The sequence below is a fragment of the Mesoplodon bidens genome, assembly GCF_964165515.1.
Source record: "Mesoplodon bidens genome assembly, chromosome: 15".
NCBI lineage: Eukaryota > Metazoa > Chordata > Mammalia > Artiodactyla > Ziphiidae > Mesoplodon > Mesoplodon bidens.
In genome coordinates, this window is record NC_138171.1 from 28,949,572 (window position 1) to 29,020,655 (window position 71,084).

The 71,084-nt window shown below is 49.2% G+C and overlaps 1 protein-coding gene across 1 annotated transcript; it reads left to right on the plus strand.

The window, feature by feature from the left end:
* Window positions 1–4,677: 4,677 nt before the first annotated feature.
* Window positions 4,678–46,754, plus strand: STK35 (serine/threonine kinase 35). The gene is made up of 4 exons (XM_081256980.1): window positions 4,678–5,141; window positions 5,733–6,333; window positions 19,258–20,007; window positions 45,396–46,754. Exons 1-3 carry the CDS (start codon window positions 4,836–4,838, stop codon window positions 19,968–19,970), a joined length of 1,620 nt encoding a protein of 539 aa, XP_081113106.1. The 5' UTR covers window positions 4,678–4,835; the 3' UTR covers window positions 19,971–20,007; window positions 45,396–46,754.
* The last annotated feature ends 24,330 nt before the right edge of the window (window positions 46,755–71,084 follow it).

Below are 71,084 nucleotides of genomic sequence, written 5' to 3' on the forward strand. Positions count from 1 at the left end.
TCTCTCTCTCACACACACACACATACCATCCCGCTCCAATTTTCCCAAAATAATTATATCATAATCTCTGGTTAAATCAATGTACTGTTTTTACATTATAATGACAATGTAATATTATTTCCAGCTGAGTGTTGTAGTTTATGATGATTACAATGTTCTTCTTATAAATTGTCTTTGTTTTCTTGGCTTTAATAATCACCTTGGCTTATTTGCTTAGTTTCTGTGAGTAGCTCCAATCCATCCTCAAATTCTTTGCCAGAACTCCAATCCTCTACAAATGCCTCAGCTTTGTGCTTAGTCTAGGGGCAGTATAGTGTAATGCAGTGGTTCTCAAAGTGTGCTTCCTGGACCAACAACATTAGCATCAGGATCACCTGGGACCTAGTGAGACATGAAAATAATCAAGGACTAACAAGGACTTACTGGTTAGCCGCTCTGGGGGTGGGGTCCAGCAATCTAGGTGATGCTGAGGTGTACTTGAGCTGGAGAACCCCGGTTTGTGTAAAAGTTAAGAGTTTGGGCACCAAAATCCAAGGCTGCTGGGGATCAGATTTCCGCTATTCCACTTGCTTGTAATGTGGCAGCTTCCAAGGTTCAATCTTCCCATTCATAAAATGGGGTCAACCGTATGTCCCTGTAACTGTTGTGAGCTTCGGGCTGTTAGGAAGCATGACAGGCTCCAGTTTTTCTTGGAGACAGCCCTCCTGGAGCCTCTGAAATCCAGTTCCATCATGCGAGGAGAGTTCAAGCCAATGGCATAGCCTCCCCCCAGCCCTCCCCAGCGTCCCCCACTCAGAATACACCCTCCACTGAGGCACCCACCTCAAGCTTCTGTCCTTCAGAACATCCACAGCCCCTCTGAGGTCCACCTCCCATACCCCATATCAGCTTCTCTCCCCTTAACCCCTTCCCATCCTCAGCTCCCCTGCTACAACTGCCATTTCAGACGATTCTCTGCCATGGCCCGGTGCCACCTCCAGCCCCCAACCCTCAACTCCCAAGCCCCCTCCTCATTCCCACTACCCTCTGACCCAGCCCACTGGAGCAGTCTCAGCCTTCTCCCAGCTTCCATCCCTTCCACACTCCTCCACTCACCCAACCTTTCCTTCCCAGCCCAGAGCCTACTGCTTTCCCAGAGAACCCCTCCCCCAGACCCCAGGGCCAGCTGCCCCTTGGGTGTTCTCACCCCCTGAAGTAGCGGGGATGGGAAGGGAGCATCACCATTTTGCTTCCCACTACTCTTCCCTATTCCCTGCGCTCCAGTCACACTGGCCTCTTTGGGTGCTACGTCTCAGGGCCTTTGCACCTGCTCTTCCCACCCCCCCGACATGGAATGTTCTTCTAGTTGGTATGCATTACTGCCCCTTAGCAGTAATTCCCACCCAAAGATGACCACTGATACGATTTCTGCCACCATAGATCAGTGTAGCTTGACTTTACATTAATGGAATCATATAGTATGTACTCTTTTTCCTCATTATTTTTTACAACTTTATTGAGGTAAAGCTATAAAACTGATGTACAAAAACTGCACTTATTTAAAGTGTACAGTGTACAGTTTGAAGTGTTTTGAACATATTCCCCCCTTGAAAGTATCACAAGGTAATTTCAAGATAACGAACATATCCATCCCCTCAAAAAGTTTCTCAAGTCCCTTTGTATTCCATCCCCTCTCCCCCACCCCAACTACTAATCTGCTTTCTGTCACCATAAATTCGTTTGCATTTTCAAGAATTGTATATAGAATCATCCAGTATATACCCTTTTGTTCCTGACTTCTTTCACTTAGCATAATTATTTTGATTCATCCATGTTGTATTAATACTTCATTCCTTTTTTTTTTTCCCCCACTGAACAGCATTTCTTGGTACAAAAATACCACAATTTGGTTATCCCTTCATTTAGTGATGAACATTGGAGTGTTTTCCAGTTTGGGACTTATAGAAAAAGCCACTACAAACATTCTTATGCAAGTGTATTAGTGAACACAAGTTTTCATTTTTCTTGGGTAAATACCTAGGCATGCAATTACTGGGCTGTAGGGTAGATATATATTTAACTTTATAAGAAACTGACAAACCTTTTTTTTCCAAAGTGGTTATACCATTTCACATTCTCACCCATTGGCTTAAATTTGACATCAATCATGTTCCTCACAGCTTCTGCATTTACTCCCTCTGCCTGAAATGCCTTTCCACTAGTTTTAGCATGGCTGGCTTGAGGTCTCAGCTCGTGTCACTGTTATAGATTTAATTGTTATAGAGTGGTATAGACTTAATTCCCCCCTCCTCACCCTTGCCAAAATCATATGTGGAATTCACAACCCCCAGTACCTTAGAATGTATCAATAATACATTTGGGGAAAAAGTCTTTAAAGGGGTGATTAAGTTAAATGAGCCAGTTAGGGTAGGCCCTAATCCAATACGACTGTGTCCTTATAAGAAGAGGAAAAGATATCCCCACAGAGAAAATGTCTTACGAGGACACAGCCAGAAGGCAGCCATCTGCAAACTAAGGACAGAGGTCTCAGGAGAAACCAAACCTGCCAACACTCTGATCTTGGACTTCTAGCCTCCACAACTGTGAGAAAATAAATTCCTGTTAAGCCACCCTGTCAGTGGTATTTTGTTATGGCAGCCCTAGCAAACTAATAGAGAGGCCTTTCAATCAGCATTTTGTAAACATGGGAGTAATTGACTCAGGCAAGAACCATAAATGAATGCTAAAAACAGTGGGTGAGAGTCTGATGAAGAACAGGATAGTCTCAAAATATCTTCCCACAAGACACTTAATAATTACAAACGGAAAAATAGTAACTTTTCAGTGTAGTACCTTGGCAGACACCACCTTAACCAAATGATCAAAGTGAACATCATCAGTATTGGAATAAAAAAATGCCATGTGCCTCCTGATGTGGTACACTGAGGACACAACGCCTTTCAGTGCCATTCCTACCAAAAATGCATAACTGAATTCTAATCATGAGAAAATACCAGACAAATCTAAACTTAGGGACATCTACAAAATAACTCACCAATACTCTTCAAAAATGTTAAGGTCATAAAAGACAAAGAAAAGCTGAATAATTAACTGCCTTTCTAGAGTAAAGGAGACTCTGGAGGCATGACAACTAAATGCAAAGTGATGCTGATTGGATGGTAGGGAATAGCTATATTGTCGGGACAATTTGCAAAATTTAAATATGGAAGACATATTAAAGAATTGTATTATTGTCAAAATTCTTGATTTTTATAATTGTACTGAGATTTTGCAAGAGAATATCCATGTTCTTAGGAAGAACACACAGAAATATTTAGGGATTAAAGGGGAATGATGTCTGAAATTTACTCTAAAGTGGTTTTGGGGGAAAAGAAAGTACAAATACATATTATATATAATACATACACAAACAAATACACAAGAGTGAATATGATAATGCAAATGTAGTAAAATATAACAAATTATTATAATATTAAATATTAAAAATGAGATTCTTTACTATTCTTGTAATTTATATGTAAATTTGAAATTTTATCCAAAAAGTTTTTAGTGACCACACTAACAAAAGTGGCCTGTCCCCAACCCCCAGGCACTCTTTAGCTCATTCTTTTCCTCTGTTACACTTACATTGTCAAAAATGATCCTATGGGCCTCCCTGGTGGCGCAGTGGTTGAGAGTCCGCCTGCCGATGCAGGGGATACGGGTTCGTGCCCCGGTCTGGGAGGATCCCATATGCCGCGGAGCGGCTGGGCCCGTGAGCCATGGCCGCTGGGCCTGCGCGTCCGGAGCCTGTGCTCCGCAGCGGGAGAGGCCACAACAGTGAGAGGCCCGCATACCGCAAAAAGAAAAAAAAAAAAAAAAAAAAAAAAAAAAAAAAAAAAATGATCCTATGTATTTATTTAATAATATCTAACATTTAATGTGTGCAAGGCCCTGTCCTATTCTAAGTGCTTTAACTGTCTAACCTCAGTGAATCCTTCAACTACTGTTCTTCCCATATTACAGATGAGGACAAGAGACACTTAAGAAAGTGTTATTTGCACAGTCACCCATATGATTTGACGAGGCACAGAATCTCAACTAAGGTAGAGACTGTCTTGTTCACCGCTCTTTCCCCAACAATTTAGAACAAAAACGGTGCCTAGCACATTACAGGCACTCAATATCTGTAGATTCAGTTTACAAATATGGAGCACCTACTCGGCACTGAGGTACAAAGCAGTGAACAAAATATTTAAAAATTCATGTCTAAATGGAGCTTACATTCAGCACTCTCAGCCCTGCACCCAATTAGCCACTTTAGATTTATATCAAAATCTAAATATTTATATATTATTATTTATTTATATATTAATATCTTATATAACATATATATTTTTTATTTTGGGCTACCAACCCTGGGAGGCAAGGCCAAGTCTACCCGTTTTTCAGAAGGGGAAACTGAGGCTCCAAGTGGGGCAATGTTTTGCCCAGGATCAAGGGGCTTAATAGGAGACGGGGCGTGGATTCCATCCCAGTGCGGGCGGTTCCCAGGCAAGACCTATGAATCAATTAAACAGACCAATCCAATCAACCAATCAGTATTTATTAGGGCCTACGGAGTGCAGCTCCTCTTCACGCAGCGCAGGGGAGGAAGAGAGGAAGTTGCGGTGCGCAGGCGGCTGCGGAGACCGGAGGCCGCAGCCCGCTCGCGGGAATTTGGCGCCTGTTTTTTGTTGGTTGGGTGTTCTCGCCTGTGATTGGGCCCCGGCCCCGCGTGGGTGAGCCCGGCAGTTGCTGGTCTGCCGACCTTGGCAGGACCCCGGAGGCGCCGTACTCGGCTGGCCTCCCGGGGGATGGGCCACCAGGAGCCCCCGCTGGCCCAAGTGCGGGCGGGACGTGCGGCTTATATAAAAAGGTTACGTAAAGGGTTCAGCTGGCGCGAACACGTGGAGAGCCTCGGAAGCCCTGACGCCCAGTTGTCCCCCGAGAGCACCGCTGCCGTCCCCCGTGCAGCAGCAGGCTCAGTCGCACGCCCGACCCGGACCACGGTCTCTCGTGCGGCTAGGTACCCGAAGCAGCCCTGGCCCGGAGCGGACCATCCCCAGCTGGGGGCCTTAGGGGGGAAACGCGCTGCCCGGAAGTGGAAGGGCGCCAGCCAGGTAAGGGCGCGGTCCGCGGAGTGAAAGCTAGCACCCAAGCTAGAACTACGCCCGCCGCCTCGGGCGTCTGGGGAGGGCAGTTGGGCCCCCGGTTGGGCGCGCTCAGGGACTCCGAACTTTCAAGCCAACCCTTACACCCGCAGCCCGGCGGGACTTGGGTCGGTCCGCTGGGCTCCGCTCCGGCTTAATTCAATGGACTGTTTACACCCGGGAGAACACAGGGCGGGACGCGGGGAGGGGCATCCCAGAGGGAGCCAAGCGGGAAAAAAAAAATTCCACAGTCCGAATTTCTTCCTAAGGGCTATTTTCATAAGTCACGAAAGCTGCGAGTCCTTGTTTCTCGTGTTGCTACACAATAAATTAACTGAAAAGGCGGGGAGTTTCTGCTTTTCTTTCCGGCTCCCCCTCTGAACCAGTGCCCCGTGGTTTCGTCTTTCCCGCTTTCCCCTCCCCTCCCCCGTTCAGTCAGCAGCCGTGCCTTCCGTCTTAAAGGGGCCGTGGCGGCCGGAGGAGGAGGTGGGACGCCCTGAGGCCTACGCTGCTTGCCTCCCGGCCTCGGCCTGGTCGTTTAACCGATTCTTTCGCCCGCAGGTCACAATCCAGGGTCCCGCTCCTCCGCGTCCCGGGGCCGGACGGAGGGATGAGACAGGGGGGTCCCGGGCAGCGCCGTTGCTGCTCCCCCCGCCGCCCGCAGCCATGGAAACGGGGGAGGAGGACGGCGCCCGCAGAGGTACACAAAGCCCCGAGCGGAAAAGGCGAAGCCCAGTGCCGCGGGCGCTCAGCGCGAAGCTGAGGCCGGCGGCGGTGGCCCAGGCCATGGATCCGGTGGCGGCCGAGGCCCCGGGCGAGGCCTACCTGGCGCGGCGGCGGCCGGAGGGCGGCGGCGGGTCGGTGCGGCCGCGCTACAGCCTTTTGGCGGAGATCGGGCGCGGCAGCTACGGCGTGGTGTACGAGGCAGTGGCCGGGCGCAGCGGGGCCCGGGTGGCGGTCAAGAAGATCCGCTGCGACGCCCCCGAGAACGTGGAGCTGGCGCTGGCCGAATTCTGGGCCCTGACCAGCCTCAAGCGGCGCCACCAAAACGTCGTGCAGTTTGAGGAGTGCGTCCTGCAGCGCAACGGGCTAGCCCAGCGCATGAGCCACGGCAACAAGAGCTCGCAGCTTTACCTGCGGCTGGTGGAAACATCGCTCAAAGGTAGGAATGCCGAGGACCGCCCTGGCCACGCATGGCCTGGACCCACGAATCTGCTGGGCTCGGCCCTAGCTGACCCCTAGACCCTGGTCCCGGTTCTGTCGCCCTGGACCCGACACACCCTCCTTTCCGGGGCAGACATTCGGGCCGCCCTCTCCTCTCCGGATCCATGATCAGTCCCCAACACTAACGTTAGCTGGTATTTTAATAACAAGGGCTCATTAAGTGCTAACCATTGTCGTAGGAAGTGCTCCATAAGTGTGAGCCATTATTATGAAATGTCTAGCACTTTTAAGGTCGGACTTGGGAGTGGAGGGCGTTGAGTTCAGAGTAGGTAGAAGGACTGCGGAGGCCCCTCACATTCTAGGGCCTCTTCTCTTTCCCTCCCAAAGCAAACAAAAAGAAAAAAACTTTGCTGGACCCACCCACACCCGCTCCCCGTCTGGTTCCAAAAATCCTGACACCCTCCGGCTCCACCCTGCTAACTCTTGTTTCCTGGTCTTCCTTTTCCTCTGAGACCCCCCCCCCCCCCAACCCCAGCCCTTCATCCCAGGGCAGTCAAGTAAACCGGCGGTTTTCAGCCTAGGTCCTCTAGGGGCCTGCAGAATAATAACTCCACAGGTGGGTCTAGAGCTGTCACACAACACATCTAACAGCTTTTTCCTCCCTTTTACAGCCACCCTCTGAGGCTGGCTTCCAAGTGGTTTTATTTATAGGGACGATGGGGCTCAGTGAAGCAAGGGGATTTTGCAGTCCTGGGAGGGCTGGTCCTGGTTTTGGGGTTTTAAGTGCAGTTAGGGAGTGTGTGCATCCTGAGTGCTCACGTGCCTTGTTCAAACTACAAGTAGCCAAGGGTCTGTTCATAGAAGAGAGCCAGTGGGCTAGGAAGGCCTGCGGAGACTTCCTCAGGGGAGAGGTTGCTAATCTGAGACCCAACTCTGCCCTAGATCTCTTACAGAGTGACTTGAGGTATAACTTGAAAAGTAAATCCTCTTCTCTTTCTATAAGTGGAGAAACTAAGGTTTAGAGGCGAACGAACCTAAGTTGATGAAGGTTAATCAGCTTGTAAGGGAGGTGTGGTCGTGCTCCTGGTTTGTTTACAATTTTTCATAGCTTAAGCAATGTGAACTCAGATCTGTCTTGATTCAAGGTCTCAATCCTTTTGAAAGGTGTAATGGTTTCCTCCTTCCCCCAAGGATGAACTAGATCTGACCTTAGTAAAAGCAGGTAGGATTTGGGGTGGGGTTGGATAGGGCATTTTGTTTGGAGCTTTTGCCTGACTTTAAGATCCTCCAGGCCCATCCCAAGAGAACTCCTTGTCCTGTTTCAGGTCAGTTGTTGACAGCAGATTGAGGACATGCTCAGTATTACCCGGGGTCCTTTTTCAAAATAGGCTTCTACTTTTTATGCCCATCCCTGCCCCATCCATCCTGAAAAGCCCATCCTCTCTCCATGGTAAATGTATTTGTTTTGAAAAGACTTTCCAGGAGATTCTTTCAGCTTACCTGTATTCTACAGGCTCTTCACTTCACTCTCAGACTGTCTTCTCTGGTTAATGAATGGTCTGGACTTCCAACTTTCATGACTGCCTTGGGATGTAGGAGTTTGCTTTTCCAAAGGATCCCCTTCTATCCTCAGCTCACTGATGCCAGTTTTGAAACTTCAGCCTGGGTTGGAAGTCTTTGCTTTGTGTCCCTACATATACTGTTCAAACTTTCCTCACTTGTAGAATTTGTCAAAACTCCACAGTAAACAGTGGCAGCATAACACAGGCTTTGGGGTTAGACTCACTTTTAGTCATAGTTTGTCTCAGCTGACTGCATGGGACAAGTTGTTTCAAACCTGTAGGGAGCATTTCTTTACTCATAGGGCGAGGGTTCCTCTGTCATAGGGTTGCTTTGCAGCCTGGGAATGTCAACAAGTGCTCCAGATGAGGAGAAATTTGCTGCTTCAGTAAGTTCAGGCTACGTTTTGAATCTTCTTCCACTGTCATCCCCTTCAAAATTGACAATGTTCCTGTTCAAGTTTCCCAAACTTGACGATGGAACACACTCTGTTTCCTGTACTGTAGGCAGCGCCAGGTTGACAGAAACACTGGTATTTTCTTCCTCCCTTTGTGAACTAAAACTGAGGCCTAAAAGAAACGAAATATTTTGCTTTAGGCCACATACTTAATATGTCCCTTTTAGTTATTTGGAGTCTTAAATATATGAGCCCCTACTATGGGTCAGTTAATATTCTGGGCTTAGGGAGAGAGCAGTAAAGACAATGCATGTTGCTTATAAACTGATGTTCAGATTTAATGCATGTTGCTTATAAACTGATGTTCAGATTTCCGTGTCAAGTGTAAATTTAACAAGCAGTTAATAGTTGTTAAGCTTTTTGCTATCAGTATTAAAGTGGAGAACAAATACCCAAATTACTCCAGGTTAAGTTTTCCTGACTTAAGCTTCCAAAATTTAGCGGTCCTGATATGCCCCCAGGGCAGATTCCTTCTCATTTGCAAATGATCTGGTTCAGCTCTGTCTGTAAACAGATGCGGTCACCTCTTGCCCCGTCTCCTGCAATTTAGAATAATTTTGAATAGACTGAAAAGTGTTAATCTGCCTTAAAGTCTCAGTGAACCAAATCCACAAACTTTTACTGAGGTCCCTATGGTGGTATTTGCAGAGGAAAAAAAACTTTGTCCCAAAGGAACTTAATTTGAAGTTTGAGGACCTGTAGAAGACTCAAATGCTAATCAACGTCATGGAGGAAAAGGCAAGTTGGCTCATTAATGCCCTTGTTCTGTGTTGTACAAATTAACAAGATGAGAATCAGGAGTCAGCCAGAAGTTAGCAGAGAAGGTGGGCTTTGAAAGAAGGGGGCCTAGGAACACATGAATAGGTAGAGAAGAGACTGCTATATTTATTTCACAGTTTGGCCAAATAGAGAACAAATAGAGAATGGCTGTCCGTCTCCTTTCCCCTCACCCCTCTCCAAGTATCAACTCCACCAGAAGGCATTTCTGTAGTTTTAAAAAATTACGTATGAAAAAACCAATATCAAAAAAGGGGTAAGGGGACTTCTTAATGCAGTTGTTCATGTTCTCCACTTAGATAGACTTCTGTGTCTTATGTCCTTCCTTTCTCTCTGAACATAGACCAAAAAGTCCTACCCAGAGCATTAAATAGAGAACAGAAGTTTCAGACAGTCGGTAGTGAGCCATCTTAGATGTCTGGTCTGGCCTTCTATTTCACAGGGAAGGAAATTGAAGCCCAGAAAAGAGACAGGACTTGCCCCAGATGAGTTAGTGGTAGTATTCAAACCAGTCTCCCAGGCTTTTTTAAACCAGATTAACAGTCCTGTAAATTATTTGGTCGATGGGTTGGTGGCTTTGTTTAACTTTTAAGAACTTTTCATTAAAAAAGGGTTAACAGTTTGCTTTTATCCCCTCGTTTCCATTGCCAAAGGACCCTATCCTGATTGCACCTAAAACTGAATTCAAGATTACTGCCACTTAGACATCAGGCATGCCTGAGCTCATTGTCAAACTCAGAAATTCTGATGCTCTCTACAAAGTGCACACTGATCCTTATACAAATAGCAGCAAATAAAGAAAAAAAATCCACAACAAACTGTCGAGGCTCATAAAACGGAATAATTAGAAGTTTGGAAAAGCCAGGAACCTAGCTTATCCCAACTTGGTAAAGCATGAAGTGTTCTGCCTGACCAATTATTTGATGTTTGCTGTACTCAAGATACCTGGAGGGGCTTTCACCTGGGTGGGAATCTTGGCCCTTGGGAGGCAGTCTTGTCTGCGCGCCGATGTGTGACTCTGAGCCATACACTGCACTAGAAGAAGCTATGTAGAGTTTCCTCCACGAGGCATGCAGAAGGCTTGGCCGTGACAGTCGTTCAAGGTCATGAGTGGTGGGTGTCCCAGAAAAGAGTAGAGGTTCCCTCTGAGAGCATAGAGGCCTGGGGAAGCAAGGAAGGAGGTAGACCTCAGGAAGCTGAGGGGGAGCCAGTGTCTTAGTGGATGGGTTGTCGGACTGCAAACTCCTCTCAGCCCATTGAGAGCCCAGGGGAATCTTGGGCTCAGAGCTGGGTGCCCCCCTCCCAGGCCGCTGGAAAGCACCTCTGAATTCTCTACTGCAGCTTTGGGGTCTCAGAGTTTAGAGATCCCTGGGTAGAAGCAGGGAGCTGAATGGCAGTCTTCGGCTACCCTGACATAGATATAAAGGCAGCATTTAGGGGCCCTGGAAATGAATGGGATACAGTAGAACATTGGTCTTGACTGGGAGTCGGAAGGTCTTAGTCCCAGTTTCACCCTGTTAGTAAAAGCTAAAACTTACTGATTGCTGTGTGCCAAGAGCTGTTCTAAAGGCTTTATACCTCTTAACTGTTTCAGTCTTCATGACCACCTTTTGAAGTCAGTACTATAATTATCCCTATTATACGGGTGAGACAACTTGAGGCACTGAAGTTAGTGACATTGCCCGATGTTCTGCAGCTGAGCAGAACCAAGCCAGGCTCCAAGCCCCGGCATTCTGGATTGAGTCAGCTTTCCTTCACAGCTGTGCTGCACTCTTGGGACAGGTGGCTTAAGTTCTGGGCTCTCCTGTTTTTCTTGTTGTTAAATGGGTGTAATCATATTTTACTCAGAAGCTAATGGCTACTATCTATTTTCAGTTATGTGTTAACCAGTACTTGTGGCACTGCTGATTTCTACTGGTGCCTCCCCTGTGTCTCAGCTGCCAGGGACCCTCTGCCTCCTTTCTGTTCTGCTCGTGATTGTCTTGGGACAACCACACAGACTTTACTTTTCTCTTGCTACTGACAGACTGCTTTCCTTCTTGTGTGCCTTGGGAGTTTTAGATACCAGCCCCAGGAGATAGAAGCAACCCTTACTTGAGAGCTTTGATTAATTGGCATTGTATTGGGTAGGGCTTTTTACAGTGTAAGTAAACTCTCAAAGAGAGCTTAGCTTCCCAATAGAACATCCGTTTATTTTCAGCTCGAACTTGGCTTTTGGTGGTATTTAGCCACGGGCCCTCCTCAGTGACTCACAAATTCTGGATGCTTACCTAGTTGTCTTAATCTAAACATTCTGCATGCCCTATACTAGAATGTTCTCTGATATTTCTCTGTTTTTTTTTTTTTGTTGTTGTTGTTGTTGTTTGCGGTGTGCAGGCCTCTCGCTATTGTGGCCTCTCCCGTTGCGGAGCACAGGTTCCAGACACGCAGGCTTAGCGGCCATGGCTCACGGGCCCAGCCGCTCTGCGGCATGTGGGATCTTCCTGGACCAGGGCATGAACCCGTGTCCCCTGCATCGACAGGCGGACTCTCCACCACTGCGCCACCAGGGAAGCCCAATATTTCTCTGTTTTAAGCCTCTCCAGCTAACAGTTCTCATTTTGATTCATTTCACCCAGTTATTGATCACCTACTCAATGTGTGTGAGGTGCATTGCGGGAGCCCAGAGACATGGTCTCGTTCCACTGTGGTGCCCAGTCTAAGGGAGGAGGTGGGCACAGCACAACCGATGATACTTCACTGTAGCCTGTGAGAGGTGCTTTCGGGGGGACAGCTGGCAGGAATGTGGACTAAGTTTAGAGGAGGGAAGGATGAGTTGTAAAAGGGTAAATCAGAAGTGAGCCTGGCACGCAGTAAGGCTAGGCATGTGGCAAGGACCACTGCACATGGAGAGAGAAACAACCAGGACTGCCCTACTCCCCGGTCTGCCTGGCCAGTGGAATCTGCATTTTTAACAAGAGCCTTGCAATGTTCCAAGTCCTAATAGCTAACCTTAGCTTTTTATGGTTCATCCTCTCATTCTCCACTTTAGGTTGGAGTTTTTTGTAACCTGGTTTTACACACAAGAAAATCAAGATCCATTAAGTCAAGTAACTTGTCCATTCCCACAGTGGTGAAAGGTCAGGCTCTAGGTTTATATCCAGATGTTCTTTACAATTTTTAACATGATTAGTACCCAGTAGTTGTCTGCTCTGGTGTCCAGGCATCTTGCAAGAGGCTTCGTATGTCACAATTAAGCCTCCCAACAGCCCATTGAGGTAAGTGTCTCTTCTCAATTTATGGAAAATGAAATATTCATGGGGTCTTTTTTAGCAGTTTGCCCAGGGTCACATTAGCCATGAAAGTGTGGGAGTGGGTGGTTTTGACCCCAGGCCTGGCTGGCTCCTTCTCCTTTCCCACTGGGCCTGAGAGTTCCTAACTGGCCTCTTGGCCTCTACAGGACACTGTATCTTGCCTGGGCAGACACCCTGAGCGGGTGTGTTCTGTAGTGCACAAAGACATTTGATTAATGAAGTACTTTGAATTGAACACACCCTGTGGTGTTGACACTGGACCCAGCCTCTTTATAGTGACACAGCTCAAGGTCATTGAGGCTGGGAGGAGGGCTTGGTCTGTGTGCTCATTTTGGGAGAATGTGGTAAATGGTCCTCATCTTCAGCATCTCAGGACTGATCTTCTGAACCACTTCTTTAGTTAAAAGTTGTATATTAAAATTTTTATTTAATCAGAAGCAGGGATAGCTATGGTCATAACAAATTCAAACCTCATTTCTGGGTTCCTTTATAATATTTTCTTAAACATAACTTAAAAATTTTATATCTTATGTCTCACTTCACATTAAACATGCTTATGATGTGTTATGTGATCTTCTCTTTTGGCTTTTTAAGTAAATTTGGTTGAAGTAAAACATGGCCCTTTAAGCATTCAACTAAGTGGCAATGCCATTATTAACCATTAATTACTCGTGGACAGTTGTTCTAACTCCTTACTTGTATTATGCTGTGTGGAATACCGGTTCTGTGTGTTTTTAGCGCTTGGTGTGCCCTTTTGTTGCTGGTAGTGGTAGGTTTTTGTTTTTGTTTTGCCTTTTTGGTGCTCTTTTAGAATAAATTCCTGGAGTGGGATTTTTATGTCACGTTGAGCATTTTGAAGACTTGTGATAAATATTGCTGAATTGTTTATCTCAGCATGCTTATCAAAATCATAATTAATCCTCTATGAAAAGTGAATCAGCGTGTTATGTGGTTGGCCTATCAATACTGGAGACTTAAGGAACATTGAACTCCTTGGGGGCGTCCATAAGAGTACTTAACAAGCAACTGTCACAGTGGGAAATGGAGCATCCAGGTGTTCACTTCTGCTGCAGGCAGCAGTACAGCATCAGGGTTAGGAATCCAGGCTGTGGAGACTCTGGGGTCTGCCGCTGTGAGACTGTAGTGAGACCGAAGGCAAGTTATTTAATCTTTTGAGCCTCGGTTTCCTCACTTGTGAAAGGGTCATGTACGTAGATGCAAGGTGGGAGTAAGAAGAGAGGATTGGCTTCTTCCTTCCATCACATGTGAAGTGATGAGTTGCTCAGTTCTGTTGATTCTAAACCTCCAAGACCTTTCTCGCATCCCCTTCCCGCCTCCTCCCTGGCCAGCCCTCACTTCTTCAGCTTTCAGGACCTCCTGATGCGTCTCTTGGCCTCTAGTCTGTCTTCCATTTCTAACTCCTCTTGCCTCCAGAGGGAACCTGTTTAGTCGATTCTCAGACGTGTTCTTCCACATGTTAACATCTCTGAAATCAGAACTCAGTCAGTGGCAAACCAGAGTGTTGTCTACAGCTTGGATGTCTTACCTAAATGGTACGTCTAACTTAACATTGGAGACTTCTTAGTTTCAATAAGCAGCTTATCTTTCTAAAATACTTCAAGAACTTTTAGTCACTTCCCATTTCTTAGAGTTCACATTCTTGTAGTCTGCCAGATACCATTTCTTATGAGCTGACTCCAGCTTCACCTCCAGCCTCATTTCTCCCCATCTCCTACCACATCTCTTCTGTGATTACCCCAGGTTACGTGGGTCCCTCGCTGCACGCTTACACCCCCCTGTGCCGTGTGCTCACTCTCTTCACCCCGGGAAACACAGTGCATGAGCCGCTTACTCTCAGCCTGCCCTTCTCTCGTCCTAACCACCTTTCCCTACCCCTCAGGCAGAACTGCCTCCTCTTCCTTACTCTCATAGCTGCAGTCGTTCTGCTTCTAATGGCTGGAAGCCTTCATAAGGGCAGAGGCTTTTGCTCATCACATGTCTGGGGTCTGCCAAGCAGTGTGTGCTCTAGCATAACTGTGTACGTATACTGGAGCATAGCAGATGCCAGCCATTATATGGGGGAGGGATAAACAACAAGGTTCTGCTGTACAGCACAGGGAGCTATGTTCACTCTCCTGTGGCAAACCATAATGGAAAAGAATAGGTACATGTATAACTGAGTCACTTTGCTGTACAGCAGAGATCGGCACAACATTGTAAATCAACTATATTTCAATATTTTTTTAAAAAGTCGAATTTCTGGAGGATGCTTGGAAATAGACTTATAAAATTCTGGATATTTTCTATCCCTTTCCGGGAAGTGCCTGCCTTTCCACAGCTCATACTGACTTACCCTCATGCTGAGCCTCCTGACCTCAAGTTTCTGAATACAGCCCATTTTGTTGGGAGACTTCAGCCACTGCTTATGCCCATGAGTAATGAGATGCGAGGCACCTGCTTGATTTTTTTTTAACTTTATTTTTTTAAATTTATTTATTTGGCAGGGCCGGGACTCAGTTGGCAGCACTCGGGATCTTGATTGCCGAGTGTGGGATCTTTTAGTTACAGCATGTGGGACCTAGTTCCCTGACCAGGGATCGAACCCAGGGATCGCTCCTGCATTGGGAGCACCAAGTCTTAGCCACTGGACCACCAGGGAAGTCCCCTGCTTGATTTTTTTTTTTAATTGTTTCCCTGTGAACTGTGGCATAGGATATGTTTTGAAATACAGAGTTTATTTTGTGGTCTTCTGGCCACTGGACTTGGGAAAGGTAATAAAACGCCCCTGAAGGTGGTAGGCCTGCCTCTAATCAAAGTGCGTTTCTTTGCCCCCTGTAACCTGGGAGGTAGCACGTTCTGGTGGAGGAATGTGGCTGTGCAGGATCGCACCTTACTGACCACTCACAGCTGTGATAAATAGTTCCTGGAACCCAGTGGCCTCTCAAAGGTTAATTTGCCACAAATCCTTATCACCTTCAAATAACACTCTCTTTTCTACAGCTCTGGGCAGCCAAATTTTCAGCCCTTTTTAGTCTTGCAGAACTGTCAGATTTATACCAAACAAGGGAATTATAAAACTTAAGTAAATTTTGTTTGTTTCTATCAGTTCAAAAAACTGAATTTCATGTGAGGATTCTACTAGTGTCTGCATGTGTTTGTTCCAGTTTTACATCCCCAAACTGGGGAAGTAACCACAGGGTGGCTTCAGTGACCCACTGGGGTCACTGTGAAACAGACCTGAGCTGAAACTCCACTGGTCACCTGACCTCTATCGGCCCCCCTACCCTGACTGGACCTTGGTGACGTTTTGAGTCTCCAGGAATTTGTGTCAGCTTAGAACCAGTGTTCAATAATCCCTGGAAGTTTGACCATTTTCCCTTCCCCAGTGCACAGTCACCCTGGTAAATAATGAGACTTGGGCTTTGGCTGTTCAGAAGAGAAAAGTTACCTGGGAAATCAGGCACATGTCGAGTAGGTTAGCTTTCAAGCTGGGTCCTAAGGTACACATTCAGATGCACCTGCACAGATTTGGGGAGAGGGGTCACCTTTTACGTAGAGAGGTCACCTCAAAAGTGGCCTGCTCTGGCTAGAATATGGATTTTAGCTATTACAGCCTGAGAAATGTGATATAATCATCCATTTTCATTTTCTGATCTCAGTTTCATCTTTTGCCTAACGTGTGAGCTGTATTCTCTGGCCACCAGCACTGAGAGTATTGAAATCCGTGACTTGCTAGGACTTGGCTGGGGTCCGGTGGGAATGATGATGTAGGAGATGGTAAAGGATGTGATTCCCCCAAAGTACCTTATACTCTGCCGACTGTGACTTAACTCGGGAATATGTGGTGTAAGTGTCATTCTCATTTGATGGATGAGAAGACTGAGTCTGAGAGGTTCGGGGACTTGCCCCAGGTTCTAGCTATCTTCCCGTCATACTCAGTCTCGAAACCACCCAGTAAACTGGGGGCAGAATTGGAGTCTCAACCTAGACTCCTGTCTTCTGGTCTTCTATTACTCTTCTGTTACTGTGTGCTCCTCTCCTACTTGCTTCTCAACAGAAATGCACCCAGTGTGTTGAGTGCCGCATTCCCTTCCTCCATCTTGCTGTGATGAGAGGTAGCTGAGAGGCCCAGGTAGACAATCTGCCTGAAGGAAAGGACTGGAATTCTTACATGCCTCTTATGTTTTTTGTGGACAGTTGGGATTCCTTCGTGAAAACACATACTGCAGCTTCTCATGAAATAAGCCCAAGGTCCTTCCCTGTGCAAAGTGCTTTTTGTCTCTGGGACAAGCAGCTACGGCCCCCACTTCCCATTCCGTCATGCTCACTGATGCTTTGTCTGCTTCCTGTCCAGTTCTGTCATCTCTACGAACAGCCCCCTTCTTTGGCATCTCCTGACCGTAGCTCATTCCCCAGAGCAAGTCCCTCGATCCCGGGTCTCATCTACCCATCTACTCACTGACTGAGGGCACTTTTTTACCGTTTATTTTTTTTCTTTCCCTGGATTCTCATAACCTGGACTTATACGTAGTCTGTTTTACAGAGTTGTTGTCTTTTTATTTCAATTGCCATAGTTACCAACTTTGCGTATAAAATAATCATCATTCCCCACCCTTTATTTCCCCACCAGAAGTTTCACTGTCTTCCGATGTGGCCTTTGCAGAAGGAATTTGATGCCTTTTTAATAGTTTCCTTTCTGGCTCTACCACCCCCAAACATTTCTTGCTCTCCTTTTTATGGGTCTTGACTCCGGAGTCTAGGTTGATTGATCAGGGCTCAGATCACCACTTCATTTTGCAGTCTTTTTATTTATTTATTTATTTATAATTTATTTTTGGCTGCGTGCGGGCTTTCTCTAGTTGCAGTGAGCGGGGGTTACTCTTTGTTGCAGTGCACGGGCTTCTTATGGCGGTAGCTTCTCTTGTTGCAGAGCATGGGCTCTAGGCACGCGGGTTTCAGTAGTTGTGGCTCACGGTCTTAGTTGCTCTGCAGCGTGTGGGATCTTCCCGGACCAGGGCTTGAACCCGTGTCCCCTGAATTGGCAGGCGGATTCTTAACCACTGTGCCACCAGGGAAGTCCCTGCAGTCTTTTTAGGTAGAACCTCAGCCTACTGGAGCAGATGACCTAGAAAGAGGATTATGATTTTAAAACCAGAAAAACCCCATCCGCCCTAAACTGGTTCTACCTGTATGACTTTTGATTGTGAGCAGTATGAACAAAGTATATAACTACAGGGGAAATGTGGTCTTTCAGATCGTGGTCAAAAGCCTAAAGATGTTGCCTTGTCCATCTAGTCATCTTCCTGGATCAACCTAGAGCTCCCAAACCACTGGCTTTTTGTAGGCTATGTTCCTTGGTAATCTTGGGACTTAGCGACATCTCATCTGGATCACCCATTCTCTTTGTAATAAAGTAAATGACTAGTGAAAGAAACCCTCTGGCAGAGGCTGTGTGAGGGGTTGCAGCCTTCATTTTTGGTAGAATGGAGACACTGTACGGGGGATCAGAGGACTTTTCCTCAGGGTCTGGCTCAGTCACAAATGATCCATGTGACTACCCGGGGCTGACCCAGCCTCCTCATCAGCAAGATGAGACACCTGCCTACTTAGGCTCAAGCTTTTTGGGCTCTTGCAGTCACCAAATAACTTCACGCTAAGGGTTCAATGTACCGTTAATTGCTTTATAAAGTGTATTGGGATTTGTTTGGAGATGCCAGTCAGCAGCTTTCCTGGAGTTTCTGTGGTTCAAAAGGAAAGACTTTCTGAGGAAGGCAGAGCTGGAGTTTCAAGTTTCCACATAACTTGATTACCTCTTACATCCACTTCAGACTTTCCTATTTACACCTCTCTGGTCCATTTGTTCCTGTGCCTCGTTATCCATCCCATCTCAGCCTAGAGTTTCCTCTGGCTTCTCCCTGCTGATTTACTGCCTGTCTCTTAGGGGTCGCTCAAGTCCTGCCCCTTCGGACTTCTTTAGATCTGGTGACTCCTACCCACTCTTCACTGTTCGTAAAACTTGACCTTGATGCAGATGCACAGCTAATGATGCTTGCTGTTTTAAACATCCGTTATCTCCTTCAAACTAAACTTCATAGAGATGGGCCTGTCACGTACCTAACTTGTGCTAGGCATGTGGTGGGCTTCCAGAAAACACTGAGTTGGAATGTGTCTGAAATAAACTTGTAGTGCCATTCTAGTTGCATTGACAAGAATCCCTGCACAAGGCAGGAAGGAAGGGAGGGAAGGTCTTTGGCTTAGCACAGAGTAACAGACATTTGACAGTCTTCTCACTTATTTTCCCTCATCTCAGCAGCAGCATCCCTGGAAGATGTGGGTGGTATGGTGCTGCCTATTTGGAGACAGTATAATGAAACACAGTGGCACTGCAGTCATGGATTTGAGTCTATTAAGTCTAAGTCTCTGTGAGCCTCGGGTTCTTCATTTTATTAGGTGGGGCTATTTCTTCCTACCTCCTAGGGTGGTAGTAAATATTAAATTGAACGTCAGGTGCCAGTGTTAGTACTCTGTGTTACACATGGCCATTTACTGGTGAAGAAGCAGAAGTGGAAACTGGGAAAGGTGAACTAAGTTGCCTCCTGGCTAATCATCAGTAAACCAGGGTTCCCTTATCTTGTTATGACTTGACTCACCCTGTATGAGTAGAGATGGGCCTTGTTGTGCAGAGTTGGCTCCGTGCCAGTTGTGCTGGTCCTCTTGAATTGGAGCGATTGTCATCACTGTCACTCCTACTCTAATATGCTACATCCCCTTAGTCTACAAGTGGTGTGACTGTGTCCATCTCACTTGGGCTCTTTCTGGTCTTCCCTTGATTTAGGAGAAAGGATCCTGGGTTATGCTGAGGAGCCCTGCTATCTCTGGTTTGTCATGGAGTTCTGTGAAGGTGGAGACCTGAATCAGTATGTCCTGTCCCGGAGGCCGGACCCAGCCACCAACAAGAGCTTCATGCTACAGCTCACGAGCGCCATTGCCTTCCTGCACAAAAACCACATCGTGCACAGGGACCTAAAGCCAGACAACATCCTCATCACAGAGCGGTCTGGCACCCCCATCCTCAAGGTGGCAGACTTTGGACTAAGCAAGGTCTGTGCTGGGCTGGCTCCCCGAGGTAAAGAGGGCAATCAAGACAACAAAAATGTGAATGTGAATAAATACTGGCTGTCCTCAGCCTGCGGCTCAGACTTCTACATGGCCCCTGAAGTCTGGGAGGGACACTACACAGCCAAGGCTGACATCTTTGCCCTGGGCATTATCATCTGGGCAATGATAGAAAGAATCACTTTCATTGACTCTGAGACCAAGAAGGAGCTCCTGGGGACCTATATCAAACAGGGGACTGAGATCGTCCCTGTTGGTGAGGCGCTGCTAGAAAACCCAAAGATGGAGTTGCACATCCCCCAGAAACGCAGGACTTCCATGTCTGAGGGGATCAAGCAGCTCTTGAAAGATATGTTAGCTGCTAACCCACAGGACCGGCCTGATGCCTTTGAACTTGAAACCAGAATGGACCAGGTCACATGTGCTGCTTAAAATTCAGGGCAAAACATCTTGGGTGTTTTTAAACTAGGTGAGTGTACTTCTTTTTGTTTTGCATGCACACTTCCTGGACTACTAGATTCTTGCATCTGAGCCCAGGGGGGCGGGGGGTGTGGAGTTGGGGGCAAAATGCAGGGTTGAAGAAAACTGAGTGCTGGTTACCAGAGATTCCTCCCAAGTCTCAATGAGGAGATGTGGGATTATTTGAGTACAAATGAGAAAGTCTAGGGAAGTTTTGAGTAGACACTGCGTTTGAGCTGAGTCTCTTTAAGTTTCTTAGAAACACTTTCTCATCAATTAATAAATGCTTACTGTAGAAAATGTTCAAAAGAAGTACAGACATTTTTTTCAGAATATAAACACTGTCCCCAGTTTGTATCCTTCCTACTCGGCACATCCAATTCTGCATAGTTTAGATCATGCTCTTTTAGGTTTAGTTTCCTGCTCTTCCATTCAGCTCTAACCCAAGCATTTTCCATGTCATACTTTGAAAGCATGACCTTCATTAATTGACATTCTATTATAGGTACAGTAATGTAACCATTCTCCCACTTCAGATAGCAGATGTCCATTTCTCCATTTTAGATACTATAAACAGTGTGTGAGTGAATATTCTTTTAGAGAAATCTTTGCTTATTTAACAGATTGATTGTGGGCTTTCATTTGTCAAGCACCATGCTAGGCTCTGGGATAACAATGGTAAGCAAAATCAGAAACATGCCCCATCCTCATGACTTCTGCAGCTTAGTCAAGGAGAGAAACATTAAATCAGTATTTATCATAGTTGCTTTACAACGAACGTAAGGAAATTGACCTTTCAAGGAATAGTGCCCAGGAGCAAGAGTAGGGAATTGGAAGCAGAGGGGAGCATCCCAGGTAAAAGGCCTAGCCTCTGCAAGGGACGTGAAGCCAGCGGGAGCCTAGCATATTGGAGAGCCTCCAGCAGTTTGGAGTAGTGAAAGATGTAGTAGACAGGTGGTAGTTGGGGAGGACAGTGGCCTACTGGAGCGTGGCTAGAGCTGAGGTGGAAAATCCAGAAGTGTGTACCAGGGAACAGCACTGGTAGTTCAGTTGGACCAGAGTCTGAGATGTGAGCAAGGGAAATAAGACTAGAAATAAGGTGAAACATGGGGCCCTGGAATTTGACCTTGACTTAGTAGGCATTTGGGAGCCATATGCAAACCAGAGCAGAGCAATGTAGCATTAAGAGCTTCAGCATGTGTAAGCTGATTTGAACCGGAGATTGGGAGACCAGTTGGACCAATTATTTGATTCACGCTAGTAAGGGATGTTGTTGAACCTAAATGTAGTAATACTGAGGAAAGAGGAGTGCTTGGACCTTTGGGGCAGAATTGGCAAGGCAACTGGCCAATATCGAAGTAGAAGGAAGTAATAGATGTTGGGAGATAAATGTCAGTAGATACACCTGCTGGCTAGCGTATTGGTCAGATTTGATTCATTTTCCTTAAAGGGAATGGAAAAGAAAAGAACATTGAATACCTACCATGAATGCTAGGTATTTTCACATGTACCACTTTGTTTCACCTTTGCAACCCTGCAAGGGTTAAGTCATTTCCCCACGATCCTACTAATTTAAGGGCAGGTATATCTTAACTCATGTTCCTTCTCCCCCCAGCCCCTTTTTTCTTAGTGTCAAGATGGCAAGCTGGAAATAAGCTAGACTTAGATTTTGCTGAAGGCTTGAGAGGAGGTGATAGGGGGTGGAAGCTGATCCCAGTGGTCATGAGGAAGGAGCCTCAGCACCTGGGGCACAGAGCCCTCCATTACCTAGGTGGGTTCTTAGTCCCTTCTTTCCCTTCATCACCCTCACATTTCTGGTTGGTATTGGTTAATGCTGATTCGAGCCTGGTTATGCTTCAGTATTCAGTGAACTTACTTCTCAAATGAGTCACTCCAGGTTTAATTCTTCCATTCCACAAACATTATCTTCCAGGTGCCAGGCCAGTTTGTCGTACTGCCCAGTGAGTAAGAGAACAGCATTCTTAAAGCTAGGTTTGGGGTAGTACCATGTTTGAGCCTAAAAAGGGTTGGCTAGACAGTATTTTAATTGTATTTCATGCCGTCACTTTCCATTTCCATCTCATCTTTTCTACTTTAAAAAAACCTCTTAGAATTCAAGTTTGCCCTGGGGTAGAAAGAAGGTTGTCATTGGAAGAGGGATCCGAATTTGGGTTAGGATTATGGGGTTGTCATAACTAATTGAAATCATGGCTCCCATTTGGACATCCACACTTGGGATTTGTGCTTTGTTGCAGGGCAAAGTTAAAGCTAAATAGCAGTGATTGCTTCAGGTAGGAGAAATAGGTGACCTTGGGATGAGAAAAGATCAGAAACATAGTTACGGCCAAGTGTCCCACACTCTGACAACTAATGAGGACAGTGCTTGGTCAGTTGGTACCTATCCTGCCCTGTCCTAGCTGGGCACTTAGAATTGTGGGCCGGGTCCAGGGCCCTGGTCTTTGTGATCAGGAGCTGAGCCTTGTAGTGCCAAAGGTTCAAATCAGTTGTGGTATAAATGAGTATTTGGCTGGTTAGAGAATCAGAGGCTTGAGCTGGGAGGAACTATTGAGTCTAAACTCCCCTCTCTCCCAATCAAGCTTAATAGATGGAGAAGCTAATTCCATATATTCATTCAACATATTTATTGAGAAACTATTTGCCAGGGACTATTTCAGGCACAGAAGATACATTAACGAGCAAAACCAACAAAAATTCTTACAGTTGTAGAGCTTACATCTACTGGGGAGACAGACATAACTTAGCTGTGGGTTAGTGGAGGGATGTAGACCAGGATAAGGGAGATCAGAATACAGGGAGGTGAGGGATGGAGGTGTACTTCCAAGTGGAAGAGATCAGGGTTGGTCTTCTTAAGACAGTGACCTTTGAGCAAAGGTTAGAAGGAGTAGAGGGAGTGATCCATGAGGATTTCTGGAGGAAGAACATCCCAGACAAAGGCAATAACCATTATAACAGCTTGAAGGCTAGATAGAGTGAGCAGGGAGGAGAGTATAGGAAAAGAAACTAGAGAGGTAATTAGGAGTCAACTAGAATAGCCCTTGTAGGCCACTGTGAGGATTTTGGCTTTTAATCTTCTGGTCATTGGTGTGTTTTCAGCTGTGATGTCTGATCTTTTGAAAGGATCACTGTACCTGCGGTGTTAAAAGTAAACTGAAGGGAGCAAGTGAGGGGATGAGATGGGAGGCTACTATGGTAACCCAGGTGAGAGATAATGGTGGCTTTGAACAGTGGAACAGGGGAGGTAATGATTGGATTTTGGGTGAATTTTGAAGTCAACCAACAGGATTTCATGCTAGATTGAACATAAGATGTGAGAGAGAGGAATTAAGGATGCTACAAGTTCTTGGCCTTGGAAGCCATTGGAAGGATAGAGAGGATCACATGAGATGGGGAAGACATGGGGAAGAACAGATTTGGCTGGAGAAAGTTAGGTCTTGGTCATCTGAAAGTTTGGAATGCCTGTTTAGAATCCAAGTACAGAAGTTGAGGGACTTCCCTGGTGGTCCAGTGGTTAGGACTCCACACTTCCACTGCAGGGTGCATGGGTTCCATCCCTGGTCAGGGAACTAAGATCCCACATACCCATGCGGCTCGGCAGAAAAAGAAAAAAAATCACTGGTGACCAAGTACAGAAGTCGAGTAGGCTGTTTTATGAGTCTAGAATTGAGGTACAAATTGGGAGATGACCAAGGTTCTAAAGTGGGCATAGAGAAGATTTCAAAGCAAAACAGCTTGGAGAGAAGGAAAGGAAGCCAGAGGTGTAGGAGACCTGGGCATGGTGTCCTGGAAGCCAGATGGAGAAAAGACCTCAGGAGGAGGAAGGAATCCGCCGCGGCGTGTTCTGTAGGTAGGCTGAGTGAGATGAGATGAGACTGGCCACTGACCATTGGATTTAGCGATTGGGAAGTCAGTGTCCGTGAGCAATTTTGGTGGCTCATAATGAGGAGAACCCCAGCTAGAGTGGGTTGCAGAGAGAATGAAGGGGAGGAATTGGAGACCGTGAGAGAGTCGGCCAGTGATTCTCAAAGCTTTTGGTCTGAAGGCCCCATTGCACTCCTGAAATTGAGGATTCCAGAGTTTTTGTTTTGGGTTATATCTATGGGTATTGGTATTAGAAATTAAAACTGAGAAATGTTTTAAACGTTCCTTTCAAATGAATAGTAATTCAGTTACATATTAACATACATAACTTATGAAAAATAACTTTTCAAAAACATATTTAGTGAGTAGAGTGGCATTGTTTTATATTTTTGCAAATCTTAACAACTGCCTTGATAGTCAGCTGGATTCTTATTTGCTTTTGCATTGTAACCTGGTGCTATGTCACTCATCATGTAACTCCTGGAAAACTTCACAGTACACTTGTGAGAGAATGAAAGTGGAAAAGGCAAATAACTATGAAAAGTTTTGGCTTCGTGAACTCCCGAGCTACAAACCACATTTTGATGCCTCTTCCTGAGGAATTTTACTGTGAAGGGGAGCGGAGAAGTAGGGAGAGACCTAGAGAGAAGGGACTTACTCAGGGTCCCAAATGAAGGCCAGCACTTGTGTGTCCCGATTCCTGGCCCGCTTTCGTACGAAACTTTTTGTCGTGGGTCAAACTCTAGCTGCATAAAGGAAACCCAGTCGTTCCCAGTAGCAGCGTGATGAAGGAATGGTGAAGGAACGCCTCAGCAATCTAGGATTGTAGATTTCAGAGTCATGTTTAAATTGGGGCTAAATGGTTTCAGTTTTTTGCAACCATGAATGGAATTGCACTTTGGGTTGGAAACATGGGATTCCTCTGAAAGGAGTGTTGTCTCGTGGACTGTCCAGAATCGAGTCCCACTTGCTGTGCTTTACTGGCTCTGTGACCTCAGGCAAGTTATTTTACCTCTCTGGGTTTCATCATCCATAAAGTGGAGTCGATCATATTTATCTGACTGAGGTTGTTGGGGGAGTTGCAAGAGGCTGTGAAAGTGCCCCGTAGAAACTGTCTAAGTGAGATGCTGGACGGCGCAGTCCTAGACGCACGCTTGGGCTCGAGGTGGAAGCGTTGTCTTCTGTTCCTCTGAAGATGGTGGTCTTTAGTTGCCTTGTTTCTGAGGATTGCCAGATAGCTTTCTTCTTTGAAACAAAGCTGTAGTCAAGGCAACTCTATCAAATTGCTTGTTCCAGAAAAATGTATCTGTTTTTGAAGGTTACTCGGTGAGGGGTCCTATGTCTCTCTTACTTGTCACTTTTTGAAGATGTTTAATAATCCCTAATGGTTCCTACCAGCCAGCCAAAAGCCTTACCCAAAGCAGGAAGCCAGCCAGACTGATGTTCCAGGTACCACTGCCCACATGTTACCGGGGAGGTTGTTGTGGGATAAGGGACTCTGCATTCATGGCCAAGTTTGCTGTCTAATACGCAAACCTCAGTTACCTAGGGCCTTTTGAAGCCAGGGCCTTGAATGATGTTTATTTGGAGTGGGCAGCTCAGGTCTGCTGAAGGAAATCAGATGTTGTTGTGACCTAAGGGGTCATAGAGAATGTTCTTTGTACCATATGTGATCTTGGTAGCTGCCCAACATCAGAAAGAAATCGGGCCTAATTTCTTGTTGAAGTAATAAATGATATATTATTCCCTGGCCTAGGGTCCAAAGATGTGGCTCTGGGCTAATATGCTGGGTATCCGGTTGGCCCCTTGACCTGGGCTTCACATTTTGTTTCTGTTTTATGAGATCTGAGGTTTTTTAACATGAGGATTCCTAAACCCCTAGTCGAGCCCCTTTGCTGGAGATTCAAAAGCTTTTTCAGCTCATCTCACAGGCAGCAAGCAGCACATATGCTTATACTGAAGCTATAGAAGCCAATTCAGATCATTCACTTCCTTTCAGCTGGAATTATACCCAAATTGTGTCACATTATAGGTATCGAGTTAATCAAAAGTAAGACTAAAAAATTAAAAATGGGGGGAAAATGTTTAATTAATGTGTTTTTTTTATACTGTATTTTATTTATTATTTATTTATTTTGTGTGTGGTGGGGGTACACGGGCCTCTCACCGTTGTGGCCTCTCCCGTTGCGAGCACAGGCTCCGGACGCGCAGGCTCAGCGGCCCAGCCGCTCCGCAGCATGTGGGATATTCCTGGTCCGGAGCACGAACCTGTGTCCCCTGCATCGGCAGGCGGACTCTCAACCACTGCGCCACCAGGGAAGCCCCTGTGGTTTGTTTTAAATAACGGAGTCTTCAAAACAGAATCCGGGGTAGGGGGGCCGGTGGTGGTAAATTTTAAAAAGATATTAAGTGCGAAATTGGGAACCCAAGACTAGATAGGTCTCCAGGCCCCATCTCTGAGTGTGACTTCCTGACCCAGCCATCGGAACTAACCCAGGAACACATAAGACAGGCCTTTCTCTCACAGGACTGCCCTCCCTGTGGGAAGGGGCAGGATGAGACCATGGGTGAGACCTAGCTTCTGGGAATGTAAGACCCCCCACTTGGAGCCTCACCTCCTGAGTCTAGAAGGCTAAGGCTTTGATGGAGGGCAACAGTGCCAGAGATGATGATAATTAATGGACATCCCTGGGCTGGGTGCTTTATGACCATTATTTCATTTACTTTTTTTCAAGTAACTTCCTGAAGCTCTCAGAACTAGTAAGGGTCAAAGCGTAGATTTGAACCCAGGTCTAAGTCCATGGCTGTAACCAATATGGTGTATTGCCCCATGGAATTGCCTATAAATCTCAAATGTTTTCAAAATTCAACAAACAGTTGAGCCTCGCATAGATCGTGCGGCACTAGGTGGGGCAGGAAGTGCATTCTGAGTTGAGTAAGGAGGACCCGAGGAGCCTGGCACTTAGTCGGTTTCCAGTTGGGAGGTTGTTTCTTCTACTCTGAGAAGGTTTAGAGTGTGCTGGTAAATACACACCTAGGCAGCCCAATGGACAGCGACGGAGGAAGGCTTCCCGGAGAGGGTGTGACTGCCGAAGAGACCCAAGTCAGAAGTGTGATTCTCACAGCCCAGAGGCTCATCCCTCGTAGTGTCTGGTGGAGCCTTGAACTGCCCAAAGGGAGGATGGGAGGAGTAGAAGAGGGAAGTGCCAGCCTCACCCTGAAGTGGATGATTAGGTCCTTGGAAGGAGTGGAAGTTTTAGTTAGACTTGGGGGCAGGGGGGTTGGTATTTAGCCAGTGACTTAATGCTTAGGTCCAAGCAGAACTAGAACTGCTGAGCATCTTTTGAGTCCCTGTCTATATAACTGGAGGCCCCAGCGTTGCTGTTACCCGGTCTCACTAGGCTTCACGGGGCTGTGTGAGAGCAGAGGGTTGTGGGTTTGCTGCTCTTTTCCCTGGGAATGTAAAGCTCAGCGTTCACTGAAGACCCGGCAGTTCTAGGAACCCCTTGTCTGCGGTGTGCAGGCCATCCCTTGGTTCTGGGTCTGTCTACTGGTGTTTCTTGGCAGATCCCCCAGGTGGGGAAGGCTGGTGTTTGTAAGGCCAGGCAGCTCCCTGGGCACCAGCTTTTGCCCCCGCTGTTGCCCTCTCTGTCTGTCACTCCTGCTGTCTCAACACAAGGGAACTGAGCTGTCTGTTATGTAATGGGGCTGGTTGCCCACAAGGATAATCTGTCCCTTGAAGCTCTGCAGGACATCAAAGCATTCATGAGGGGACAGGCCTGCCCCAGGGCTGTTGTTGCTCACATTCTCCTCCTCCCTGGCATCCTTGGCTCCTGTCAGCCTAGGCAGCATCCCTTTGGGCAAATCAGAGTAGCGCCTGTAATCCTCCAGCTGTGAGCAAAGCTGCCTGACGGTTGGGGTCTCTCCAACTCCCATTTCCTCTTACGCTAGGGACACAGATACTCCCTCCAACAATAACAGCTCTGGTTCTAAAAACCTGTTTTGAGGGGCCCTCTGACTTGTGCAGGGCAGAGGCCCTGCCCTTTTATCTCCAGCCCTGAATTAAGTACTTTTACATACAGTATCTTATTATCACATCATCTGCATAAGTGTTCTGTTATCTGCCATCATTCTGCAGGTGAGGAGGCTGAGAATCATTTTGACACAGTTTTCAGAGACAGGATTTGAAACCGGATACCTGCCTGGAAATTCCACTGTTCTATCCTGCCTCCTACAGCTTCTTTGAAAGCAGCTTTTGATGGGTTTATAGGTGGAGAGGCCCCCAGGTATTAGTGTTGGTGCTGCCCGTGGGCATCTTTCGGAGTCTGACGGTCTCAGCACAGCACACCGAAGCAGGGCCACCTTCTCCTCCTTCAGGTGAGGTCACCTGTGTGTTGATTCCTCTTGTGTCACACTGATACAGCCTCAAACATGGGCAGGTGAGGCAAGGCTGGGATGGTGAGGCACCCACATAACCAAGGGCCGGGCGACAGTGGCAGAAGCCACACAAGCAGGCAGAGGTTAAAATTCCCAAAAGGTTGGAAAGCGGGTGACCCAAAGTGCATCCCCTTTGGGGTCAGCAGGAAAGCACTGGCACTGAGGGGGTGCTGACAGGACAGTCTATGCACCAGGACAAGGAAGGGCTCTGATGTGACCCAAAGGCACCCTGTTGTCTCTGTTCCCCGGGACCTGGCAGAAGCCCGTTCTAAGTGAGCTTAGCCTGGACATTTAAGGTTGATGAGGATCAAAGCAAAATGGCAGGGTTGCTGGGTTTCTCCCTGACCCATCTTCCAGCCCATTTTTTGAATCTTGACCAAAGCCGAGGGCTTTCGTGATTCGTCCCTGTTGTTGATGTGGCTGCCTGCAGCCCTGTGTTGAAAGATTCTGAGGCCAAGTCAGATTTGGTGAGCAGGGGCCCTCGTATGACAGGCGCTTGCCCAGCAGTGGTCTTGATAGTGTAGACCCCAGTGCTGTCCTCTAGGAGCTCACAGGTTAGCTGTGGACCTAAGACAACATTTAGTTGTAGAAATACAGGAAGAGAAATACAGGAAACCTGGAGAGAGTGGAGGGAAAGCTTCCTGGAGAAGGTGGTGCCTTGGGCTGGTTCTTGAAGGTAGGTTTAGGGGCACCTTGTAAGCCAGGTGGTAAGTGAGGAGGTCACATCTCAGGGATTGTGTGAAACTCGCCCTGGCACACTGAGGCTTTGTTGGGTACAGGACTCAGCTGGTAAGGGGAGAGGGGACTGTCGTTGTAGTGAAATCCCCAGTCGGAGGGGCATTCAAGATGAGGACCTGGAGAGAATGCCCAGGGTTCTGTCTTGATAAACTAGGGCAGCAACATATAAGCTCCCAGCCGCTCTTTTCATTTCCACTAGTGAGTCTTCTGTGATTTTACAGAATCAAAGGAAATGGAGACCTCCTCCAGCATTTCTAGGATTCAGAGGCATGCAGGCCTTAGAACTGCCAACAAAGTTTAAAATAAATCAATACCGTAAAATACTGCAATGAATTTCCCAACTTTAAAGGAATTACGCTTTCAGTTACAGGTGCCAGGGGAAAGCTGTAACTCAGCCTGCATCGTACACAGGTCAGAATTCTGTATTTTGTTTCTTTGTAAAAGGAAGTGATGTCTAGGGACTCAGGAGGAATGGATTAGAGCCACCCAGGCACACCTTAGGGCATAATGAAGAAGATGAAAATGCTTCTGTTTTCCCAGGCTGTATAAAGGAGCCAGACGTGGGGCCTGGGTAGGTAATCTTATGAATGGTAGGTAACCTTGGCTTTTTGTAATTCCGAGGCCTGGCACTGGAGCAGTAGTGGAAGGCTGGTGGGCTATGGTACATCATGTTGGATTTTGGTATTGACCCTCTGTTCCAGTGGGAATGACACAGATGATGTGAGCCAATTGACTCATTCTGTGTTTACTTCCATCCTTTTGCAAAAAGGAAGCCCTTAAATATCATGTACGGCACCCTTTTGTTTTTTTCCTTTCTGCTTTTTTCATACATGTCTAAGGCATGTCCTCCCAGAGAGTTCCAGTCTAGGGCAAAGCTAAGGCATGGACTGAAAGAAGGGTAGGCACGTCAGATCTTGGCAGAATACATGGGCTTTTCCAGCACAGCACAGCCTTGTACCAGACATAAGGAGAGCTGGAAGTGACAACTAAAGACTCATTTGTTGTTAGTAACCAGATTGCGGGCTTGGATGTGATGAATGTTTGGAAGGAACCCTTGGTTTGCATGGGACAGCGGAAATGAGTGTGAATGTACCACACCCGAGACCAAAGAACAGGGTGACTTTCACCTTCCAAAAAAAATTGCTTGGGAGTTTAGGCCAGTTGCCTAAACTGAAATCCAGATGTCACCACTGAGGTGATCCAGAGATCCTCCTCCCTCCCCCACCCTGAGCATCTCGGGGCATGGGCACCAACCCGGTGTAGCATGGAGAGCCTTCGGGAGCACATCACTCCAGCCCAGTGTTTTGGAAGTCCTATAGCAGGGGGACACCTGTCCCCAGAAGTCCAGTTTCCCACCTACTCTTAGAATTTCCTTGAGATGGTCATACGATAGTGATGACATAGGCAGACCCAGATGTGCATCTTCAGAATCCACAGACTCATGTTACACACCCTGGGTAAAGTTTAGACAGATTGCTTCCATTTTATCAGTGGAAGGAACTGAGGGTATCAGGAGTAAGAGGTTTTCTACTTAATAGATCCAGAGTCTATCCTGTGACCTTGAAGATATCAACATGCTATTGCCACATTCCTCCCTGCTCCTCCTCACCAGCTCGCACCTCCCCCGGCACACACACAGTGTCCACGACAAACTTCAGCACTGTTGGTTCTCAAATTGCGGTCCCCAGACTGGCAGCATCTCCAGGAAACTTCTTAAAAATACGTATTTCTGACGCCACCTCAGACCTACAGAGCTGGAAGCTGGGGGTGAGTGTTTCAACAGGAACCTCCAGGTGATGCTGATGGCACGCTCAGGTTTGAAAACTGCCCTGGCAGAAGAGGGTAAAGGCACCATCTGCCTAGCATCCTACAATTCTACCCTTAGAAAGCTTGCATCGAGGCCTGAGAACTAGGAGGGCTTGCCAGGTTCTAATTCGGGCTCTGTCTTCTGTACTTACGTAGCATGGGGCTTTGGACAGGTCACGCCCTGTAGGTCGTGGTTTCCTCATCCAGAAAACCAGAGTATAAAAGGTGGTCCTCTTTCCCCTCCTCCCTCAGCCCCGGAGCGTTCAGAGTTCCACAGTGGGTGTGGTTCTAGGACGGGGACTCCTCTAATTCTTGCTTAGTTTCTGCCTTGTGCATTTGTCTTGAGGATGAGGTGAGGCCCTGTGGCCATCTGCTCCTGCGGGGAGGAGGAGGAGGAAAACAATTGAACTCCTCGGGCTTCCCAGGCCCTGGGGAAGTGGGCTTCTAAGCCATAATAACAGCGAGCGTGTAGGGGTGCCCTCCGGAGAGTCCTTCAGGGACATAACAGATCCCGTGAGGCCGCTGTGATAGGACAGGAGGTCACTGTTAGAGGAAGGGGAAGTTGAGGGGCAGCAGGCATAGGAAAGGGGGAAGCAATGGGGCTGGAGTCGGACTTACGTCTCTGAGTGGAGTCTTAGGCGTGGCTTTGAACCAGACTAGGAAACTTCCCTTATTCTTTCCAGGCATGTGTTAAGTACCTGTGTGCCTGGTGTGGGCCGTGGAGATAAATATTGCTCCTGGCCTCAGTCCATCTAAACCTTAGGCATCTCTCTGAGTCTTGGAGTCCTCATTTATAAAGTGGGGTTGCCAGCACTTACCCATAGGCTTTTTGTGAGGAGTAAATGAAAAATTCATGTAAAACTAGCCTAGGGGTGCTGGGTGTGCAGTAGGTACTCCACAGCTGTTGCGTCCTGCTGTTCTTTCATACCAGTTGTTGGCCATGCTGGTAACAGAGCTAGAAGTCGTATCTCAGAATGTGTGCAGGTTCTTGGCTCCCCCTTGCCACCCCCCCCCCAAAAAAACACTGAACATAAAGCGCCTTCATGGGCACGGAGTGACCTCCATAGACCCAGGGTTGCCTTCACAGCCTTTATTTGATGGCTGAGTCTTGCTGTGTTTTGTTCTAACCCCCTTGGTAATCAGCTTCTCGTTAGTTGATGTATCTGACTCTTCAGAGTCTGTATTTGCATATTCATTCTGCTGTACTTACGTCTCAAGGACATAACATTTTGTTTTTGTATTTACTTTTGCCTTTTAGAGCTGAAAACCTGTGCTGTCACATGGGCAGGCCGGTGGTTCTGCCGCCGGTGGTTCTGCCAAAGAGCAGCTTTCTAGCGCTGGCATCTCACTGGTTTGTTTGTTTTTTAATAGTTACATAACGTCAGAACCATGGTTGCTGGCTATAAAATTGATTTTGAGAGCCAGTTTAATTTGTAAATTGGGAAATACTTTCTATTTGGGGTTAAAGAAAGGAGTACGGGGGAAGGAGGTAGAGAGGGAGAAGATCTCTGGTCTGTTGCCTTCAGGTTTCTAAGTGCAAATACCAGGAGCAGAGGGGTGGCCCTTCCCTTAAAGTCAGTCCTCCAGCTGTCCTGTCATGCCTTGGTTTGAATTGTATGTAGGCCTTGGGGTGGAGGATGGCCCCACCTGCCTTCCACCAGATCTCCTTTCAGGAACCCAGGAGAGTCCTTCTTTGCACTTGTTTAGCAAATGCTTAAGGAGAGCTTTTGCGGCTTGCTGGGGGTCTTGTATGCGCTTGTTTCTGTATAGGATCAAGCCTGCTACAGCCTGGAGCCTTTATCATCTGTAAGGCATGGTGGGGAGGTGCCAGGGAGCACTTCCTCTTACCTAAACTTACTGAGCGTGGGCTGTTTGCCAGATTCATACTCTTCCCGTTTACTGTCTCGTTAAATGCTCACGTGCATCCTAGGCATGGTGTCTGCCCTGCTCCCACTCCAGAGAGTGCTTTGCCCCACTGGCCACGTGGCTAGCGTGTGCCAGCTCCAGGCGAAAGCTCGGGTGTCCATGCTCTTCTCCATCGAGCTTCCAAAGATGTTGCAGCACGGTACTGTCTCAGTGCTCCCAGGAGCTCAGAGGACCGAGTACTGGCTCTTTGTTGAAGAAGTAAGTAACAGCAACCTGTAGGATGTGTGACTTAAGATGGCCCTTGAAGAATGGAGAGCAGGCAAGGGTCTTCTAAGCAGGAGACACAATGTGAGCAAAAGCAGAACGCTGAGAATTTGTGGAAAGAGCAGATTTTTGGTTTGGTTCACGCAGAGGCTCAAGTTGGGGAGTGAAGTAGCGCCAAGTTGCCAAGAGCCTTGAATGTCAGCCTAAGAAAGGTGAACTTCATCCCACAAAAAAGGTGGCGGTGATGTACAAGGCTGGATTTTTGGCAGGTGAGTGGGTCACAGTGAGGGGAGAGCTGTTAGCCCCCTAGGGGAAGAGATGAGGTGCTGCACCTGACAGTGCCGGTCTTCAGAAGGTGCAGGACTGCACTGGCACCTGCCCGAGCACAGGAGGGGAGAAAGGGCCACCACTGACCAGGGCGATTACAGACCCTGTGCTTCCATTTTTGCTTTTGAATCTGATATGCTGATTAACCTAGCTTTGAATCACCTCTCTGCCTCTTATCAGCAGGGTGCCTTGGGCAAGTCACCTAACTTTTCTGGGCCCCCATTTCCTAATCCATTAAATGATGCTCCTTTAACAGTGATGCTCGCTGTATGCTGTTGTGAGGCCAAAATGCACAAGAAACAAAGTACCCAGTGCAACTCCTCACACACGGCGGGAGTTCAGTCAAATGATGGCTGCCTCTGTGTAGCTCCCTTGTCCTGTTTTTGCCAGATCTCATAGGCTAATCATTCGTTTCTGCTTCACTTCTCACTAACAATTTGCAGTGCCCTTCTTTTCCCTAAGAGAGCGCCAAACCCCTTAGCAAGTGCCCCCAGTGAGTTCCCCTCAGCACACTGGGCTTTGGACTGCTTGCTGTAACCAGGGTCCATATGGTCTCCTTCGGCCCCGACCACTCTGGGCATGACCTTGTTTGAGCCACGCCGCTCACAACCACAAATTGTCCCGTCCCCACATAGAGGAGCCACCTCTCCCCTTTAGCTCTGACAATTCCTTAGACATCTTCCTCCTGGCTAAGGGCCCAAGAGGGGAGGACATCTCTCCCAACAGCCCAGCCTCCCCCTGAGCCCTTTCTCTGCTAATCACAGCAGCCGCAGCTGAACCCCAGTCTCTTTGGGGGCCAGTTGAGGCTGTTGGCAGCCTTCATTTCATCCCCACGCTTAATAAGTTGAGGAAGGGAATTAGGGTATCCCCGCAGCTGACTGCCAATTACCAGGGCTGTTTCTGGAGACAAAAAGCTCCCCCTTAGTTTGTCTTGAGTGAGTTCCACCCATACCTGTTTACCAACTGAGTTGGTTAAGGGAAACACCAGCCCCCAGGCCCTGACAGCCCGGTGACTTCCCAAGGCCAAAAGGACCGGGTTTAATTGGATCTGCATCCTCAGACGTAGATGGTGACTCAGCGTGCAGATCCCCAGAGACCTCCAAACCTCAGAATCTTAGGTCTTGCCCAATGATTGTTCTTTTTGTGCATTTGGCAAACTTAAATACTAGCATTTGGGGCAGCACACTTCAGGGAATCGGAAGTTTTAAAACAATATCAAGCAAGTCAGCGATGGTGACACCACGGCCACTGCTAAAATATGACCGAGTCTCCTTATCTAGGAGCTTCGCAGCGACTGCTGCAGTTTGCATAGAACCAGTCGCTGCCCTGACTGAACTTGGGACGTTCTAGAGATAAAGCTGCCATGTGTTTGCATCCACACGCCATCCTGGCTTTAAGCTCCGTCCACTCCCTGTCTCCCAGTGAGCCATGCCCTGCTGTATCCTGGACCTGCCGCTTGCAGCCACGAGAGTGTGTGTCCTTGCTGTGCAGCGTGGGCTGCAGGCTGGGCTCAGCTGACACACATAGAGCCCACCTCCTCTTGGTGACATTCGTCCACTTTAAGGGAGACTCAGGTTCTGCTTGAAAGCCTGTAGAAAAGGGACCTCACCATCCTGCTGTTCTGTTTGGAAGGGCCCTGGTGCAGGAGCTGGAGTCGCCCTCCCACCCTAACCCCCCATCACAGCGCCCAGGCCCCCTTTGCCTGGGGAGCCCGCATAGCACTCCTGTGCTGCCTTTTGGTTAGAGGGTTTCCTCAATCGAGAAGGAGCCTACAAAGCTCGTCTTGATTCTCAGTACTCCTTGGGTCCTGAGAATCTGAATGTTGAGGATATTCCCCCAGAAAAATTCACGTGACTTACACACACCGAGATGCTTCCTGTGCCTTCAAGGGGATTGCTGTGTGTGCATCCTTGGAGTTAGAAGGACCCTGGGTTAAGGACCCCTGGTCCCAAGCCCCTCAGCACATGAAGAAACCAGGTCCCCAGAGAAGAGTGGGGAGAGCTCGATGAGACTGGAAGCCGGCTTTGCCACCTGTACTCTCAACACTGGGCGGGCCATTGTCTCTTTAAAAAAAATAAATAATAATAATTATATATATATATATGTATGTATGTATGTATGTATGGCTGCATCGGGTCTTCGTTGCTGCGTGCAGGCTTTCTCTAGTTGTGGCGAGCGGGGGCTACTCTTCATTGTGGTGCACGGGCTTCTCATTGCGGTGGCTTCTCTTGTTGAGGAGCACAGGCTCTAGGCGCACGGGCTTCAGCAGTTGCCGCGCGCGGGCTTAGTTGCTCCGCGGCACGTGGGCTCTTCCCGGACCAGGGCTCGAACCCGTGTCCCCCGCATCGGCAGGCGGATTCTTACCCACTGCGCCACCAGGGAAGGCCCAGTGTCTCTCGACAGGCTGCCGTGCGGGGGCACGCACTCTGGTTGTGTCTGTGCTGCCACATCCTGGGTGGCGGTGTGCCTTTCGGAGAACTCACTGGGCACGTGCTCTGGACCAGCCTAAGTCGGTGAGGAGGATGTGCAAGATGGGAGGGGTGGCTTCTTAGGCAAAGGACAAGTCCTCTGGCTGCACAAGGGCAGTGCTTAGTTCCTCATGGGGCTGCCCTGTCCTGCCGCCTGTTTCCATAGTCCATGTCCTTCCACTGTGGAGAATGGGAGGCAGCCAGCTATGAACTCCACCACCTCTTGAGCCACTTGTCAGCTGAGGAGAGTTGTTGGACATTTCTGCCATTTTGCGGATGGCTGGGCGTGGAAGGAGGCCACAGTGGTTCTTTAAGATCTGGGAAGTCCAAAGAGCTGAGGCCAAACCCAAGTCTTCCAGTCCTTCTCATGAACCTCTTCCTGTGACTGACTTAGACTGGGGACATTCTCTGAAGCCAGGCCGCCTCCAGCTAGCTGCAGCTGGATTTCAAGCTCCCTTTCCAGATGAAACAGTCTGTGTTTGCAGACTGCGGGCTGTGTCCTTCCCCTGTGAGGGCCGGCCTCCTGTGGGGAAGTGGGTACGGGGGGAGCAGTGGAGGAGCCTCCTGGTTCTGTCACTGACAGGCTGTGTTGTGTCAGGAAAACCCTTCCTCCCCGTGTGCCCATTTCGCCCACTGGGCTCTGAGGGTAGGGTGGGGACACAGTGGAGTGGGGGAGAAAAATAGCGCCAGTGAAACCCCAGCCACTCCCTTCGAAGCCACTGGGGGCTGGAGAGGCGGCCGACCTCCTGGGGTGGGGTGAGCATCCTTCTGTGCACCTGGCTTGTTGGGATGTTTGGTAGGAACTCAACCAAAGGCAGGGGTTTTATAGTCATATTTTTATGTTGAACTCCTGTCGTGCTGAATGAATGATTCCGTGAATTAACTTTTTATTGCCATATGCTAACTCCCAGTTCCTATCAGTCACCCAGTATTCGAGCTCCTTCTATGCTTGGCAACCTGAGAGTCTTCAGAGGAGCAGAGGGTTGTCCTGTCCCCCAGGAAGCTTGTAGTTAGCGGGTGGTGAGAGGACGCGCAGCATGGTTAGTGGAGCGTCTGTGGTCTTCCTGTGCCTACTCACCAGAGAACAGAGAAGAGTCCCTACCGAGGCTGGGCCCCTGGGAATGCTTCCTGGAGGAAGTGTGCACCGTCTGAGCTGACAGCAAGGGGAAGAGGGGTGCAACCAGGCTCGCAGTTCCTGAGGCCCGAAGCAGAAAGGACACTGTCTCCTCCAGAGAAGACTCTCATGAGGCCAATTTATCTTGTCTGGAATTTCTGCCTGAGCGAATGACTTTTGTGAGGTTTTTGGTTTGGGGGATGTGATTTAAGGCTGCCATCGCAGCTTGATTAAGTACCTCCTGCGTATCTCACTGAGACCATTACAAAGACCATCACTGGGCTTCACACCCTGCAAGGTAGAGATTTCCACATTGTAGGTCAAGAAAACAGACTTGATAAAGATGAGAGCTAGTAATTGGCTGAGCTGGGGTTTAAACCTTAGATCTTCCTACTCGAGGGCTTCCTGCCCAAGCCCTTGACAGAGCCCCAGACTACCTGTGCTCTTTGAATGGTACTCCCGCCATACTGGGGACCTGCTCCTGCACTTCTGCCTTGTTTTGGTCCCCTGGTCAGGACTCAGAGACCGCAAACACAGCACCACGGCCTTCCAGGTTGTTGTCCGTATCTGCTGTGAAGCTCCTGCTGGGTAAGCTTCGGTGCTCTCTGACCTCCCATCCCCTTCCCTAACGCCATTCCCCTTCTGTAGACCTGGAGACTGAAGGCACCATTATCCCATTTATAATGTCTACTTCATTTTCTTTTACCCTGATGACGGGACTTCGTATGCTGTGCCATGAGCCACCCACAGCACAGTCGTCCCTGGTTTTGCCCTACTGTGAGCACCACTGCTGCTTAGCTGAGCCTTAGAGGAATGATGCACCAAGCTTGGCTCCCTGGCCTCAGTCCCTCTGACAGATGAGAGCAGACAGTAGTGCCGGAGCCGCTGATCCCCCCAGGGTGGTATGTTGATATCTGAGTATGAAAAGCCAGCTGTCTGGTGTACGAAACAAATGAAAAATGACTCATTTTGAAGCTAATCTTGCTTAGAAGGAGAGGCCTGCCCTCTGTGACCCTGAGATTACCTTGCCTCTGGGCTTCTCCAGCATGATACGCTGAAAATAAATAACCTGAGCCTCAGTTTGCTCATCTGTAAAATGGGGATAATTCCTACATGGTCCTTTGCCTGGACAAAGGAGGCTTTGCATATCAGGCCTTGCATAGTGTCTCGTTTATCACAGGCATCATTAACTACAGTGATAAGACCAGGCTGGATGTTAGGGGAGCTTAGGTAAGGGTGAGTTCTTGGCTTCCCACCCAGTAAACCACGACTTGAGTATGCCAGTCAGATGACTTTCTTTCCTGTTAAATAGGTGAGAGGCAGAGAGGAACAGAGAAAACTAGACTTTAGATTTGAATCCCAGTTAACCATTTACTACCCATTTAACCTTTTGCAACTTGCTAAGTAACTTCTGAGACTAAAATTCCTCATCCGTGGGGAGTGCCTTTTTAATGGATAGATGTATCTGTGTAAAGTAAAGAGAGTATTGTGAGGACTCTTGCTCAGCGTTCCTGCTTACCCTAGCACAGAGCACAAACTCGAGTGCCACCCTGAAGCCTGCAGGCTGCTGCAGGAGCCCTCCTGAGGAGCACCAGTGGTCACCTGGGGAACTGGCCTGCCCTTTGAACGAGTAGCTGTGACACTTTTGTGCAAAGCCACAGAAAATTGGTCCTCCTAAACAGCCAGGTGGTATTTCTGATTTCTAGGTCCCTGGACTTCAAAACTCCACCTTTAGGGGACTTCCCTGGCGGTCCAGTGGTTAAGACTTCGCCTTCCAATGTCTCACATGCCTCGCGGCCAAAAAACCAAAACATAAAACAGAAGTGATACTGTAACAAATTCAATAAGGATTTTAAAACTGGTCCACATCAAAAAAAAAAAAAAATCCACCTTTAGGCCTGAGCAGGTCGAAAGGTGCTGAGGATACTTTTGCTACCATCTGGCTGTCCTTGGGGCATTATGGTAAAGGTGTGGCAGTGGAGAGCTACCCTTCCCCCTCCACCATCACCTTCACTGTCCTCATTCTTAAATCTCCCATTTTGAAAACACAGGAGAGAAAGTTCCTGAATTAAACTTTGACTCCGGATAAGTTATACATAGTTGAGTGTGTGACCCCCTAGAAACCAAAAAGACCATCAACATAACTAAAAACAAGGTAGAGCTGCCTGACTGCCCCACTGCTGGGGATCCTCACTCCTTACAGCTGGCCCCAGAGCGGAAATAGCAGCATCCCCATCTGCTAGGAAGGAAAAGGAGGCTCGGATAATGTAAACTGCTAGTGAGTGGCAGAGCTCAAATTTGAACCCAGGACTGTTCACCACAGCCTGCGCTGCTTCCCTCATAGAGCACTGGAGTAAAGGTGCAGAGTTAAAGCTTAGCTGTGGGATTTCCCTGGTGGCGCAGTGGTTAAGAATCTTCCTGCCAATGCAGGGGACACGGGTTCGAGCCCTGGTCCGGGAAGATCTCACATGCCGTGGAGCAACTAAGCCCATGTGCCACAACTACTGAGCCTGCGCTCTAGAGCCCACGAGCCACAACTACTGAGCCCGCGTGCCACCACTACTGAAGCCCACGCACCTAGAGCCTGTGCTCCACAACAAGAGAAGCCACTGCAATGAAAAGCCCTTGCACTGCAACAAAGAGTAGCCCCCGCTCACCACAACTAGAGGAAGCCTGCGCACAGCAATGAAGCCCCAATGCAGCCAAAAATAAATAACTTTAAAAAAATAAAAATAAAATAAAGCTTAGCTGTGGCTCCCAGAGATTTTTAAATCCTGTGGTTGCCAAACTTACACATTTTGAAGGACAGTACAATTTAAAAGCCAGGGAGTGGGGGTAGGAGATGGAGTTTTTTAAACCACTCCCATATACTTTCATCGTCATACCATCAAAGAAATGACATTTTGACCAAGGTAGGAAGGCCATACTTTTAGAATAAAGGGTAATCTTTTGTTCACCCAGCCATTCCCAGTCTGCGAGCTGAAGACTAGGGGAGGGAGTTGGCCGTGGGAGTTGGCCGTGGGAGCCCACTGGGTCCCCAGCCCCATGGCTGCCTGCTCCCACCTCAGCTTTCCCCAGCTTCTGTTCTCCGACCTGCTGATGGCCTTAATGGGAGCAGTTTGGTTCCTCAGTCTCCTTGGACAGAAGGGACAACTGCTTGGCTGGCAGAGGAACTTGCCAGAAGGCTATTCACCACCTGGTTGGCACCGCATCCCCCTTTGTGCTCTGGACCCCAGACCCATGCAGAGGTACCTCAGCCAAGCCTTTTCTGAGGGAATCTGTTTATAGGTGAAGGGATTAAATGGATTTTAAACTCCACTTAAGCTCTTTTTGTCTCTCTAGGAAGGGATTTTACATTACAAAGTTACATGTTAAAAGCAGGAGCTTTGGAGTGAGTCAGACCTAGGTTCAACCCTTTTCTCTACCACTTACTAGTCATGCACATCTTGTCTCTGAACTTTAATTTCCTCGTCTCTAGAACTGGGCCAACAGCAGCTCCTACCTAGTAGGGTGGTTGAGTGAGATGAGGCAGTAGATGTAAAACACTTGGGGCCGTGACACAGCCCATAACTACTGAGCCTGCGCGCCACAACTACTGAAGCCCGTGCGCCTAGAGCCTGTGCTCCTCAACAAGAGAAGCCACTGCAATGAGAAGCCTGCGCACCACAATGAAGAGTAGCCCCCGCTCGCCGCAACTAGAGAAAGCCTGCGCACAGCAACGAAGACCCAACGCAGCCAAAAAATAAATAAATAAATAGATAGATAGATAGATTTTTTTTTTTTTAAAAGAGTCACTGACCCGCCCAGTGTTGAGAGTACAGGTGGGAAAGCTGGCTTCCAGTCTCATCGAGCTCTCCCCACTCTTCTCTGGGGACCTGGTTTCTTCATGTGCTGAGGGGCTTGGGACCAGGGGTCCTTAACCCAGGGTCCTTCTAACTCCAAGGATGCACACACAGCAATCCCCTTGAAGGCACAGGAAGCATCTCGGTGTGTGTAAGTCACATGAATTTTTCTGGGGGAATATCCTCAACATTCAGATTCTCAGGACCCAAGGAGTACTGAGAATCAAGATGAGCTTTGTAGGCTCCTTCTCGATTGAGGAAACCCTCTAACCAGAAGGCAGCACAGGGGTGCTATGCGGGCTCCCCAGGCAAAGGAGGCCTGGGCGCTGTGATGGGGGGTTAGGGTGGGAGGGCGACTCCAGCTCCTGCACCAGGGCCCTTCCAAACAGAACAGCAGGATGGTGAGGTCCCTCTTCTACAGGCTTTCAAGCAGAACCTGAGTCTCCCTTAAAGTGGACGAATGTCACCAAGAGGAGGTGGGCTCTATGTGTGTCAGCTGAGCCCAACCTGCAGCCCACGCAGCACAGCGGGGACACACGCTCTCGTGGCTGCAAGCGGCAGGGCATGGCTCACTGGGAGACAATGGATAAAGGTAGGACACTTTTATATGTAACAACTTGGTAAGGCTGTCAGCCCTCCTACACAGCCTTACCAAGTTGTTACATATAAAAGTGTCCTACCTTTATCCGTTGTAGAACATGCCTGCACATATTCAATGCTGAGTAAGTGATTGCTGTTAACGATCATCACAGAGAAATAAGGAGCTCGGATGTACTGAGGGAACTTAGTCCGAGAGCTGAAATAAGAAAGGGAAGCATTTGCCAGCACCTTCCTGGACACCTTTCCCCCAGGAGACCATCTCAAATGCAGGCTGTTAGAGCCACTGGCGGAGCTGGCTCTGGAATCACTAAAAGGAGGCTCGTAGTAGAAAGGCTGTGGGCAGTGAGGCTGGAGAAGATGCGGCTGAGTGCCAGTCCTGCTGCTCTGGTGTGGGGCAAGTGGCTCCATCTCTGGGCCTGTTCACTTGTTAACTCCTCACTGGATGAGCTTGTCAGGCAGGTGAGAGATGGGAGTGCACTACAGGCGTCACCTGCAGGTTAACCACATCACTGTTCTTCATTGTGCTCAGAGGGGTGGCTTTACCCTCTAGGAGGGCTCTGTGGTCGGAAGTGAGCGTTCCAACTGAAAGGGACATGGCAAGTCCTGGCTGAAGCCGGCAATCAGGCAGTCGAGCCACAGCCCAGGCAGTCGGAGTGGAGGTGTGGCATCTACTAGGACGAAGGGCAAGGGCCCACTGGGCTGGGACTCAAACCATTCATTGCTCCAGCAGGTGCCTGGGAGGGCCTGCTGCTGCTTTACCCCAGAACCACGTGGTCTGAGCCCTTCCTACCTGGGGCTGTAGAAAGCCCCAGCCTGCCCACCCCGCCCCAACCCCCACTTTCCAGGGAGGTCGCAGCTATTGGCTCCTTGGGGGAAGGTGCACCTTCTCTAATGGAAGATGGGAAAGGAATGCAAAGCCAGGCTTCTCTCTGTGGAAGAAAGAGCCCTATTTCTCTTGTCCCTGCCCACTGGGCAGAAGGAGGCAAACCTGTGGACTGTCCTGAGGCGTCCTACCAGGAGGGCCAGAGCCAGTGCCAAAGCTGGAGGGAGGGAGTGTGGAGGAGCCTGTGGGAAATGTCAGCCACTTCCTGGCAGGGGAGCCTGGGTTAGAGCGGTCATGACGCTGGTGTCAGGCTCTCTCGCAGTGCTGGGTGCTTGGTGTGACCTTTTGCAGGCACAGTCTGTTCTGCTAGTTTATTATGTAAAGAGACTTCTGCCTCCCTGCCGACACTGCTTTTCTGCTGCCATGCGTCACCTTCCTGCTGTGATGGTCATCCGTTTGAGGTTGTCCTCAGCTTGGGTCCAACCAGGGGAGGTAGGAAAGCCGCGTTAAACAGCTCATAACTGGTTCCAAAGATTATCTTAGCAAATCACACATGACCATACAACTTCCCTGGCCTTTCTTGTATCTCACAAGGACTTAGCATCTTAGATGGTGAGGTTCCCCCAAGCCCTCCCTCCCCAATCTTCTGGTTGCTCTGCTTTCATCTACTGAAAGCAACAGGGAGAAGGCCCTTAGGCCTGCTGAATAAAGCTAGGTTTGAGGTGGCTGCTGGACCATCACAGGATGTGCTCATGATGATTGTATTTTTCCAAGTCAAAACTGGCATATAAGACCCACCAGTGGATGTTTGTTGAGGGGAATTAGCAGGCAGGGAAACAGAAGTAGTAGAATAAAAGGCTGGGCCTGGAATCAAATACTTTGACCAGATACTTTTCCAGTGCCTTTATCATCCATCCCCACTTGATTCCACGCATGGACCCTGAGTCACCCCTCACCTGTGCAGTGGAGGAAGGAATCACACAGTCTAGCCTCTCGTTTGACAGGTGTGGAAGATTCTCCACTGTCCACTGTGTATGGAAGAGCCCAAAGAAGAGCCTGGGTCTGGTCTCTGGGACCCCTCGCTACTCCAGGGACCTTTCTCATGGGGCTGCCAGCTTTCTTTATTCATTAAAGTACACTTTTTTTTCCCATTAAAAAGTGAAGTGTGACAGTATGATGTGTACTCAGTATTAAAAATACAGAAGGAGAGTGGAGGAAGAGGAAAATCCACCCATGACAAGTACAACATTTTGATGTATTTTCTTGCCAGATTTCCTATACTTGGAGGTTTTTATTTTTTACGTAGTTATGGTCATATGTCACAGAACTTCATAGCCTGCTCTTTTCCACTTAACCCGTGGAAATGCTTCTGCCATACTGTTGTTCAAAATGCCACACAGCCTTCTCATTTCCTCTGTAATGTATCTTGGAGTAGATAGGTCATTTGCTTCAATCTCTCGTCTTTGGATTTGCGGTTATTACCTCAATTTAAATACTACTTCAGTGGACATCTTTATTCATAAAGTCCTTTTCCTATTTAGGATAATCAGTTAGACTAGATTTCCAGAGTGGAATTATAGGGTCTAAATACATTTGAAGCTCTGAAAACGTTGCCAAATTGCTTTCTAGAAGGCTTTGTCATACTCCCCCAGTGGAGCGCGTGTCCTTGCCGTGGCACCTTCGCCCGGCTGGAAGCAGTTTGGATGGTTCACTGGCTGAGGACCGCGGCCTGTTAAGCCTGACACATTCATAATTTCTGGTTGGGGACAAACGGCTGGGAGAGGATGGGGTGTCGAGGAGTTGGGTCCTGCCGTGGGCCAGGTACTTGACAGTCGGTATTCCACTCAAACCTCGAAAACGAGCCCCACTTCTCAGAGGAGGAAACGAAGGCTGACCGGGAGAAGTAAAACTGTCCAACATCGCAGTACCCTGCTGCTTCTCGTGAGGACTAGCCAGGCATCTCCCTGGGACCTGAGGATGACAGGCCAGTGTGATATGACTGTACAGGCGGCAGGCAGTGGTGGGGAGGACGCAGGGCTGGGAGGGCATACCTGTCAGGCTGCAGCGAGCTTACTGAGCCTTGAAGCCAGTGGGGGCATTTCACACACACTGAGTAAGACTGTCTGATTCAGTCATTCAGGGTGAGAGTGGGCACTTGGAAACTCTGAAGAGACCATGGGTCGCCACGGAGCATTGCTGCCCTGGGTGGCCCGCCTGCCCAGTATTAGGGCTATACTTAGTTCTAATCAGGTTCAGACTGGGAAAGTTGGGCTGGGCAGGGTTGGGGCTGGCCCAGGGCTAATCTCTGCGGGTTCTTATATTCTAGGCCTCCATTAGAACAGGTCCCTGAAAGGCTGGCCGCTGGTCTCATTCTGAGGCCTGGCACCAAGGCCATTCCCAAATAACAGCTAATAACAATGCAGCCAGGCACTGTTGTAAGTTTTCCATGTATTAGTTCCTTTGGTCCTTGTAATAACCTGTGATGTGGTACAGGTGACAAGACCAAAGAACCAGAGGACTCAAATTTGCCCACAGTCCAGTGGCAGAGACTGTGGACTGGACCACAGTTCTGGCTACAGCCTCCTTCCTAAGCACGGCAGTGTCCTGCAGCCTGGGGCCCGGCGGGCGGCTCGGAGACCAACACTACCCCTGCCTGTGGGACTCTGGCCCCTCTGTGACCTGGGTGGGTAGCCTGGTGCAGGTTCTCAGAGGCCTGAGCCTCATTTTTCTTGTCTCTGAAATGGGGTAAGAGGGTTGCTGTGAACTTCCAGTGCAGCATGACTGATCACAGAGGGTGGGGGGGGGGGCGGTGAGGGAACTCGGGCTGCCAAGGCTGTGGGGACAGAACGCTTGGGTCCTGGGGCATCTGTCTCCTAACAGTGTGGGGAAGCCAGGACAGAGGGGTGGGGTTTATGCCCGGATTTGTAGCTGGGGCCAGCGTGCCTGGGTTTCCAGCCGGAGTCTGCCCCTCCAGTGATGTGACTTGGGGCATGGTGCTTAAGCCGCACCACAGTTTATCTGAAAAGGGGGATAACGTGTCCACGGCGTGGTGGTTGTAGTGAGGCTGGATTCACTCCATAGAGAGCGCTTAGGACCCAGCTCCCCTGGCTCCCAGCACGGCACGGCTCTGGAGTTCATCAGGGTTGGGTGCTGGCACCAAGTGGGGGCTCTGGAGCTTGGAGGTGCCCCATGCCCACTGACCCACGTCCATTCTCCCTGCCTTCTGTCTTTCAGGTTGATTCTCGGGACCCACAGTCTCATCATGTCTCGCACAGAGGACGGCAGAGGGTACAGGCGGTGGCTTGGCCGGTTGGCGATCTCCCAACAGCTGGATCTCCAGCAATGTGAAGCTTGTTTGGGTTTTCCCCCTCCTTTTAGTTTTGCTTAACTTTTTTATTTTTTTATTTTTTGTCTTCCTTTCCCCCCCACTTTTTAAAAAAAAATTTAAACGATTAAGACTTCAGAAGAACAGGAAGCTATGCTGTGGACAGGCATCCATTTCTTTAAAGAAACTCAATATGGACAAAGCATATGTATAAATTTCATTTTTATAAGGGGTTAGGGAGCTATTTTGTTTTTGTCCTTTATTTTTCCTGTCTTCTTTCTTTTACCCATCTCTTAGTTCTGCTTATAACACCTCACTTCCCCAGAGAAGGCCTGCCCCTCCATGGAGAATTTGGGGATTTCTCCTGGAGTGGGGGGCATGAAGCCAGAAGGAGGCCTCTGTGCTGCCTCCCCACCAGGTGCAGGAACTGCTGGACTCCCTGGTGGCCTGCTGCTGGCTGGCCCTTGGGCCTTGGAGATGATCAGAGGCCAAGAACCACCTGGAAGGGGAGGACCAGGGCTTGGCCAGGAGAACTCGAGAAAGAAGATCTGTATTTTGGGTTTGTCCTCTTTAAGCAGTTGGAAGCCCAGGGCCACACCAGGACTTACAGAGGGAATCCATTCCCTCTACTGCCCTTTAAAACCAGGAGTTCTGAGGGGGGAAGGGACAGGGTGATCATCTCGTACTGCCTGGCGTTTGAACGGCCAGCCCACCCCAGCTCTGCAAGCCTACCTTTCTGTTAGTGATCTTCCTCCCAGAGGATGATTCCCAGAGAAAACTGTGTGCCAAACCTCTGCCTGGGACACAGGTGGGTCTTCAGCGGGCATCTGTCACTCCTGTGAGCTCAGCACCCATCACCTCCTGCCTCCTGGATCGTCGTCTTCCCAGATGTACCCACTAGATGTCCAGGTCGTCAGACACTGCCTGAGTCCCCAGGACCCAGTTGTGACCATTGCCATAGGAACAGGGTGTCCTAAACCGGCTGCCATTGTCATCTCACAGCGAGGGGTGTGCCCTGTGTGCCGGCCCCGTGGTGTCACATATGGTGACAGTGTCGACCATCATCTCCCTCACTGCAGGGACTTACTGTTAGGGGCTACCCTCAGTATAAATGTGTCTGATGGGAAAGGATGGACCTGGCTGACGGGGTGGACCATGGCCATTAGGTGCCTGTGGGCTTGTTGGCTGTGACCCTGTGACCCCACCTCCAGTGTCTGTCTGTAGCCTTTCTTCCTTTCTCCAACGACTCGCAAACTCCCTACTCCTGGGCTTGTTGGCTGTGACCCTGTGACCCCACCTCCAGTGTCTGTCTGTAGCCTTTCTTCCTTTCTCCAACGACTCGCAAACTCCCTACTCCTGGGCTTGTGAAGTGGGGTGTCCTCTCCCCTTGCCAGGAGAAGGAGAGCTGTCCCTGTTGCCCCTCACCTGGCTCCTCACCCCATTACAGCAAAGCAAGGAAGGGAAAAGGAATTCTTCTTTTGTGTTTAGTTGTTTTTGTTTGTTTTCTCTAAACCAGCATAGGATGGATAGGAGAGATGTTGGAGGGCATTTAAGTTTGTATGTGACCAAGGAGGGCTTCCCCCCAGAGCCGCAGCCCGTCGGCCCTGGGAGCTTAGGAGAGACCAGCACAGCATCAGCCCAGGCTTGCAAACTCAGCAATATGTTTGCTCACATTCTTTCCGCCTTTTCTCAAGTCCTCTTCCTCCTCCTGGGCACATGGCCGTCTGTGGTTACCAGGATCCAGCAGGGCAGCAGGAGGTGACCAGGCCCCTCCCTCAGCCGAAATTCTTTGTCATCACCTGTCTCTTGTCTCTTCCCTCTGACTTCTCAGACAACCTAGAGTCTACTCTGAGCTGCAGCTGGGAGAGCACATCCCCTAACTGCAGTGTACACCCCTTCTCTGCCCCACCTCCCCGCCTTCCCTTGGGGACAGCTGTCTGTCTGTCCATGAGCACGTGGGAAAAACAGTCCCCGGACTTGGCACCCTCACCTGTCCCTGGCCGCATCCCACACTCTGAAGTCCTAGTGAGGGTTCAAGCCTAACAGGTTATTTATTTACTTTTTGCTTATCCTTCCCTTCCGCCCTCCCCAGTTCTCTTAGCTCTGACTAAGGTCTTGGAGCTGTAGGTCACAGGTGGCCATACCTTTCGGGTGAGGTGGGCAGCCTCGGTCGGGGTAGCCAGCCTCCACATACCCTTGTCTTGCAGGACTCCCAGCCCGTCCTTCCTTGGTGGCAGGACCTCCTTCCCTAGCTCCTGAGGCCCAGCTTGTTAGCCCCAAGTGCCTGTCTCTCTTCTCCCTCCCCTGTTCTCCACTTCATCCACCTCGGATACCCAGCAGCCAGGTGGAAGTCAGCCCGAAGTCAAGGCTGGCTCTGCCCAGTCGGCAGACTAGCCTCGGTTAGGCCCAGGTAGCCGTCCTCTCCCTTAGCCACTCTTCACCTCTTCCCACTGGAGTCAGCCTTGTCGTCTCTTCCTGCCTTTTACCTGGGTCTCGGGCCTGGCAGCCGCTCCGGGGAGCATCATCTCAGCGCCACCAATTTGTTAGTCCTGTCCAAGCTCTAGGAGTTTCCAACCCTTAAAATAGCAGTCAGTTATTCTTGTCTCCTGGGATCTGTGAAAAGGATAGCCTCTGGAGGGAGGATCTGGGCCTCAGCCCTACGGATCTGAGCTCCATCCCCCTCAGTGAGAGGAATCAGCAAGACAGATCATAGTGCCTTATTCCATTGCCCTCCCTGCCCGACCGCCTGGCTCAGTTGGCAGTACAAGGCTTCTTTCTCCCTTTCGGTGTTCATCTGCCACTTAAACTCTCACCCCCCGCCCACAGATAGCCTCGTGGGAGGATGAACGCCCGGTCTTTGCCCCATCCTTTCCTAAGAGCTGCAGCCAGGCACGTGACCCCCAGCCACCACAGGGCGCTCACTAGCAGCTTCTGCTGAGGACAGGGCTGTGCTGCAGACAGGTGCACTCTCGGCCACCTCCTCCCCAGCAGGTCCTGCCTCTTACCTCCAGCCGGGAGGATGCCGTCTCTTCCTTGGAGACCAGCTCCATCTGACGCCCTCCTGGGCACCGGGGGCCTTAGCACGCTCTCATCCCAGACGCACTGGGACAAGAGAATGGAATTCTTTCCTCTCGCCCACATGTGGTTCGTGCCCCCATGGCTGCCTTTCTGAGGGAGTGTATTAAATGTTTACTTAAGAAATACCGTGTTTACAGCTGGAGGAGAAACGTGCCCCATGCTGGGTGGAGATTTGACCCTCTGGACGGCGCCTGGCTCCTTTATGGCACTGCCAGTGGTGACCCCAGAGCGAATGAAGGCAGGGGGCCGGGGCACAGGCCCTGCACCCCCTCTGCCCCCGACCCTGCGGTGCTAAGGCCACTCACCACCTTCCTCACAGCCTCGTTCCCGCCCCTCGTTCTCTTCCTCCAGGATCTCGCTCCGTAACATATCAGTCATCTCCTAGAAAACCAGTGTGTGGAGCAATAAGATAATTTTTTTTTGCTTGAGTCTTGTTCTAAGAAAAGGAAAAGAGCGGGCATTGTGGGAATCTTTCTTTTCCTGCTGTTGGCTGTTTACCTTTTTAGAAGACAGATCTTACTTGGGTGGGTGTCTGGGTTTCAGCCTTAGGAAGCTTGGAGAGGTAGGAGTTGGGCCTCCACCCCTAACTGCTCCGCCGCCCGGGCTCCCAGCCCTACCCGCCAAGTGCACCGCCCACCTTTGCTCCTCGTGTGCCGCTCCCTCCCTGCGCATCTTGGGGGCACTGGTGGCTCTGCCTCTAAGTGGGGCTCGGGTTCTTGCTCCTTCCCTACCCTGGGCCTGTCTGGGGGCCCAGCTGCTGGAGTCTCCTAGGACCTGGTGACCTGAGAAGATCTGAGCTTACACTGCTCCGCTCTCCAGGCCCCTGGCTTGGGGCTGAGGCACAGCCTTCGGGACAGCGCGGGCCGTCTCTGATCCTGCCCTGCCAGGCTTAGATGGCCGGGGATCCTGTCTGGAGAGATGCCCTGGGAGGCGGGAGACCAGGATGTGCCGTGAGGTTGGCCGATGTCAGCATCCATAGCCGAGGGATGAGTCCACTGCCAGCAGCTCCAGGAGTCCTTAGACTGGGGGTAACGGGGAGGAGGCCCCTGCGTCTTTTTCCCTGAGAGGCCACAGGAGGAAGGGAGTTCATTTAGGGACATTTTAAAGAAACCTTTTTGTGTACCAGGCGCCTCTCCATCAGAGCAGGGGAGAATGTTGCTGCAATGATTCATATTCGTGTGGGGCCGACTTGGGTGTGAGGGAGGGTTTAACCCAGGCACAAGGTTAGTTTCAAAGACTAGTTAGTAAATCTATTTTCTTTATTTTCTTTTTTTGCACAGAAGCTGGTAATCTAGGACCTACGTGTGAACAACTTTATATATGAATATTTTTTGTACTTGGTTTACTTGGGTTGGTATGATACATTATATTTAAGTTCCTTGAACACTGTGGATCCCCCTAATGTGTATGAATGACTGAGGCTTTGTAAATTAAGGGACGTTTGTGTGAATAAAGTTATTTGATGGGGTCAAAGAAGCCATACGTGATTTGAAAAGAAGTGCTTTGTGGTTTTGTCGCCTCCTGTTTGGAGGAGCTTGTTTGGGTCCTGGTTGCATGAGCGGCAGAAGAGGATGCTCAGCTGCTTGGTGAGAAGACGCCTGGTGGCCTTGGGTGGTCCTCCCCCTCCACACCTGGGACAGGAAGCCACACCAGGCCTGGTCTGCTCTCCCCAGGGGCCCAGGGCCCAGCCAGCATTGCCAGCCCCCCAGACATCCAAAGGCCCTTCCAGCCCCAGCTCTGTGCTTCTGCAAGTTCTGCCCTCAGGGATTTTTAATGTAGAGATGAGAGGAGTCTCCCAACCATGGCAGCAAGGGGAAGGGGACATTTTTGGAAAGCTCAGCTGGGAGACAGGCTCTCAAAGGAGCTGGGCGAAACAGCTCTGTGGGTGAGGGGGTAGCACCCGTGTCCGGGGACCAGTGATTGGCCGGGGGTGGTGGGAGGGGCGCAGGGCAGAGCACATAGCCCATCTCCCTCCGCCTGGCCAGCAGAAACCACATTGCATACGGAGTGAGGACTGGCTTTTATTAAAAGTCAGGCGCTTCTGTTACCTTCGCTGGCCTGCGTGGTAGGTGTGGTGTGTGCCCCTTTGCTGAGGAGCAAACTAAAACCCAGAGAAATCCAGACTGCTGAGTGCTTGGTGCACCAGGAAAAGCCACATACCGCATGCCGGCTGGGAGAGGCGGTTCAGCCTGGCTGCACGTCCCTTTCCTCGTGGACCCGTGTACAGTGGTGGTGGTGGTAACTACCTTCAGAGCAGCTGAGGGCTCGATAAAAGCCTAGTATTGGGCCCAGCACTTAGTAGGCTCTCAACAAATGGTTGCTTTTCCCAAAGAGACAGGTTTGGGATTCTCCCGGAGCCTGCTGAGCTCCAGACCCTGACTCCTGGCACTGCACTGCCTCAGTAAAGCTTAAAAGTCTGGAAAGGCTTGGTGTGTGTTATGGGACCCACCACCTGGGCTCTTGCGGAGGAGACGGTGAGCCCAGGACTAATAGAGCTGCAGGAGGACAGAGTCAGGACTTTGGAATGTAGGTTTAGAGGAGAAGATAAGACGGGGCTCCCTGCCCAATCTGAAAGTGAACAGGCTGCATTCCAGGCCCGGGCTTTGGTGTCCAGTGGCTGCTGGAGATGAAGCTTCTGGCAAAGGGTACTTCTGTGCTTAGCCTGGGCAGTAGCCTGGAGCAAGGAGAACAACCCACAAGTACATTTGTTGTTTTTTTTTTGATAACTGCTGAGGTAATTCACCCTTTTGAAGTGTACACGACAGTGGTTTTTAGCATATTCAGAGTTGAGCAACCATCACCACTGTCTAATTCCAGAACATTTTTATCGCCTCAAAAAAGAAACCCATGCCTATTTGCAGTCATCCCCTCCCAAGCACTCTCCTCCCACCCCCCCAGCCGTAGGCAACCACTAATCTGCCTTTTGTGTCTATAGATTTGCCTGTTCTGGACATTCCATATAAATGGGATCACACAGTGTGTGGCCTTTTGTGTCTGGCCTCTTTCACTTCATAGTGTTTTCAAGGCTCATCCACGTCATTAGCACACACCAGTGCTTCAGTTCCTTTTTATTGCTGAATAGTATTCCATTGCGTGGAAATACCACATTTTATGTATCCACTCATCAGTTGATAGACATTTGGATTTTTTTCCATTATTTTGGCTATTACAAATAATGCTGATATGAAGATTCATGTACAGGTTTTTACGTGGGCCTGTGTTTTTAATGCTCTTCAGCACATACATAGCTGGCAGTAGACTGACTGCATCATATGGTAAAGAAACATAATTTCTGAGAACCTGCCAAATTGTTTTCCAAAGAGGGTGCACCATTTTACATTCCCACCAGCCATGTGCGAGGGTTTCACTTTCTCCACATCCTTGCCCACACTTGTTACTGTCTTTTGTGGTCGTCCTAGTGGGTGTTACAGATGTCTTCACCACTATACTGCTAATGGCGGGTAAGGGAGAATAGTAAATAGCTACTTTAGACTCAGATCCAGTCACCGCTCCAGCAGGCGTGGGGTGCAGAGTTCAGAGAACGCACACTAACTCTGCTGTTTTGTTGGCTCCTTGGCCTTGAGGCAGATCGCCTTTCTGACTTGATTTTCTCATCTGCAAAATAGTAAATATCCCCTTCATAGGATGGTTGGCAGGACTGAAGGTTTTCATGCCACATGCGTGGTGGGTACTCCAGAGCATCTCCTTCTCTCCCCATGCCCTGGGCACTGTGGGGTTAATTAGGGCCGGGATCAGAAATGGAGGGGCCTTGAGGGGCTCACTGTGTGTCGGGTTTGGGCGCGGGTGATGAGGAACATGGGCATCACTGTGACACGGGGTCTCTCGAGGCCAGGCTCTGTCGCGGAGAGAGTGCGTCACCCGGACCCTGGAGGGAGGGATCTGGAGTCCTCCTCTCCCATGGAAGGAGAGGGCACACATCCGGGCCCTCACTGCCTGTCCCCTCCCACCCTGCTCCCACAGGTCCCTCCAACTCCAGCCTCTGGCTCAGTCATTGGATAGATAGCTGCTCCCAGCCACTGACTCAGTGCTTGTGAACCAGGTAGGCCCTGCGGGCCAGGAGCTCCAGATCCAGAGGAGGAAGGACTCGGAGAAGACAGGTGCACCATGGTGTGCCCAGCCTGAGACAGAGGGAAGTTCCCAGGCTGTGGAGCGAGCGTGGTGGGAACGTGCTGGACGAGGTGAGGCCAGAGGCTTGATCCAACCTGTGCTTGGTCCAACCTGCTGTCTGACCCGGGCCTCCAGCCCTCTCCAGGCTGTGCTGCGGCCCCCAGCCTGCAGTGCCCTGACAGACTGCAGTGGGCACAGGACCCCAGCCTTTGTTAGTCTTTCGACTTGGAGAGTTGCAGCATCTTCCTGCCTCCCAGGAGGTCTTTGACTCATTGTATCCCCCCTGAGAACCAAAGGAGGGCCTGTGGCATTGAGACCCACCCCTCAATCCAGCCTCCACACAGATTTCCTTTTAAATCATCAGAACAGGTCATGGCCCAAACCCGCTGAGGCTCCACTGCACTTAGGGGATCACCCAGACCCTCTCCTTGGCCTATAGGCCCTTCTGCATCTTCCTCCTCTAACTCCCCAGACCCTCTTGCTACCAGTGCCCTTCAGGCTCTACCCTCTAGCCGTCTCCGCCTTACTGCTGTCCTTTAAGCACACACAGGACATTTCCATCTCAGGGCCTTTGCACTTGCTGTTTCTGCTGCCTGGAAGGCATTACTTCATTGCTTCATTTAGGTCTCTGATCATGCACTTGAGAGCGCTCTCCCGGCCCCCTTATTTAAAGAAACACCTCATCACCGTCTCTATCTCTTTAATATGCTTTCTTTTTCCTTAGGGCAATTAACCACTAGCAGAAAGTTTTATGTTACATACATGTATATAATACATACACAAGCATGTCTGTGAATGTATATAAATAATCTCTACATCCTTAAACAGTGCCCGATATGGCCCATAGTAGGCATTCACTACATGTTTACGAAGTACATGGATGAGAGCACATCATATTTGCAGGAACACGGCCCCGTGGAAGGAACTTGCTCAGGGTCCTGCAGGGTAGGGGCAGCCCCAATCACATGAATCCCGGGCTCCTGAGCCCGTCCCACCCTCTTGGCCTGTCCTGCAACTCTTCTCCGTTCCTGAGGTTTAGTCACAGTCCATTTCATTCCTGCCAACCCCTGAGAAGTGGAATGAAACTACCTACTTGAGAAGGAATCACCAGATGTGGATGATGATACTATTGGGCTTTAATTTCTTTCATCTGGAACAAGGATCAGCCAACTTTTTCTGTCAAGGGCCAAAAAGTAAGCACTTTAGCTCTCAGATCCTAATTCCCGGGGCTTCGCGGGCCCCGGGCCCCTGTTGCCGCCGCTCAGCTCTGCCGTTTTCCCACATGAGCAGCCACACACAGTATGCAAGCAGGTGAGTGTGGCTGTGAGCCCATCAGACGTTAGTTGTGGACACTGACGTTTGGATTTCATATGACTGGCACTACAGTATCACAAAATATTATTTTTTATCAACCATTTCAAAATGTAAAAACCACACATCCAGAGCAGTCTACAGCTGGGCCTGTGGTAGACAGCATGGCCCGGAACTGATGGGTCCAGCTCAGGGATGTGGCCCTGGGTCATGTGTCACGTCCACAGGGGTGAATGAGAGGTCGTGTAGGGTGAGGGGGGAGAACCAGGCCCAGAGGCTCTGTTTCATCTCTAGCTGGCCTTTTGGCCACAGCTCTGGGTGTGGGGAGGGAAGGACAATGCAGGGAGATGGACATCACCCACCACCTGACATATGTTCATAAATTTAGAAGCAGAAAAGTATGAAAAAACAATTGGAACAGGAGTCAAGAAGCCTGAATCCAGATCCAGCACTGCCTCCAACCAGCCGCGGGTTGTGGCAAGGTCTCTCCTCTCTGGGTCGGATGGTGGGCTCAGGGCCAGACAGAGGCTGGGATTACCGCTTTATGCTGACAGCCCTGTGACCATGACCTGTGACTCTCTGAGCCTCTGTTTCCTCACCTGTGAGATGGCAATAATACCATTACCCAACTTCGTAGATTTTTCTGAGTATTAATGATAGTGCATGTATATTCCATAGCATAGTGCCTCACAGGCAGTAAACTAGCCATAAATGATATTGATAATCCTTTTTACAGAGGAAAGACATTCTTTAATGTCTTTAATGTCTCAGAAAAAGGGAGGGAGGCTCAAAGTTCAAATACTGTTAAGGAAAGCTCTCCTCCATGTCCCAATGTACAGTAAAGGTTATGAGAAGTGCTGTAGTGCGTTCTATTTCTCAGGCTTCTTGGATCATCAGTGCTTCCACACTGAACGCCTATTAACATCTCCTGACACTAGTGTTCTGGGAAAACGCTTTGAGGCCCACTCCGAGAGATGCTAAACAAGATCATCTTTGCAGCTCTCAGAACCTAATTCCCTGTCAGGGGACTTTAGCCGTCCATCAGGTTTCACATGGGGCTGGAATCACTTCCCTCTTGCAAAAGCCTCCAATAATTGCTTCTGTTTGGTCAACTGGTTCCTTGAGGGCAGATCAAAATATGAGGAATTTAATAACCATGGTCTGGGTCCCCTGCCAAAGTGCTGTAGGGCCCCAGCTCAGACAACTCGAATGTGGTGAGAACACAGAGAGCAGTTCCCCCAGCCAGCAGACCAAGGCCACTGCCAAAACCCTCGCATTCCTGGTTCCTACGCTGGCAGAGCCCAGCCGCTCTCTGCCGGGAGGCTCCTGTAGTTAGCGGGGCCGCACACACGCCTTGCCGTGAGACTGCCTGGTTCACACCAACTGGCTCTACCTCTTCAAGGACTCAGTTTCCTCATATGTAAAATGGAGATAATAACTGCACCTGTGTCTGTGAGGCTTCGGTATGGCTGCCTAAACAGGAGACCCCAAATAACAGCAGCTGAAACAAGAGGGAAGTTAGTTTCTCTCTCACATACAAGAAGTGTGAGGTGGCAATCCAGGGCTCTGGTGCTGATTACATGAAGTCATCAGGGGTCTCCTTCTGGCTTCCTGCTCCAACATCTTCAGCAAGTGGCTTCCACCTTTAAGGTTGCCTCCCGGTCCAGGAAGCTGGTTGCAGTTTCAGGCATTTTCTCCTTATCCCAGGTGATAGCAAAGAGGGAGGGAGGAAGAGAGCTTGCCTCCCCTTTTATGGAGACTTCGCTGAAGTCCCACACCACCCTTCCACTTACCTCTCACTGGCTAGACCTTAGCACTGGGTCACATCTGCTGCCAAGGAGGCTGGGACACAAGGGGGCAGTGGACCTGTCACTAAGGTTGAGGGGAGACCGGGTGTTGGGTAGGCAAGTAGCGAGTGTGCCTATGGATCCTTCTAATAAATGTTAGGTACTACCATTATTAATAACAGCGCTACAGACCTGGGCTCAAAAAGAAAGGAAATAACCAAATAAGCCAGAAGAGATCCAGGGCGCCTTATTCAGAGCTGGGACAGTGGCCACCTGTGTGGTGCGAGCAGGGGAACCACCCAATGCTGAGTATTTAGTTAATACATATGTATCGAGTGCCTCTATGTGTCAGCACTCTTCTGGGGCTGAGGATAGAGAAGAGATGGGTGAAGAGGCAGTATTTTGTGGCAATTAAGAGAGTGGGGTCTGAAATACAGTGTCTGGTTAGAGTCCCAGCTCTGCCACTTCCTGTGTGATCCTTGGCAACTTATTTAACCTCTCTGGGCTTCGTTGTCTTCACCTCTAAGTTGGAGAAGATGATAAACACCATCACAAGATTATTCTGAGAGTTCAATGAACTAATACAAATAAAGTGTTTTGAACGCTGAATAAAAGCACTGTGATCTCTTCAATGGACTCACGGAGCTCCTCGACACCTAACTTCGCTTTCTTCCTGCCGCCTTGAGCATTCACTGAGCACCCACTCTGCTGGGCGCTGCAGATTCATAGATGAAATACATCTAGACCTGATTCCCTCATCACAGGGATGTTCCTATGCCCCCAACTGTGCACCAAGCCGACAGTCATGAAGGCGGCTAGGCAGAGGTGTGAGGTCAGGCAAGGGACACACAGAGGACATATCCTGAGAACTTTGGTCCAGGCAAGATGGATCTAAGGGGCTAAGAGACTTGGGGCTGGTCCCAGTCTCTGGTGGGATGCAGCCTGTCCATGTCTGTGTCCCATAGTTCTGGACAGGCAGCCAGGCCTGTGGACAGGACTCTGGGGGATGAGGTCACCCAATTCCAGCACAGAAAAGCCGTCCTTTGTTTTCCCAAGTCATCAGATGGACAGTAATCTGGGAACAAAAGATGGTTAGCCGTGGATGCCTGCAGAGCTGAGCCAGTTGCCTTCACCTCAGAGGCCAGCCAGTTCTCTGCTCCCAGGGCCCCAGACTCACTTCCCAGGGCAGTTTCTTTGACACTTTCTCTCTGCCCCACCCTTTCTTCAGACCCTCACATACCCTCCCCAGCCAGCTTTGGAGGGTGGTTAAAATAGTGAGCTCTGCCCACCTATGTCAGGTATTAATTATTGCCTCTCAGTTCTAAATGCTCCTTCAATGTGTGCTGTATGATTAGCAACAGAGTTCCTTTACGCATTTCTTCTTTAAAGTGAACATGAATTTAAGCTCTCAGTAGAAGACTCTGGAAGGACATGGCAGGAGGAAAAGGCTTCCTGCAATTTCCAGCTCAGAGCAGGAGGTCTGCGGTGGATTCCAACCCCAGCCATGGGCAACAGAATGTGACCCATCTGCAACTTTGCAGCCTTGGCCCAGTGATAACCTTTCCAGAGCCCTCTTGAAACCGCAGCCCCTTCGTGGCCTGCACGCAGTTGCCTGTGGCCTGGAGGGTCTCACAGACACAGTAGTGTCCCCTCCGCAAACCTGTGTGTGGTCCGGTTAGCCTGAAGTCCACCTGCCCCGCACATGCCCATTCTCCCAGTGCCCGAGACACTGTTGGCTAAAGGCCTGCTGTCCCCACACGTATACACTGGAGGGTTGCCTATTGCTTGCTCAGGAATTCCAGACCAGCTCCAGCCTGGCTAAATCATCAAATTTCTCTGCTATCTGGTGACTGAACTACACATTTTCCAACAAGGTCTAAATCCCTTCCAAGTTTGTACTTCCTTGGGCGTTTATGAAAAAACTACTGCTAACATCATACTTAATGGTAAAAGACTGAATGCTTTCCCCCTAAGATCAGAACAAGAAAGGATGTCCACTCTTACCATTCAACACTATACTGGAGTTTCTAGCCAGTGCAAAGAGGCAAGAAGTAAAACTAAAGAAAGAAAAAGCATGAGATTAGAAAGAAGTAAAACTCTTGATTAGCACATGGCATTTATATAGAAAACCCAATAGAATCTAACAAAAAGCTACTAGAATTAATTGAGTTTAGCAAGGTTCCAGGATACAAGATCAGTATACAACAATCAATTGTATTTCTCTATGCCAGCAATGAAAAATCGGGAATTGAATTAGAAAAAATAATGCAATTTACAATATCATCAAAAAATATGAACTACTTAGGGATAAAACATATGAAAGACTTGTACAGTGAAAACTATAAAACACTGCTGAAATTAAAGAAAACCTACAAATGGAGAGATATAAAAAGCCGATTCTCATTTGTAGATTCCGCATTCGCGAATTCACTTACTCTCTAAAGTTCATTTGCGACCCCAAGTCAGTGATGGCAGTACTGCCACAGATTCACAGGCTGCCCAGGACAGCACAATGCGCAGGTTCTCAGCTGAGGTCAATAAGGTGACACTCTTGTCTTCTTTTTATTTTTAATTAATTAATTTATTTATTTATTGGCTGTGTTGTGTCTTCGTTGCTGCGCAGGCTTTCTCTAGTTGCGGCGAGTGGGGGCTACTCTTTGTTGCGGTGCGAGGGCTTCTCATTGCTGTGGCTTCTCTTGTTGCAGAGTACAGGCTCTAGGCGCACGGGCTTCCGTAGTTGCGGTGCATGGGCTCTAGAGCTCAGGCTCAGTAGCTGTGGCGCACAGGCTTAGTTGCTCCGCGGCATGTGGGATCTTCCCGGACCAGGGTCCCCTGCATTGGCAGGCAGATTCTTAACCACTGCGCCACCAGGGAAGTCCCCGACTCTCTGTCTTCTTGTTTCAAACTCTTAGTAAGTGTCCTTTTCCCAGTCTATTTGGCACTATGTTTTCACATTTGTCCTTTTTGTTGGTGATTTTAAAATGACCCCCAAGCATAGTGCAGAAGTGCTCTCTGGTGCTCTTTTGTGCAAGAAGTCTGGGAGGTGCCTTAACAAAAACTCCTGTGTTAGATAAACTTTGTTCAGGCCTGAGTTATTATGCTGTTGGCTGTGAATTCAATATTAATAAATCAACAGTAGATATGACAAAAGATACCTTTAAACAGAAACACACATAAAACAAGTTTACTTATTGATCAGCTGACAAAACTGTGATTAGAGGTTCACAGGAACCTAACCCTATATTTTCCCTAGGAGCGATGGCTCAGTATTCACCAACTCAGTGTTCATGGTGATTGTATAGGCAATAACTACTGGGAATAAAGAGACTCAGCTGTATTTGTTTATGGGTCAGAGAACTCAATATTAAGATGGCAATTTTCCCTGAATTGATTTATAGATCCAATGCAATTCCAATCAAAATCTCAGCAGGATTTTCTGTAGAAATGGACAAGCTGATTTTAAAATTCATATGGAAATATAAAGGACCTAAAATGGTCAAAACAGATTTTAAAAAGAACTAAGTTAGAAGGTTAACATTATCTGATTTCAAGAATTATTATGAAGCTACAGTAATCAGAACAGTATGGTATTGGCATAAAGATAGACGTGTATATCAATATAACAGAATAGAGTCCAAATTAGACCCACACGTATTTGGCCAACTGATTTTTGACAAAGTTATGAAGGCAATTCCATGGAAAAAGAATAACATTTTTAACAAATGGTACTGGAACAACTGGATAAACATTTTTTTAAAATTCAATTTATGCCTCAAACAGTATACAAAATTTAACTCAAAGTGGACCACAGAGAGACTTACCTGGTGGTCCAGCAGTTAAGAATCCACGCTTCTACTGCAGGGGCCATGGGTTCAATCCCTGGTCGAGGAACTATGATCCCACATGCCATGCAGTGCAGCCAAATAAAAGAAAGAAATGGATCATAGACTTAAGTGTAAAATGCGAAACAATAAAACATCTGGAAGAAAACATAGGAAAATCTTTGTGTTAGCTAGGCAAGTAGCTCTTAAATATGCCACCAATAACACAATCCATAAAAGAACAAATGGATGGATTGAACTACATCAAAATATAAAACTTTTGCACTTCAAGAGTCACTTAAGAGAATGAGAAGACAAGACACAGACTGGGAAAAAAACTTTACAAAGCATATATTTAATAAAAAAGACTTGTATCTAGAATATTTAAAGAACTCTCAAAACTGAACAATAAGGGCTTCCCTGGTGGCGCAGTGGTTGAGAGTCCACCTACCGATGCAGGGGATGCGGGTTCGTGCCCCGGTCCGGGAAGATCCCACATGCCGCGGAGCAGCTGGGCCCGTGAGCCATGGCCACTGAGCCTGCGCGTCCGGAGCCTGTGCTCTGCAACGGGAGAGGCCACAACAGTGAGAGGCCCGCGTACCGCAAAAACAAAAAACAAAAAACAAAAAACTGAACAATAAGAAAACAAACAATCCAATAAAAAATTCGCAAGAGATTTGAAAAAACATATAACAAGAGAAAATAAACAAATGACAAGTAGTACATGAAAAGATGTTCAAAATCACTTGTCATTAATTTAAAAATTAAATTAAAACCCCAGTGAGATACTCACTACACACCTAATGTAATGGCTAAAATTAAAAAGACTGACCATGACAATCTTGGTGCTTGGTGGGTATGTGGAGGAACTGGAACTCCTATACACTGCTGGAAGGAATGGAAGATGGTATCACCGTACTGAAAACACTTTGATAGTTTCTTAAAACTTAAACGTATACCTCCCATATGATCAAGCTATTCCACTCTTAGACAATTACCCAAAAGAAAAAGAAATAGGGACTTCCCTGGTGGCTCAGTGGTTAAGAATCTGTCTGCCAATGTAAGGGACAGGGGTTCAAACCCTGGTCTGGGAAGATCCCACATGCCACGGAAAAAGTAAGCCCATGCACCACAACTACTGAGCCTGCACTCTAGACCACGCGAGCCACAACTACTAAAGCTCGCATGCCTAGAGCCCATGCTCTGCAACAAGAGAAGCCACCGCAATGAGAAGACCATGAACCACAACGAAGAGTGGCCCCTGCTTGCCGCAACTAGAGAAAGCCCACATGCAGCAAAGAGGACACAATGCAGCCATAAATTAATTAATTAATTAATTAATTAAAAATTAAAAAAAGAGTAGTGGTACTGATATGTATTTATAAAAATTAAAAAGAAAAAATATATATGTCCATACAAAGACTTACATGAATGCACATAGAAGCTTTATTTGTAATAGCCACAAACTGGAAACAACCCAAATGTTCTTCAACTTATCAACATACAGATAAGCAAATTGTGATATATCCATACAATGGAGTGCTACTCAGCAACAGAAAGGAATGAACTCGATACACACAATAACATGGATGAATCTCAAAGTACCATGCTGAGTGAAAGGAACTGGACTTAAAAGCAACCAGACACTTAAAAAAAAATACAAAAAAGGGATTCTGTATATACTGTCAACTGAAAAAAAATGCACAACCTAAAAGTTGAGAGTTATGTTTTATTCAGTGACTTTCTGAGAACTTAAACCCAGGACACAGCATCTCAGATAATGCTGAGAAAACTGTTCCAAAGAGGCAAGGGGGGTAAGCCAGGATATACAGAAGTTTTTGCAGCAAAAGACCAGGTAGTCAGAACATCAAAGGACTACTGTTAATAAAAGAAAACCAGACATCTTAAGTTAAGGAATTTAGTGATTTTCTATGTATGGGAAGATGCAAGAGGCTGGGCTCACTGAAATCATTCCTCCTGTGTTTTCTCACCCTGAGTTTCCTCAGGGTGCACGTGAGGGTGGCTGCAGTGGCTGACTACTAGATGGGCTTGGCAGTCGGCAGCCCCCGTTTGTCTCCATCCTGAGTTCCCTCAGGGTTCACCGTCTGGGCAGCTGTAATGTGATGGCGTGATGGCTGCAACATCCTTTGTTTACTGAAATGGCAGGCAATGTTTTAGTTCTCATATATAAAGCTCTAGAAAATGCAAACTAATCAACAGTAACTGAAAGCAGATCAGTGGTTGCCTGGGGATGGTGAAGGACTGGAGGGGAGGACTATGACATGAGAATGAGAATGCACCAGGAGGTTTTTGGGAGTGATGGATGTGTTCACTATCTTGAATACGGACATGGCTTCCCGGATGTATTCACATAAACAATTATTAAACTGCACACTTTAAATATGTCAACTATGCCTCAACAAAATTGTTATCTAAAAATATTGGGGGACATAAGAGTCAGCTTGAAGGGACCCCCACAGGTCAAACTTGGAACAATTTGAACATCAAAATGAACAATGACGATAATGGCTTTTTAATACATTGAATAGTAATAATAATAAAAGAATCCATAAGTGTGTGGTAATCTTACAAAAAAAGGGAGGAGAGGGAGAGGAAAATTTTCTTTACAGAAGAATGTAGAAAGGGTAATAGAATTAGGAAAATTCCCATATTGCAGCCACCAATGCAATAATTGATTCAGGCAAGGTATCAATAGCTGCTCAAATCACTGTGTGAAAATTTGGGGAAAATTTGCACAGGATACTCACACAGTCTCAAATATCATCATTCATTAAACAGATGAATTATTTACAAAGGGAAGGATTAACTCTACAGTGGAGAGATCTGCTGGAACCACTTTAATCAAATGATCACCTTTAGCATCACTGATGACAGGACAAACTGGCATGACTCCCTCCTTATATAATGCGCTGGGGAGGACGCGACCTCACCTCTGTAGTGTTATTGCCCAAAATATTCCACCCAAATCTGATCTAATCAGGAGGAAACAATCAGATTCGCCCAAATGGAGGAACATTCAACATGACAATGGGGCTGTCTCTTTAAATCTGTCGACGTCATAAAAGGAAAAATAGGGGGCGTGGGTGGTGCAGTGTACACAGTTCATTCTAGGTCAGGCACTAAAGCAAGTGATGTTCCTAATCTTGATGGACTCTGAGGTTGAAATAAAGTCCAAATAAAATAGCTATAAAGGACATTATCAAGACATTTGGGGAATTCAGAATATGGGCTATAAGATGATAGACCATATGCTGATTTTATTGCAACAATGTATTGTAACAACGTGAAACATTTTGGTTATTTTGGTGTTTGGTGTTCTTGTTGTAGAGAAGAATGCCCTTGTTTCTGGGCGATAAATGGGTACATGCTGAAGTATGATAGCTCTACCTATATACCTCCATACTCTCTGTCTCTCTCTCTCTCTCTCTCTGTCTCTCTCTCTCTCTCCCCTTCCCTCTCTCTCTCACTCTGTCCTTCCAGGGAGAGAGAGAAGGAAGGGAAGGAGGAAGAGAGGGAAGGACGGGAGGGGGAGAGAGAGAGAGAGGGAGTGCATTGTGACAAATACTAACAATTGGTGAGTCTAGCTGAAGGGTATATGGATGTTCATTGCATGTTTCTTAACTTTTCTGTTGGTGTAAAGTTGGAGTTGGAGTTAAAAGTTGGAGGAGAATGGGTAGGGGTTGCTTGGCAAGTTGGCTTAGGGCTCAGACCTCTGCCCACCAGGCAGTACCCGGTGTTTCTTTCTCTTCTCAGCAGCCACAGCCCTGCCTGGCCTGTCCGGCCTGGGCCACTGGGGGCAGGGCGCTTGTCCCCTCCTGCCCAGTTCCTCTTGCTCCTGGAGCCCCTGGGGAGCTCAGAATAAAGCGTGGGCAAATCTCGGGGGAGGGGGCAGGTGTGGAGAAGCAGCCCAGGGACTTCGGACGTCCCCTCCAGCCCCTACCACGGCCTCAAGAGGTGAGAGGCCACCAGCTCTGCTCGTAGATAGGCAACTGTGTGCCTTCAGCCCGGCTCACCCTCAGAAACCCCGTGTGCCAACTCAAGTCCTACTGTGGCACACAGGCCCTGGGTCTGCCGCTGTCCCCTCCCTGCCCGTCTTCTCTCCTCCTGGCCTCACCCATGCTGCTCCAGCCCCACCAGCCTCTGTGCTGTTTTGAGGACACACATCAGGGCCGTGCCCGCCTCAGGGCTTTGTACTTGTTGCTCTCTGGAAATGCCCTCCCCACCCCTGCGCCAGCTCCCAGCGCCCTCTCTCCCCTCCTGTCATCCTCCTCCTCACTGGCTTTGTCTTGTCTTTGTCCTGAGCGCACCTCACCATGTCACCTGCCATCCATCTGTCGTGTTTTTTGCCCTCCTCTCCTACCAGAATGCCACTTCCCCAGGGCAGTCGGCTTGTCTGTTCCTTCACTGCTGTATTCCCAGCACCTAGAAGGGTGCCTGCAACAAAGTAGGTGCTCAATAAAGACTTCTGGAGTGGACTTCCCTGGTGGCGCAGTGGTTGAGAATCCGCCTGACAATGTAGGGGACACGGGTTCAAACCCTGGTCTGGGAAGATCCCACATGCCGCGGAGCAACTAAGCCCTTGCACCACAACTACTGAGCCTGTGCTCTAGAGCCCGCGAGCCACAGCTGCTGAAGCCCACGTGCTCGAGGGCCCGTGCTCTGCAGCAAAAGAAGCCACCGCAATGAGAAGCCTGTGCACTGCAGTGAAGAGTAGCCCCCACTCGCCACAACTAGAGAAAGTCCGTGCGCAGCAACGAAGACCCAATGCAGCCAAAAATAAATAAATAAATAACAGCTTTATAAAAGAAAGAAAAAGAAAGAAAGGAAAAGACAGATTGCATTTTAAAAAAAGAGAGAGAAACTTCTGGAGTGACTGATGCCAAAGCCAGTCCCTGCTTCCCTCTGGACAGTGGTGTGTGTGTGTGTGCATGCATGCATGTGCAAACATGTACATGTGTGTTGGGCTGGCTGGGGTGGTGAGACCCATCTCCTGGGTGTAGGCAGAGTTCTCAGAGGGTTGGGTGGGTGCCACCTGCAGCATCAACAAATTACATAATCTGGCACCCGGCAGGGTGAGAGGGGCAGGCAGGGCCTTTATTATGTGTTTGCCCAGAGGAGCTTCCCCAGCCACATCCTGAGCTGCCAACCCTTCAGCTTTGTGCTCCTTAATCGCCCCGACAGGCCCCACAGCCCATTCACCATGCCCACTGGCCCTGAAAGGAGGCTGCACGGATGCCCAGGGCCTGGGAGGAGCTGGGGCGCTGGTATGTCCCGGACGCTGTTGCCCGGGGGCCTTACCCCGAACGGGCAGTGGGGACCCTGAGAGGCTGCCTGTCCCCCTGCCCGCACACACCTGGGCTGCAGGTGCTCACTTGAGGCTCTGCCTGTCTGCTCACTGACCTTTCCTGAGCTGGGACTCATGGCCTGAGTTGCCAGGAGAGGCACAGCCCAGGCCCCAGGCCTCCACTGCCCACAGAGTGACCCAGGCGGGGCAGGGGCTCTGCCAGCCTCAGTGTCCTCTTCTGCCCCCAGGGAGTGGTACTGGTGACTGACCTTACAGCACCATGCACGCACGTCAGGGACCGGGCTCCCTCTCAGAGTCATGGAGCGAGGGTCAGGGTCACGGAGGGGTCACTCTGAGCCAGGCCCACACAGACCACTGGGGACCCAGAATCATCAGCGCATCCTGCCTGCTTCTGCCTTCTTGGCACTTAGAGCCCAGTTCAGGGAGACAGATATACATAAACAAACACAAGTATGCAGCAGGCAGTTGAGTGCTGGGAAGGAGAGAAATCAGGGCAATGGGACGGAGGGGTCAGGGTGGCAGGGCAGGTTCCCTGAAGAGGTGCTGTTTGAGCAGAGGCCTGGCTGGAGTGAGGGGAGAGACAGGTGGTGGCTTGGGAGAGGAACAGCAAGTGCCAAGGCCCTGAGTGGGGGTCTGGATAAGTGGGAGGCCGGTGCTGCAGCAGCCACAGGCCGAGGGTGCAACCAATGCCCTCCCTCGCCCACCCTCTTCTTCGCACCCCCAAGGGCGAGGAGACAGTGTCGCCCTCAGCACTTGCCAGGTAATAATAGCTTACTTGCTCCCTCATGCATCTGCTCTACGAGGCAGACACCCCCACTCTACAGATGAGAAAACCAAGGCACAAAGAATGAAGTGACTTGCCTAAAGTCAGCCAGCTGGTAAGTGGCAGAGCCAGGCAGTCCTGCTCCAGAGCCTAAGCCTATCCTTGGCTGCAGTCAGGACTGAGGGAGGCTGAGGCCACAGAAAGTGCTTGATAGACATCGTTCCCTCATCCTTGCCTCTGTACAGGGTACTGCCACCTGGAATGGCTTGTTAGGACACTGTTGTCCCTGACTCTGTGATTTACTCTTATTGTGCCCATTTTACAGATGAGGAAACCAAGGTCAAGAGCTGTTAAGTCATTAGCCAATTTCAAACGATTGGAAAGAGGTAGAACAAGGATTGGACTTGGGTCTGTCTGATGCCAGAGCTCATGCAGAGCCAGAAGACCAGTAAGTGTGCAGAGAGGGAGGGGGAGGGGGAAGGGGACAGGAAACCCCAGGGGGCAGTGGACCAGGCAGGGGGAGGGGAAACCAAATCCAAGGTTTATTTTACAATTTGGGGTTTTCTTCTGGATGGTAAAAGCAGTTCATTGTTGAGGGGACCACTGCATTCCGCCACCTGAAACATCAATAGCTGAAATAATTGAGGGCCTCTGTCTGACCGCTCGGTCCCTGAAAAGAATTTTCAGGTAGGTTTCAGCTGGGAGATCTGGGTTCTACTTAGAATGTAAAATGCGTGTGTGAAGTGTTTTCTCTGAAATGGGAATAGGTAATTGATTTTTTAAAGAAGGCGAATTTTCTGGGCCCTGGAAAGCGCTCTCAGGTCCTTTTTGTATTTTCCTGTGCGTAAAGACAATTATCCCAGGTCAGGTCTCCACACAGGAAATGGGACTCGCTCATTTTTTTTCTTTTTTTCTTTTTTGCGGTACGCGGGCCTCTCACTGTTGTGGCCTCTCCCGTTGCAGAGCACAGGCTCCGGACGCGCAGGCTCAGTGGCCATGGCTCACGGGCCCAGTCACTCCGCAGCATGTGGGATCTTCCCAGACCAGGGCACGAACCCGTGTCCCCTGCATCAGCAGGCAGACTCTCAACCACTGCGCCACCAGGGAAGCCCATTAATTTTATACCACAAATGTTTCACTATGGCTTTTCCTTATTGCAAGGAGGATTATCGTATCAGCTTGTTTCACATCAGAGAGAAAAATCAGGCTCTGCTTTAACCAGTGGATAAAGGCGAGAGATTCCAGGGGGTTGGGAAATCCTTGCTCTGCCTCTACCCAGGGCTGCCAGGTGTTACTCTCCCTCTCTGTGCCTCGGTTTCCTTGTCTGGACAATGGTGATCACCACCACTAACAATCGCTGCCGGCAGTGGATGGTAAGAATGGCCACACGGTGCCCCTCCCTCTGTCCGTGCTCTTTGGTGGCTCCCCTTCACCCTGACTCCGGGCATGGCCATGTGACTTGCTATGGCCAACGGGACAGTTGCAAATGCGACACAAGCAGAGGTTTCAAAGCACGTGCTGCTCTTTGAGGCTCTGAGAGCACCCAGTGAAGAGCCTGAGCTAGCCTCCTGGAGGAGACAGAACCCAGCCATCCCAGCTGAGGCCCCAGACCAACCAACCCGTCAACGGCCAGACAGGTGATGAAGGCCATCCTAGACCATCTAGCTCTGAGGAGCTGGTTCAGATCAGAACTCTCCAGTAGACCCACAGGATTGTGAGAACTAAATACTTGTTTTAATCCACTAAATTTGGGGAGGCTGTCTTGCTCCACAACAGCAGCTAACTGATATATCTTTCACCACTTGGTCTTGTATCTGTTAGGTTCTTTGGTACTTGGGTAAAAAGGGAATTTTTTGGGAGATTATTGGAGATCACAGAATTGCAGTGAAACCTGGAAAACCAGGCTTGGAATCAGGCAGGAACCAGAATAGTAGCTACGAGACTGTCAGGGCCCTGCCTGTGGAAGGGGCCATTCCACCAAAGCCTTCGTCCTTGCATCATCTGCTCAGAAGTCAAAGGCCCTATACACGGTCACATGTCCCACCTCGGCTGTACCATGAAGCAGGGAAGAAGCAGGGCCTGAGGAAAAGACACCCACAGGGCAATGAGAAAGTGTGAAACCTTCGGAGACAGCCTATCTGAGCTTAAATCCCAGGCTGCTGAGTCCGAGCAAATCAATCTTTGAGCTTGTTTTGGCCCTGTGTAAATGCATTGGGAGCTGCCTCAGTGTTCTGGGTTTACTTACTGCAAACATGAAATAAAGTGATATGTGCAAGCCTCTTAGAACAGAACCTGACATTCAGAAAGCACTCAATAAATGCTGGTTGGTATTATTTTTATTATATTCTGCAGAGGGAGGGGAGAACTACAGAAATTATCTTACGTGATTTGTCAAATCACGAGGATTTCACACAATGTGGAAAAGGTAATTCCCGCAAAGGAAATCGGGGTTCTGCTAGGAAGGAGAGGATGGATACTGGGTGACCCAAAATGACAAATGTCCCAGCTTGGGGTGTTGTGAAGACTTGCTTCATCATTTCTGGGACTGAACCGAGCACTGTACAGGGAGATGGACCTCGTCCCTGCCCCCCAGGGTGCACCTTCTGGTTGTGGGGAGGCTGGCACTGAACAAGTGATTCGATAAATAACATGATGATTCCTGAGGACACCAAATACCAAGACGAATGGGAAAGAAATGAACAGGGTGCTGCTTAGGTAATGTGATGGGGTAAAAGAAAATGTTCATGTACTGGTGTAAAGAGAGTACTTAGCGTCTTAGCTGCTGCCTGGTGTATACAAAGCCCCCCTGTATTCCATCCATGTTATTTCCCATCCCCTGACCCTGGGAAGCTCCTGGCTGGGGACTCAGGAACCCTGGCTCCTGACCCTTGCTGTGCTCCTCAGGCAAACCCCTTCTCCTCTGTGAGCCTTGCTTTTCACATTGATGTGATTAAGGTGCTGAATCAGTCAGCAATTTTTCAAAAATTTTAGCCTTCCTGTGTTCCTTGTGAGACCCAAATAAAATGGATGAAAGTGGGGGAGGAGTTCGACTTGTGAGTCAGCTTCTCTGTCACCTCCCCTCTGAGGCCCCGAGACACTTCTGCAGACACCTGAGGTGCCTAGCAGTCCCACCTGCAAACCACAAGGTACATAAATGATGTCTTGGAGCAGACAGGGGCAGCGGGAATCCTCGCTTTGCTCCTTACTTGCTGTGTGATCTTGGGTTGGTCACTTGACATCTCTGAACCATCTGCATCATCTCTCCAGTGGGGATGGAAACTAGGAGATCGATCTGTGTTCTAGAGCGCATGCTCCACCACTGACTTGCTCTGTGTCTTGACGAGCTCCTTCCCTTCGCTGGGCCCCAAACATGATGGGACTCCTCACTCCCCAGCCCCCCACCTGGATTTGCCTGTCAAGGAGCAGGGCAAATTAAGGAGTCCCCAGAGCACAGCCTGCCCCCTCCTCCCTCCCAGGCTCGATGGAGGAGGGAAATCTAGGAGGACACTGGCAGCCCCACAGCCCAGAAATAACAGGCCAGCTGGTGGGCAGCTGACCCCGGGGCACAGGGTCTGAGCTGAGGCCTGTTGCCTGGTAACAGGCACCATCACACACCGTGGGTGGCCATGGGTTCCGGTGGTGGCCCATGTCACCGGCCCAGACCACACCACCATCCCTGAAGCCTGGGTGAGCCTGGAGAGCAGGGCTGGAACAGAGGAGGATGGAGGGACTGGCCCCAGGAGGTCTGAGCTGGTCAGACAGGCCAGGGAGCCAGACAGAGAGGCCCCAGGCAGAAACAGGCCTTTCAAATGCAAAGTGGCCTCTGACACAGCTGCTCCCACTTAGAGAGCTTCCCGCTTCAGGACCTTTGCCCTTGGCCCTCCTAGAAGTACACAGGTGCTACTGGGTAGTTATTATCATCCTTAATCCTGAGGAGAACCAGCAAATGGGGATCGTCCTCCCCTCTGCACAGGTGAGGAAACTGAGACTCAGCCTGGCCCAGTGTGCGGCCCAGGATCAGGTGGTGGGTCGGCAGGCAGCCCCCCTCAACTGTGGCCTGAAGAGACAGAGAGTGGAGGGGTCGGAGGTCATGGGTAGGTTTCAGAGTGAGTTTAGTGGGAGAGGAGGAAGATGAGGAGGTGGAGAGAGATGGTGCTTGTGGGCCTCATGCCTCCCAAGGCCCAGAGATATAAGGTCTAGGGTGCAACTGCAGCGGAGGGGAAGGTCCCCAGAGGTGAAGTGGTCAAGACCCTGAACTCCCTGGGGTGGGAGGAGCCCATGTGGCACCTGGGCGGTGGCTCCGGCAGGCAGTCCCCTCTGTGGACACCCTCAGGTCATGGACCTAGAAGCACTGAGCCTCTGGGTGCCGACCTTTCTTCAGACCCCACCTCACCCCTTCCGTGGCCAGCCCAGCTTGGGTCTCTAGGGACTGCTTCAGCGTGGGGGACACAGACCAGGCAGTACACGTGGCACAGGCCTCAGGCCAGGCTTCCACATCTCTGCTCGCTGTCTGTGTGACCCTCCACAGATGAAGCCACCCTCTGTTGCTGTGTGACAAACTACCCCACAACTTGAAACAGCAACAAATTGCCTGAAAGTGCAATTTGGCGGGGCCTGGCAGAGACCACTCATCTCTGCTCCTGTTGGCTTTAGCCTGGTAGCTCAGGGGCTGGGGCTCGAGCCTCCCGAAGGCTTCTTCACGCTGGGCTGGGTGGTAGCTGCTGGCTGTGGCCTAAGTGGCTCTCCTTGGGGCCTCGCTTCCAAGAGCAGGAGTCCTGGGAGAGTCTGTCTCTCTGTCTCCAAAGCCCATTTCTACCCCGCCACCCGGGGGAAGGATTGAATGTGCGGGTAACAAAGCATAGGGCGGAGGAGAGGCAGCTGCCTGGAGCTGACAGGTCCCCACACAGGACCCAAGCGAAGTGAGTCCCTGAAGCCTGGGTAAGCCTGGAGGGCAGGGCTGGAGCACAGGAGGCAGGAGGGGGTGGACTTGGCCCCAGGAGGTCTGAGCTGGTCAGGCCAGGGAGCCAGACAGAGGCCCCAGGCAGAAACAGGCCTTTCAAATGCAAAACGCCCCCTAACACAGCTGCTTCCACTTAGAAGCTGAGCCGTCCAGGCCGAGAGCCCAGGAGTGCCCTTGATTCCCTCCTCTCGCCCACTGTCAAGCCGCCTGCACAGTGCGGGGGTCCACATCAGTCCCGCAGCTCCACGGTCACACCGGGGTGCAGCCACCATCAGCTCTTGCCTGGACCCTTGCAGGAGGCGCCTCACTGTCTACCCTGCCCAGTTCCCAGTCATTTTCCACTCAGCAGCCAGAGAATTTTTAAAACTGTAAACCAACATCACATCACTCCCTGTTTAAAAAGTCTGAGGACTTCTTAGAATAA

Coding starts and splice junctions, on each gene's coding strand:
- STK35 (XM_081256980.1), top strand. CDS start 4,836: ATGGGCCACCAGGAGCCCCCGCTGGCCCAAGTGCGGGCGGGACGTGCG. Junction 5,142..5,732: donor AGTGGAAGGGCGCCAGCCAG/GTAAGGGCGCGG, acceptor TTTCGCCCGCAG/GTCACAATCCAGGGTCCCGC. Junction 6,334..19,257: donor GGTGGAAACATCGCTCAAAG/GTAGGAATGCCG, acceptor CCCTTGATTTAG/GAGAAAGGATCCTGGGTTAT.